Source organism: Hesperophylax consimilis, chromosome 20, assembly GCF_061612785.1.
Source record: "Hesperophylax consimilis isolate HC1 chromosome 20, BYU_Hcon_1.0, whole genome shotgun sequence".
Taxonomy (NCBI): Eukaryota; Metazoa; Arthropoda; class Insecta; order Trichoptera; family Limnephilidae; genus Hesperophylax; species Hesperophylax consimilis.
In genome coordinates, this window is record NC_142855.1 from 4,337,579 (window position 1) to 4,409,667 (window position 72,089).

Below are 72,089 nucleotides of genomic sequence, written 5' to 3' on the forward strand. Positions count from 1 at the left end.
TACGAAAAGGAGTGGGAGTAGGACCCGTTTCCCGCAAAGGACTCGGGCTCAAGGACTCAATCCGGCTGAACCTACACATCGCTACTATCAATTGCTCTAAATGAATTAAAATTAATTTTAAATGGATGATTTTATAGCTAGCCAAATAGAAAATTTCTACAAAATCCATGAATACGAATGTGCAAGCACAGAGACATGTAATGAATTTTTCCCACACAAATTTAACGGTCTATTCATATTACACCAAAATATTTGTAGTATGTTTCAAAATTTTGATAAATTTATTATTAAAATCAATAATCTAATATTACAACCAGACTGTATAATATTAACAGAGACATTTACAAATGATGAGTCACCAGCCTTTCAACTTCTTAACTATACATACATCCCAACTAAAATAAATATCAATAAAAATAGTGGAATCGCAATATTCGTTCACACCAAATTCAGTATTGTCACGACTTTAGAACACCCAATATTACTGACTAACTGTATTCAAATCGAAATTAAACTCGATAAATATATTTACCACATAATTGCCATTTACAGAACACACGAATCAAATATTTCACATTTTATAACTCAACTGAAAAATATATTACTACCGCTTAAAAATAAAACCTGTTTTATCGCGGGTGATTTTAATATTAACATTAACGAAAAATCAGAAAATATTTTCAAAAATGAGTTCCTAAATTGTATGACTGAATTAGATTTTAAATCATGCATAAACAAAAATACTAGAGAAATGCACGGACAAAAATCGTCGTGCTTAGATCATATTTGGATAAACATAAAATTACAAAACCTATATAAAATCAAAACAATGATTTGGCAAACGAATATTACTGACCACCACACTTGCTTATTATTGTATAATGAAATAAAATCACAAATTAAGGCTCCAATTACTATTAAAAAAACCACAAGTATTGCCACTTTAGAGAAAAAATTGAAAGCAGAAACTTGGTGTACGATACTACAATCTAACGATGTCGAACAATGCTCAAATATGTTTGAAAAACAAATTATGGATCATATTGAAACCTCCACAACAGAGGTCTCATTATACACGAATTCAAAATTCAGACGTATAAAACCTTGGATCACTTGTGGCCTAATAAAATCTATCAGAGAAAAAGAAAGGCTATATAAAAATACAATTAAAAATCCACACGATGGAAATGCTAAGATAGTTCTCAAAAAATATAGAAATAAATTAACAGCTTTAATTAAAAAAAGTAAAGACGACTACTTTAAAAAAATAATCTCTACTTCAGAAAACAATCTAAAAGTTATTTGGAAAACGGTAAATTATGCAATTGAAAATAAGAAAAAAAATAATTCTATAAAATATTTAAAACATGAAAATAATATCATAGATGTATCCAAAGACCCAAAACTAACAGCAAACATTTTTAATTCTTACTTCTCTAAAGTAGGAAACAATCTCGCTGATAAAATCACTAAATCTGTACACACACCAAAAACTATAACAACTAATACCCAAAAACAAAATACACTATCCACTTTTAAAAAAACTACCGAAACTGAAATACAACTTGTAATAGAAAGCATGAAAGACGGATCCTCTCCAGGTTTTGACCAAATTTCTGTGAAAATTCTTAAAGAAATGAAAATGTATCTACTGAAACCACTAAACCACCTTATCAATCTCAGTCTGACTAAAGGCATATTCCCAACAAATTATAAAAAATCTATAATATCCCCTATCTTTAAAACCGGCGACCCGCAAAATGTTTCAAATTATCGACCGATATCATTAATATCGAATATAGCAAAAATATTTGAAAAGATTGTGAAAAAAAGGGTTGTTGATTTTCTAGAAAACAATAAAATATTACATTCCAATCAATTCGGATTCTTAAAAACAAAAAGCACACAAGATGCAATAGCAAATGTAACATCATTTATATACTCTGCACTTGATGAAGGAAATAAATGCGCAGGAATATTCATAGACCTAAGAAAAGCATTCGATAGTATCTCACACGTAAAGCTTATCAAAAAACTGAAATTAAATAACATCAATGATAAAGCCGTCCAATGGATAGAAAGTTATTTGAACAATCGTGCACAATTTGTTAAAATAAATGACCAAACTAGCGACCAAGAAACATCAAATTTTGGTATCCCACAGGGCACCGTGCTTGGACCAATATTGTTCATTTTGTATGTAAACGACATATTTATTCAACCATTGCATGGCCAAATTAATTAATATCTCTTACGCTGATGATACAGTCCTTATAATAAAAGAAAAAACTTGGGAAAAAATTAATCTAAAAGCTACAGAAGACATAAATAATCTAAAAATATGGTTTGACAATAACCTCTTGTCGTTAAATAGTGATAAAACATATGTCATTCCTTTCGAAATTAACACTAACATTGTACCTCCAAATCTTCAAATATTCTTACATAATCATTCTCTCGCACAACACGATACTAATCACTGCCAACAAAAATGTTCACTTCTGAAAATAGCGGATAAAATTACATATCTTGGAATAATCATAGATAAAAATCTAAAATCGAAAGATCACATCGACCATACAATAAAAAGAGTTAGGAAGTTAATTCATATATTCTTACGGATACGAAACTTTTTATCAACGAAAAACCTATACTCAATATACTACGCATTAGTACAGTCTATTCTTCAGTATGCCATTATCAGTTGGGGAGCAGCTTACAAAACTAATCTGACCCCCATAGAAATTGTTCAAAAACTAATAATAAAAATTATACTAAAAAAACCTCCAGACTTCCCAACTGACAGCATATTCGAAGAATTCAAAGTTCCAACATTTAAAAACTTATTTATAAAAAATTCAATTATACAAATTATAAAAGAAAAAGATAAATACGCATTTATAACTGAAAATCGTACTAGACTTAAACATGTATGTGTGTGGCCCAAATTAAACACTTCTTTTGCACAACACCATTATACTCACCAAGGAAAATTCTTTTTCAATAACCTACCAATAGAAATCAGAAGCATTAGGAACAAAATTCAATTGTTGAACTCCATCAAAAAGTATTTTAGAGAATGTCACACTAAAAATCTTACTTGTTTTTCTTCTTACTGAATACATATATGTTTACATATTTTAGTTAACGGGTCTGATTGCCATGTGTCTATATTACCTACACATACATATATATTGAAATACATGATTATAGTAAATAGTAATTATAATTATATGAAATGTATTAACTGTATTAACTGCATTGTATTAACTGTACACGTGACTTTATTTGTACATAATATGTGAAATGTTAACTCTTCTTCCATCCACAAGCTAAGGCTTTTAATGGAAGACCAGTAAAATTATAATATAAAAAATGTAAGCGGTTCGCAGAAGTACCAATATAAGAAAAATAAACCCGCTCACAAAAGTCAAACTAATCAACATGTCAATGTAAATGTCAAAAGTCATGTGAAATGTTACCGGTGTAAACAACCAGGACATTATAAAAATCAATGTCCGAGTAATGAAAACACGAATGCGAAAGTTTTTCAACGTCAACAAACTAATGCATTCAGTGCGGTGTTTTTAAGTGGATAATTTAACAAAAATGATTGGTATGTTGACTCAGGTGCAAGCATGCACCTGACAACAAGTAAAGAATGGATTCAGAATGTTGCGGATCACAAAATAGATGAAAAAATTGTTATTGCCAATAATGAAAAACTGAAAGTGTCGTGTTCAGGTGATGTAATTATTGTAACAAAAAACTACAAAAGTGAATTTGAAGTTCTTGTCAAGAATGTACTTTGTGTTCCAGGATTGACAACTAACCTATTGTCAGTGAGCCAGTTAATTAAAAAGGGCAATAAAGTTAATTTCAAAGAAAATTGCTGCTACATTTATAATAAAAATAATGAATTAGTTGCTATAGCAGATTTGACAGATGGTGTATATAAACTGAGAACAGAAAAGAAGAAATGTTTGTTTACATCATCAACTGGTGTTAGCACTAGTGAAGTGTGGCACAGGAGATTGGGTCACTTAAATTGTAAAGACATGGATAAGATGAACAAAGGTGCAGTGACTGGTGTGTCATATAATGATAAAGCAGTTTTTGGCAAAAGTACATGCATTGTATGTTGTGAAGGTAAACAATCACGCCTTCCATTTACTCATACAGGAACAAGGAACACCAGCATATTAGACACTATTCATGCAGACGTATGTGGACCTATGGAAGAGAACTCTATTGGAGGATCGAGGTACTTCCTAATTTTTATTGATGACTATAGCCGCATGGCCTTTGTTTACTTTCTGAAAGCAAAGAGTGAGTCGTTCAAATTCTTTAAAGAATTTAAGGCTTTAGTTGAAAATCAGCATAGTAAAAAGATTAAAACGTTCCGGACAGATAATGGCTTAGAGTTTTGTAGCAATGAGTTTGAAAAATACCTAAAGGAGGCCGGTATTTTACATAAAAAAAACCAATACGTACACTCCTGAACAAAATGGGATGAGTGAACGCATTAACCGTACCATTGTAGAAAGAGCTCGTTGTTTGTTATTCGATGCAGGACTTCCTAAGAAGTTTTGGGCAGAAGCAACACATACTGCTGTCTATCTTAGAAACAGATCCATCGCATCAGGCTTGAATGACAAAACACCGTATGAACTTTGGACAAACAAAAAACCAGATTTAAGTCATGTCCGTATATTTGGCAGTGATGTGATGGTTCACACACCAAAAGAAAAAAGACTTAAGTGGGATACTAAGGCTAAAAAAAAATTGTTGGTAGGTTATGCCGACAATATTAAAGGATACCGAATTTACGATCCCATTAAAAGATGTATTCTTACAAGTAGAGATGTCATTATCATGGAAGATGAAAAGAACCCAGAGGTCAATATATCAATTACCGAGAGTGGAGAAAAATCATGTCCAGTGGGGGACACTAGTTGCAAAGACACATCAAGTTCAGAAGATACAACCTTAGAAGAGGATATACTAGTCGAAGATACATCAGACGATACTTACACTCCTAGTGATTATGAAGATGCTTCTGATTCACCTGAGCAGCGTATTAGATCCAGCAGAATCATTAGGAAGCCAGAACGGTATGGGATGCTAAATACGTGTATTCCTGAGGGTGTGTTTGATGATGCTAGTGGAATATCTTTGGAAGAAGCATTACAGGGAAATGAAAAAGAACAGTGGTTAAGTGCAGTGAAAGAAGAACTTAATTCTTTTAAAGAAAATAATGCATGGGAGCTGGTGGATGTGCCAAAGGATGGTAAAACTGTAGTAAAGTGCAAGTGGGTGTTACGAAAAAAGATTGACAATAGTAATAATGTTCGATACCGTGCACGTTTAGTAGCCAAGGGCTACATGCAGAAGCAAAATGTGGATTATTCAGACACTTTCTCGCCTGTTGTTAGACATTCAACTTTGAGATTGTTGTTCGCATTATCTGTCAAACTTGGATTAGATGTTACACATCTAGATGTTACTACAGCGTTCTTGAACGGGGACCTTGAGGAAACAATTTACATGCAATTACCAGAATGTTTATTAGATTCTCAAAATAATAATAATAAAGTACTTAAATTGAATCGAGCTATTTACGGTCTTAAGCAATCCTCAAGGGCCTGGTACAAGAAGGTCGATGAATGTCTTGTTGGTATAGGCTATAAACGCTCCATGTTAGAACCATGTTTATACACTAAAATTAAGGATTATAAAAAGACAATAGTTACTTTGTATGTAGATGATTTTTTTGTGTTTTCAGATGATAATGTTGAATGTAAATATTTGAAAAATGTATTGGCTTCAAAATTTAAAATAAAAGATTTAGGTCAAGTAAAAAATTGTTTAGGGATGAGTGTTAATATTGATAAAGTTAATGGTACAGTTACCTTAAGCCAGGAGAATTATGTTAATCAGTTGTTAAATAGATTTAACATGGCAGATTGTAAAGTAGCAGATACACCTTTAGAGGCTAAATTGAATATTAACAAAGAAACTAAAAATTGTGAAAGTCAAATACCTTATCAGCAGCTTATTGGCGGACTTATGTATTTGGCGGTGTTAACAAGACCTGATATAGCTTTTGCAGTAAGTTTTCTGAGTCAATTTAATAATTGCTATAACCAGGAAACTTGGTTATACGCTAAACGAATTTTAAGATATCTTAAGAAAACTAAACATTTTGGATTGAAATATACTAGATATGGTAATTCAAAATTAGAAGGATTAGTTGATGCAGATTGGGGAAACAATATCATAGATCGGAGGTCTTATACAGGTTTATGTTATAGTTTAGCTGGATGTGTTATTTCTTGGGAAGCTAAAAAGCAAAAAACCGTCGCTCTTTCGAGCACTGAAGCCGAATATATGGGTGTGGCTGAAGCTTGTAGGGAAGCTATTTATTTAAGTAATTTGTCAAAAGAAATAACCAATGAGTCATACACCATATCTTTGTTTAATGATAATCAGGGTGCGATTAAGTGACTGTTCTTTAAACGACCTAAAACAATTATTGAAGAGTCACTTACCCAAATGCTGATATGATGTAAAATTATACTGTTTGTAAAATTGTACTGTAACTGGAACAAATGTTCTGTTGTACAATTAAAAAAAAAAAAAAAAAAAAAAAAAAAAAAAAAAAAAAAAAAAAAAGTTGTCTTCAAATAATAGCTTTAACAAAAGAACTAAGCATATTGATGTACGATACCATTTTTGTAAAGAATGTGTTAATGATAAAATTGTAGCATTGAAATATTTGGAAACAGCTGAAATGCCAGCAGACATATTTACAAAGGGTTTAGCTAATACTAAGCATTATTATTTTATGCAGTTATTGGGTATACAGGATGTAAAGAATTAACAATGTTCATATTCCTTTTGTAATACATATGTGTATTGTGTACCTACATTATTTTGATAAGTGGGGGTGTTAATTTCTTATATCAAAATGATCTGTTGTCTATGATTATCTTGTCTATGGTTTTAAAAGTTATTCAAATAAAAGTTCCAGTTCGTTCTGTCTCCTCAAAACTCGTGTTTAATTTACACAAACTAAACTAACTTTACGTGGTCGAGAAACGAAAGACTAACAACGGATGGCGAACGAAAACTTGTATTCGGTAGCGGGGATCGGACCCGGGACGAAGGCCAGGACATCCTTCTCTTAGTGGAAGCGGGAGGACGCAACTCCTTCAATGGACGCCTGCAGGGTCATCAGGCCTGCAGCACGTGGTAGTCAACCAGACTCTTCTTACGGAGCCAGGACAGCAATCCGTTCTCTTAGGGGAAGCGGGAGGACGCAACTCCTTCAATGGACGCCTGCAGGGGCATCAGGCCTGCAGCACGTGGTAGTCAACCGGACTCTTCTACGGAGCCAGGACAGCAATCCGTTCTCTCGCGACACGGGGATACTCCGCCAAGAACTACTAGCCACAGCTAGGACCAAACCATTGGCGGTTTCAAGTACGAAACACGAGTACTACGACATGACCATCGGCCAACTTTCAATAAAAGCGGGATTCCAAAATCACCACTGAAAATAATAACTAACACGAACTGTACGTGAAAGGATAAACACCCCGCGCCTTTTTTTAAAGAAAATAATAACTTCTATTCACATGATTAACTCAGATTGAAACTCCCTAAAAGGCGAGTGACTGGATCCACCGACCCACCGGCCAAGAAGGCCGGGGAGGAAGTGACCATAAACAAAACTGTACTTCCTTCCTTCAAAATATTGCCAAAGTTCGAGAAAAAACACCATAGACAAAATAACCCCAATGCAAGAACTAAACTTGTCACAAAATATTTATATATATAGTAGTACTGACATGAATGTAAAAGTTAACTATTTTGCTGATTATTTTAAAAGCGTCTATGACGAAGATATCCCAGACAATTATATACCACCTTCGTCGCTTAACGAGAGCATACATATCCCTGCCATACACATCAACTTAAACGACGTTATAAGTAAAATCAAATCCTTAGACAAAAACAAAAAGGCTGGACCTGATAATGTACATCCCAATATCCTGATAAATTGCATTACTTCACTGGCTGAGCCGATTTTTCTATTGTTTAATCAATCCCTTGACACAGGGTGCTTCCCTGATATTTGGAAACGTTGTTATCTAACTCCTATATTTAAAAAGGGTAATAAAAGTGATGTTACTAACTATAGACCAATATGTAAGCTATCTGTAATTCCTAAACTTTTTGAAAAACTATTACTTGATAAAATTTCACCATGTATTAACCATCTCATTGTTCCGAATCAACACGGATTTTTGTCAGGTAGATCAACTCTGACAAATCTCTCGTTATATGAAAACTATATATCAAACGCATTAGCTAACAGAACTCAAGTCGATTCCATATATACGGACTTTATCAAGGCCTTTGACAAAGTATGCCATAAAATTCTCCTGATCAAACTACGTAAGCTCGGTATTGACGGAAAACTTTTAGAATGGTTTGCTAGCTATCTAACTAATAGAGTTTTACTTGTTAAAATCAATTTGTTCATTTCCAATCAATTTATAGCTACCAGTGGTGTACCACAGGGGTCTCATTTAGGCCCAATATTATTTTTACTGTTCATAAATGATATTGTAAATATATTTGATGAAGATATTAATACGTTACTTTTCGCAGATGATTTAAAAATATTTAAAATAATCAAAAGCGCTCAAGATTGTATCTGTCTACAAAATAATTTGAACAGGTTAATTAATTGGTGTTCTCTTAACAAACTTCATCTGAACATAAATAAGTGTTATTCAATTAAATTTTACAGAATAAATCAACCAATTATTCATTCATATAAACTCAAAAACTCAATCCTTACCTCTGTCGAAGAAATTAATGACCTGGGGATACCTTTCGACTCTAAATTAAACTTTATATCGCATATAAATAATATTAATAATAAAGGAATGAAAATGCTAGGCTTCATTTTTCGAAATTCCAGAGGTTTCAAGAATATTTCAACATTAAAAATTTTGTATACATCCCTGGTTCGTAGTCAAGTCGAATATAACTCCTCGATCTGGTCCCCCCACTACAAATTACATTCAGATTCAATCGAAAAAATTCAACATAAATTCCTAAGACACATTTATTTTAAACTCGGTATTCCCATTGAAAATATAAATTATAATTACTTGATGAAAAATCTAAATTTATTAAAACTCTCAGATCGAAGAATTATATCCGACTTAATATTTATGTTCAAAATTGTAAATGGTAGTATAGACAGTCCAGATTTAATTAACCTCATTGAATTTCATATACCCACGAGAGCTACTCGATCTAAAATTTTGTTTAAATGCAACAATATCAGGACTGAGTATTCCAAACACTCGCTTGTACCTAGGTTGCATGAAGTTAGTAATAGATACGCAGATGTGGCAGATCTATTTAACCCTAGAAAGATAACCTACGCCTCAGAGGCGCCCGCGACGGTAAGAAAACGCTGTCTCTTTCTAATGAGCTCGCGCATCTAGCTGTCCTTTTTCATTAGCTCAGTCGTCGGTGCACAGCGTCGCGGGACGGTCGTTTTTACGCCGTAAGTACCATATTTTTCAAGTTATGACCAGGTAATGCGCTCCAAAGGCGCATGGTTATCTTTTGCGTGACTTTTAGTAAAAGTATAAATTTGTTTATACTTACATTACATGTTTATTATAGGTATTTTATTGTTTGTTTTAGCATGGTTTTTTTAACCTTCATAATGACGAGCCGAAGAATTATATCTGATGATCAAATATTGAGATTTTTAACTGAAGAAGAAGAGAACGAGCATGATGGAATCAGGAGAGTGGCAGTGAAACAGAAGATCATGTGAGTGAAGATGAAATGCAGAGTGACTATGAAGATGAGTTCATCGATGATGAGGTGCCAGAAGAATTGAATGATACACAAAATGAAGACATTATAACTCCACCAGTATCTTCAGAGCCTGGAAGTTTGGAAACATCACGTCGTGACCGCCGTATAATTGTTCCTGATCACCGTGTGCTAAGGGGTAAAAACCAACATTGCTGGTCAACAATAAAAGGACAAAGTCGTGGTAGGATATCTGCCATAAATATAATTCGCACAAACAGAGGTCCAACGCGTATGTGTCGCAATGTGTATGACCCAGTATTATGTTTTAATTTGTTTGTTACCGACAAAATAGTGGGTGAGATCGTCCGTTGGACGAATATTGAGATCTCTGTAAAACGTCGAGAAAACATGACCAAAGCCACTTTCAAAGATACGTCTATGACAGAAGTCCGAGCTTTGTTTGGGATACTGACCTTGAGTGCGGCGATGAAAGACAATCACTTGTCTACCGATGAGCTGTTCAATAGTAGTTTTTCAGGAACACGTTACGTGGCAGTGATGAGTAGAGATCGTTTCGATTTCTTGATTAGATGTCTGAGATTTGATGACAAATCTATACGGCCCTCCTTACGTCATGAAGATCCACTTGTTCCCATTAGAAAACTGTGGGAATTATTTATAACTCAGTGTAAACTGAATTATACACCGGGTGAGCACGTCACAATTGATGAGCAATTATTGGGGTTTCGAGGACGGTGCCCATTCCGCATGTACATCCCCAATAAACCCAGCAAATACGGGATAAAAATCCCTATGATGTGTGATAGCGGAACAAAGTACATGCTAAATGCAATGCCGTATATTGGAAGAGCCACAAACACTAATGGTTTGCCACAAGGTGAATATTATGTAAAGGAGTTGTCTCGGCCCTTGCATGGCACAAACCGGAATATTACGTGTGACAATTGGTTCACTTCGGTTCCTCTCGCGAAATCCCTTCTTCACGAGCCGTACAAACTAACCCTCGTTGGAACCATACGATCCAATAAACGGGAGATCCCCGAAGACTTGAAAAATACACGGTCTCGATCCGTAGGCACGTCAATGTTCTGCTATGATGGATGTTTGACCCTAGTCTCGTACAAGCCGAAGCCCTCTAAGATGGTTTACCTGATATCATCGTGTGATGAAGAAGGTGTCATCAACGCCACAACCGATATTATAATGTATTATAATCAGACTAAAGGCGGGGTGGACACGTTCGATCAAATGTGTTCCTCAATGTCATGTTCAAGAAAAACCAATAGGTGGCCAATGGCTATGCTTTATGGCATACTGAACATGGCATTCGTCAATTCTTATGTCATATACTGTCACAACGTTCTAGCGAAACATGAAAAGCCTCTAAATAGAAGGGAATATATGAAAAAGTTAAGCACTCAGTTATCTGAACCGTGGATGACGGAAAGACTCGAAGCTCCTACTTTGCTCAAGCGTGTGCGAGAAAATATCACCAATATTCTTCCGAATCCAGATGTGCAGAGCTCTAGTGATAATGAAGAAGAACCTCCAGCCAAGAAAAGACGGTATTGCAGCTTTTGCTGCAAAAAAAAAAGAATGTCAATGATGACTTGCGCCAAATGCAAAAAAACAGTTTGCGGCGAACACAAAAAAGATGTTTGCTTTGAATGCCTCTAAACCAAATTTTTAGCAAAATAATTATAGTTTTGACTGATTATTTTATAGTTTATAAGTTAATTAAAATAATTTAATTAGTTTTATATAAAAAAATATAAATTTGTGATAATATTTTCCTGTAAACGGAATACGGTTAATTTTATTGCTTTTTTCTAGAGGTTTTTTTAATTTAAGTTTAATGTTTAAAATAAATAAATAATTTCAGTAAAAAAGTTTTTTATTATTAGTTCACTAACCACACATTAAAATAATTCCGCTAAAGAAATACATTACCTAGGTATTTAATTAAAAAAAATGATAAATATATTATGCGCCTCTGCAGCGTATGGTTATCTTTTATGTACTACAAAATATGGTTATCTTTCTAGGGTTAACTGCACGCAAGGTAGGTACAAGAGGGCTATGCTATCAAATCTTTTCAATCAATATTAATTTAATCTAATTCTACCTTATTTGCACTATAGAAACTTATGTACTTGTATCTCTTGTTTACTTACTTACTTACTCTCTAATGTCATTTTACAATCAAATGCCACATATATTTGTAATTCTTTTTTTAAAATATTTTTACGATTTTAACTGTGACATGTTATCATTGTTTATGGTATATTTATACCGTTGATATTAAATAAATAACGCAACTACAGGACCGGATGGTGTTGACTCTAAAACTATCATAACACTAACAACACTGTCAACAACTACTAAAACCACTCACATACCTAATTAATCTTAGTTTAAAAGAAGGAATCTTTCCTAGCTTACTAAAAAAAGGTCTTATTATTCCAATTTACAAATCAGGACCAAAAAATAATGTAAACAACTACAGACCCATAACGCTACTAAATACCATTTCGAAAATTCTTGAAAAAACTATTAAAATACAGCTTCAACACTATCTAGAATCAAATCACATACTCTCGATCAACCAACATGGTTTCAGGAAAAACATGAGCACAGAACATGCAATAACTACTGTAACGGACTTCATTACAACAAATCTAGACACAAAAAAAAGTTATATCTATTTACTTAGATCTTTGTAAAACCTTCGACACAATTTCACACGAAAAACTATTAAAAAGCTAAAAAACATGGGTGTACGGGACCAAGTTAGTGAAGCCCGCACAAATACTGCAAATTCAATAGGGCACCGGCACCCATTGACACCTTGATCTGAGAGTTTTTGCAGGGGCAGTAGGAAAACATTAAATTAAACAAGTATTACTTTCCCGAGTGCTCTCGGATGAGAAGTGACTGTTTGTACCAGTTACTTCTCTATTTATTGGACAAAATTAGACATTAAATTTTACACATGTTCAATGAGAGTAATTAGCGATCACCCTTATCTCTTCACTGTGTTGAACAAAACAAAAACATTAGTTTTTAAATGTATGGTGGCGCCGAAAATCCATTAATATTAACTATAGCAGTCGCACATTAAGGATGTGGAATAATATTATAGTATCATATTTATTTTGACGCAGATATCTAAATGGTTTTATCAAAAATATTAAGGACATCGTAAAAACTTGAGATCTTGTTATCTCATAATGACTTTGGCTCTGCACGTCCGATATACTCCCCACGGTGCAGTCTCTGCTGCGCCCAGCTACTCCGTCGGACGTGTTCTGTTTCATCCCAGCGTCTCGTGTTTGCAGTTGATGTCATTGCAAGGGGTTTCGGCTAGGCAGGTGTTGTCGTGCTGGTGATTGGATCGGCTGGTGTTGTTGAAGCAGGTTGTATGACGGCGATTTTAATGGCCGGTCTAACATATATTCCGGAACTTGTCTGGATACGAGCTGTCCTGATTTGTCCGTCGGCGGCGGGCACGGCCTCAAGGACGCGGCCACGCGGCCAGCTGTTCCGTGGCAGCTTGGAGTCCATAATGACCACCAGGTCATCCTTCTTAATGGGTGTGACCGGGTTGTGCCATTTTTGCCGAGCTGCCATGGTGGGAAGGTATTCTAGAAGCCACCGCCTCCAGAATATGTCTGCAAGTTGCTGGCCAATACGCCACTGGCGGCGAAGGCATATTTCCTCTTCCTTTTTGCCAAACATGGACAAGAGGGGACGCTTTCCAGCCGACCCTAGAAGAAAGTGGTTGGGGGTCCAAGGCTCTTCGTCGCGTGGGTCAACTAATATGTGAGTGAGTGGTCTGTTGTTCACTGTGAATTCAGCTTCTGCCAGGGCCGTGAGTAAGGTTTCTTCTCTAGGTGCCCGTTCCTTAAGTGTGGTGCTCAGGGCTCTTTTTACTGACCGTACACGCCTCTCCCAAGCTCCCCCCATGTGGGGCGTCATTGGAGGTATGAAATGCCACTCAATGCCCTGGGTGGCTATGGCATCAAGCATTCTGGCATCGTGGCTCAATGATAACAGAGCGTCTCTCATCTCTGCATCGGCTCCATGAAAATTTGTTCCGTTGTCGGGTTACATGGCTGCGGATTGTCCCCTTCGCGCAGTCATCCGCTGTATGGCCATGATGGCTGAGTCTGCGGTCAGTGAGGCGGCCAGTTCTAAGTGAATGGCGCGGGTCGAGAGACAAGTGAAGATGGCTCCATATCGTTTTTCCCGATGTCTGCCAACCGTGATCTCCACAGGCCCGAAGTAGTCGAGTCCGCAATGTGTAAATGGGCGGATGTGATGCATCAGTCGAGGTGGTGGTAGCGCCCTCATTAGTGGTGGAGAGGGTTTGCTTCTCCTTATGTGACAGGTGGGGCAGGCGTGTGCTATCTTCCTGCTTGTAGTGCGCAGACGTAGTACAAAGAAATCGCCCCGCACCTCTGCGACCGTCTTCTCCGTGCTGGGATGGTCCGCCTTCTGGTGGTAGTGGCGAATCAGGAGCTGAGTGTACGGGTGGTTTCCATCCAGGATGACGGGAGTCCATGCTACACACTTCGTTTTCGCTAGAGCTCGCAGCCGGGTACCCATCCGCAGGGCGCCGTCTTGTCCGAAGAAGGGGTTTAATGGGTTCAGACGACTAACAGTCGGCAGCATTTGGCCTTGCTTGAGGGTGGTTATGTCAGTATTGAAAGCGTCCTCCTGAGACCTTTTTATCCATCTGTCTTCCGCCTCCTTGATCTCCTCCGCTCGCAGTGGGCCCCCTACAGATTTGTTAACTTTCATCCGACATTGTTTCACAAAGCGGAGAACCCACGCTGTTGCACGGGTCAGCCGTTGCCATGAGGAATATCTCTCGATGGATGGTAATGCTTCCCTTGCAGTTGATAGAAGGCCGACGTAGTGAGGCTTGACCTCTAGTGTCTGGTCGTCGGGCCTTTTGACAGGTGCACGCTCTTTTGGCCACGCACTCTCAGGTAAAATGATAAAGACCGGTCCGGTAAACCACCTTCCTTTGGGTGATAGGTCGGGCACATCTGAGTCCCTTGTACCGATGTCAGTGGGATTGAGCTTGGTTGGCACCCATCTCCAGTCGAGTATGTTGGTTAACTCATCTATTTCGCCCAGTCTGTTTGCCACGAAGACAGAGTACGTACGTGGGTCAGTTCGTAACCAGCACAATACGGTTGCAGAGTCTGTCCAGAAGTACGTTTGGGATATACGGGCCTGGCTTTCCTTGTGGATGGTCTGGGCTAGTCTTGCCGCGATGAGTCCGGCTTGTTACTCAAGGCGGGGAATGGAGAGGGGCTTCAGTGGCGCCACTTTGCATTTACTGGCCAGAAATGTCGCCTGTAGGGATCCATTTACTTCTTCGGTGTAATAGGCAACAGCGCAGCAGGCTTGTTCTGACGCATCGCAGAAGAGATGTAGGGTCACGCTGTTCTGCTTGAGATGGAGGCAGCGTCTCGGAACTGAAATGCTGTGTGTATTCAACAGGCTCAGCCATTCGGTCCACCTCTGTGTATGTTCAGGGGTAATGGGGTTGTCCCAGCCTATACTCGAGCGCCACACGGCCTGCAGCAGTATCTTCGACCGGATTGTAAGGCAGGAAATGAAGCCTACTGGGTCGAAGATTTTCATTACTATTGAGAGCAGCTGCCTTTTCGTGGGTCACGTGGCCACTTCTGAGGTGATCGCCTCTTGGAATGAGTACAGGAAGTTATCAGTAGATGGGTCCCAAACTAGTCCGAGCACTCGTTCCGTCCCCGTACCTCCACCGCTGATCCGCACTGTGGAACTGGCCCGCTCTTCTGTGGAAACACCGGCTATGGCAGCTGGACTGTTAGATGCCCAGCTAGTTAGATGGAATCCTCCTTTCGCGAGGAGGGTGCTCACACCGTGTGAGGCAGCCTCCTGACAACTGTCTACCGCATCTAGGTAGTCATCCATGTAGAATTTAGAACGAATGGCTGCTGCGGCAGTCGGGTTCTCATGTTCGTTTTCCCCGGCTACCTTGTTCCGGACGAACTGGGCGCTGCTCGGTGAACAAGTGGCTCCGAACATCATAGATGACATCTGGTAAGTATCAGGTTCGTGTTGGTTCGGTAATCTCCAGAGGTAGAGTTGGGACAGCTGATCTTCCCGCCTTATCTTGATATGCAGAAACATTTCCTTGAAATCTGCGGCAATTTTTCCCTCTCGAAAGCGCAGAATATTCCCTAAGAGGGAAGACAGCAGGTCAGGGCCGGTAAGCAGCTGGTCATTAAGGGAGGTCCCTCAGCATCGACTGGCGGCGTCAAACACTATCCTGATCTTCCCTGGCTTATTGGGGTTTGTCACCGCAAAGTGGGGCAGGTACCATTTTATGGGTGCGGTTGTTGACGCTTCCAGTTTAGACAGCTTCCTGGCGTAGCCTTTGTTGACCAGCTGGCTCATCTTGTCGCTGTAGGCTGCTGCCAGATTCTGATCTGCTGCCAGCTTCTTCTCAAGGGAATGAAGTCGTTTTAGCGCGCACTGCCGGTTGTCAGGCAATGTGGCTTCCGGATTACGCCACAGGAGGCCAGTTTCCCACCTCCCAGTGCGAAGAGGCCGGTCAGTCGTGTTCATTAGTGCGATGGCCCTTTGTTTGCTTGCCTGGGTTCTCACCGCGGCAGTTACGCCAAGAGAGTCGACGGCAAAGTTGCATTTTACCAATTCTCTTAGGCGGATATCTGCGGCTGATTCAATTTGTAGTGCCAGCGTCGTAGATTTATTGTCACTGCCAGGCCCGACACCCTCATGGGCGATCCACCCCAGTGCGGTTCGTGACACTATTCGCGTAGTGTCATGGTCTTCGCGCACTTCCCGTGAAACGATCAAATGAGCATTGTCATGCCCTATCAAATGTTTTGGGGTGACAAGGTTTCCCTGGGCCTGTTGTTCTGGCAGGTTGAGGTTGGAGATCGTGTTGGCGATGATGTAGTAGGTGTCACTGCTATCACATCCTCTTATGGTCAGGTTCACTCGGCGGGAGAGTGTGTCAGAGGTGCACATCCCTTTGGCGCCATGGATCCGTATGCCGCGGACTGGGCCGCTCACCCCGATCCGTGTCGCGATGTCAGCGTCGACAAGTGTCACAGTTGAGCCTTCGTCGAGGAGCGCGAACGCCAAAACTTTGCTTCCTCGGGGGACGCCCAACATAACCTGCACAATTTTTAATTGCACGCTCCGGTCCATCGAGTGGCGTCATAAGTTAACCTCACCGACGGCACCTTCTGGTACAAACTGTGGGTCGTGAAGTAAACAGTGATGTGGTGATCTGCACCCTCCTATGTCGCACCATGCCTTGGTTTTACAGTCCCGCGAGTGGTGTCGATCCAGACACTTATGACACAGGTTCTTCTGTCGCACCATTGTCCACCGGAGGGCGAGACTTTTCTCCGCGAACTCGGTGCACTCGCGAGTTTTGTGGTTGCCACCGCACTGGCCGCAACTTTCACTAGACAGTTTGCGTTTACGCGTACTGTTCATTTTATTTTCCCGAGGCTCACTCCTCTTTCGCGATGTAACAAATTCAGCGGGTCTAGAGTCTGGTTTAACTTCTTCACCGTTTACTACATGCACCTGCTCGGTCCGTCGCGGTCGAGGTCGCACTGGGTCGATCATCCCGCTGTTGGGTATAGCGTTAGCCATACTTTTCAGAAATGCTGCGAGCTGAGTTATTGTAGCTAGACTCGTAAGACCACGTGTCTCATACAGCCAGGTCATCCGTAGCGTAATCGGCATCTTTGTTGTCATGTCAATCAGTAGGGTGGGGTTGGTCAGGTATCCGTCAGTCCTAAGGATCCTAAGTGATGCCACCAAGTTCTGGACGGTTCCGGAGAAGTCTGTCAGGTCCTCGAGGGTTGCGTCTATTGTGAGATACGGCAGCTTTTTCACCTTTTCCAACATCAGCGTGGCTATTGCGCTGGCGCCACCGTATCGCTGCTCCAGGACAGAGAGGATCTCTGGAACTTGAGTGGGATCCATGAGGAGAGGGCCGACTGCATCCCGAGCCTTCCCTTTTAGTGCACGCTGCAGCCGGATGAGGTTTACGGATGAAGTCATTCTGCAAGTGGTTGTGGATTGGGTGTACTGGGCCATGTGGGCCACTCGAGCGGGTCACCCAGGAAGAGGGGAAGATCCTTGGCCGTGGTCTGCCTTGCGATTAAGGCGGCCATCCGTGTATCGTCCTCTATCGTGCGAGGGCTTTCTTGGGCACGGGACGTGCGAAAACCCTCAGCTATTGCTGAGGTGATCTGAGACAGCTGATCAGCGCCTTTTTGCACCCACTCGTGAGTGTGCTGTGCTGTCTCATCGGCTGTAGGCAGTGGCGGAAACAGTGGTGAAAAATCCTGACTCGTAGGGAATTGCTGCGATCTGTTATGCGTAAATTTCACTTCTCCAGGTACTGCTGCTTGGGGCTGTCGCTCGAGGTACTGTGGTAGAGTACAATCGGCTATGGGAATGCTTGCCACGGGTGCCGTGTGTCCCGTAGTTTCCGACAGTATGTGCACTGAGCGTGCATTCGAGGCGGGTCCGGGTGTTATGATAGCGTGGCCAGCATTTGAGGCGGGCCGTGTTCCCGGCAGTGTACGCACCGGGCATTCATTCAAGGCTTGCCCGGGTGCTGTGATAGTGTAACCGGCTTTCGAGGCGGGCCACACTCCAGGCGCTGTTTGCACCGGGCATGCATTCGAGGCTTGCCCGAGTGCTGCGATAGCGTAGCCGGCATTCGAGGCGGGCCACGCTCCAGGCGCTGTTTGCACCGGGCATGCATTCGAGGCTTGCCCGGGTGCTGTGATAGCGTAGCCGGCATTCGAGGTGGGCCACGCTCCAGGCGCTGTTTGCACCGGGCATGCATTCGAGGCTTGCCCGGGTGCTGTGATAGTGTAGCCGGCTTTCGAGGCGGGCCACACTCCAGGCGCTGTTTGCACCGGGCATGCTTTCGAGGCTTGCCCGGGTGCTGTAATAGCGTAGCCGGCATTTGAGGTGGGCCATGCTCCAGGCGCCACGCAATCGGCAGGTTGGTGGCCTGCTTGCAGTGCGGCGGATGTCTTTGTTGCTGCTGCCAGGGCTGCAAGTGGGTTGGCGGTGTGCTTAACGTGCTGCTTCTCTCGAGTGTGCAACTCACGGCGCAACATTTGTATTGCATCCTCAGTTGACTCTGACCGTTGGTTATCATCCTCTCCGTCGGACTCCTGGGGGGCCGGGGAACTGTGGGTCAGGATGGGACCCCAAGCTGTGGTTGATTGTTCAATGGAGTCTGAGGCAAGCATAGCTTGATCAGCTTGCTGGGGTGCATCTTGGCTAATGGGAACATCAGTCGGAGAGTTGGAGGTAGGGTCCGGGGCTCGGCGAGACATACGTTTGTCTCGGTCTGCGGGAACGCTGGTTGCTGATCGCGACGCCCCGGATGACGTAGAGATTTTACGGCCACTGCGAAGCGAAGGCATCTTCACTGAAGCACGATTAAAGGCGTTATGCGTAGAACCGGCACGAAGGACCAATTTGTACGGGACCAAGTTAGTGAAGCCCGCATAAATACTGCAAATTCAATAGGGCACCGGCACACATTGACCCCTTGATCTGAGAGTTTTTGCAGGGGCAGTAGGAAAACATTAAATTAAACAAGTATTACTTTCCCGAGTACTCTCGGATGAGAAGTGACTGTTTGTACCAGTTACTTCTCTATTTATTGGACAAAATTAGACATTAAATTTCACACATGTTCAATGAGAGTAATTAGCGATCACCCTTATCTCTTCACTGTGTTGAACAAAACAAAAACATTAGTTTTTAAATGTATGGTGGCGCCGAAAATCCATTAATATTAACTATAGCAGTCGCACATTAAGGATGTGGAATAATATTATAGTATCATATTTATTTTGACGCAGATATCTAAATGGTTTTATCAAAAATATTAAGGACATCGTAAAAACTTGAGATCTTGTTATCTCATAATGACTTTGGCTCTGCACGTCCGATATAATGGGCATTAATGGAATAGAATTCGATCTAATTAAAAGCTTCATGTCTGACAGAACGCAACAAGTAAAAATTGACAGCAAGACAAGTCATCCACTTTTGATCACGTACGGAGTCCCACAAGGGAGTGTACTCGGCCCTTTATTGTTCCTCATCTAGACGTCATCCTGACGGGCGGCATAGTCCAGTGGTAACGCATTGGACTGCCATTCCGAAGGTCGCGGGTTCGAACCTGGCGTGCGCAAATAAATTTTATTTGATTAATTTGTGTTATTTCACAATTAATTAATTAAAATAATATATAGTATATTTGCGGCACGTTCCAGAGTGGAAGATACTACCAGTATCGCCCTGGTGTAAGACCACCATTCAGAATTGAAACGTTGCTCCAAATGGCTTTAGCCGTGTTTAGTGACTAGATCTGAAGAGCCAGGTACTTCCCCACCTTCCTCTTTCCCTTCCCCACTTAACTTCAGCCTCACAACATCCCCCAATTGGGGATGCCATAGTCTCACTGGCTCCAGACGGGAGCAGTTGGGACTTTTGTGAGGTATTCACTATAAAAATAAATAAAAAAACATAAACGAACTATGTGACATAGAAATTGAAGGTAAAATCGTGACCTTCGCTGACGACACAGTACTTCTCTGTCAAGCAGCCACATGGAAAGATGTATTTATAATTGCCGAAAAAAGTCTATCAGTTGTCAAAAAATGGCTTAACTGCAATACTCTTACCGTTAATACAATAAAAACAAAATACATCACACATAGTATTACACAAAGAGGTCAACCTCCACCTAACATAGACCTGTTTCTACATGACTGTGAACAAACTTCACCCAATTGCCAGTGCGAGCGTATAGAATGGGTAAACCAAACAAAATACCTAGGGGTCATTATTGATTCACACTTACGCTGGACTGACCACATAACTTTCATTACTAATAAACTAAAAAGAGTCATGCACCTAATAAAGTCAATCAAAAACATTTTCCCACATTCAATACTTAGATCTATATATTTCGCACTCTGTCAATCGATTGTTACATATGGCATTCTGGCTTGGGGAAGCGCTACAAACACTGCAATCGACCCAATACAAAAAATTCAAAAGGCAATAATTAAAATCATCTTGCAAGTACCATTCTACACAAATTCAAGCGAAATTTTCAAAACATTAGACGTCATGTCAATAAGACAACTTTATGCCAAATCTGCACTACTAAATTTCCTCCAACAGAAACTAGACATTCCAATGCCACCTCAAACAACAATAAAAACAAGGTCGACAATAAACAATACCCTGAACATACCGATAACATACACCACACATGGACAAAGACACTTCCAGTATTATGCTACAAAACTTTTTAATTGTATGCCCACCACTCTGAAACTACTACTAATGGGAAATACATACACAAACATTCACAAAAAACTGATCACAGCCTGGATCAAAAAACAAGATATCCATTTTATACAAAACATTATAACACCAAACCAAACATAATCATTGATGAATGTGTATGTATGTATGTATGCATGTGTTTACTTATATGTGTGTATATATATATATATATATATAGGTATGTATGTATACATGGGTGTATATATATATATATGTGCGTATAAATATTTTTTTTCCTTTTTTCTTTAAATAACAATGTACACTAACCATTTTAAAAAAATAATAATTTAAAATCTCAACTTACACTTATATAAGAAAATTTAACCAATACATGTACCATTTAATCATAACCAAGTCAACACCTCAGCACAGGTTCTCCTAGTGAGGTGTTCACGAAACATAATATTTCATTACCCACCACAGTGTCACCTACTCAAACCTACCTCACACCCAGCATAAAACACCATATTAAAAAAAAAATGCTTGAGAAAATGGGATGTAAATACCGATACTTTAAGCTGATTTTCACAAGACAGCAGTTTGTTAAATATAAAATTGTTCTCTTGAGGAAACTCTTCGGCATTTTGTACATTCCACAAAAAATATTTTTTGGCTAATGAATGAACGGTTTTGGCAGAGTTTTTAAAAAAATATCAGTATAAGTTTTTTTCTATCCACATCTATGGTGAACCCGTAGTACCTTTAAATCTGTGGTTTAGTTGAGATAAAACTTTCATGCAGTGATCGTTGCTCCGACTTTCGAAGTCATATTTTGTATAAACTACAAATAATTGTGTTAAATTTATACGATTTGAGATTTTTTCAATAACCATTATAATTTTATATCGAAGTTCTTAAAACTTTAACGCTCTACTTCCCTAGTGACGTTTCTTTTACACTTTGGAATTGACGGCCCGCGCTTAGTCTATTATGTCAATAACAGCTTCTTGCTATATTGTTGACCAAGTAACGAATATGCTCCTTAATTGGTGCTCTATATTGTAAAAATATATCGTCTTGACACTGACTTATTCGGTTACATAGCTTTCGCCATGTAATATGATGTTTTGTCATACACCAACTAGGTTAGCAAGACAGACGAGTGTACGCGAGTTGTTGATTTACGGTCGCTATCGCACATTAAAAACAAACGATTACTTCATCATATATCGTTAATCATGCATATCCTGAACAAAAGAATTAACGCGATCATGTTAGTCAATTTCCTTACAACATCTTTTGACTTTCATTTACCCTCAATGTCAATAATAGACGTGAGCAAGTGGTTTTTTTAGTAATAATATTGATAAATATAATTACAGTTAAATTGAAAAATCTGTACTAACCGTTATGTAATACACGTCAGTAAGTAAGCGCTTTAATTTAAAGTATACCGTTGAACAATAATTATTTCTGTAGTTCCCATTTTGTGAATCAACAATGCGATTGTTTTTGTTATATTCTTACTGGGCGGTCGCTTTTCCTACGTTTCATTAGTAAAAGTAGCCGTGTATTGCAGGTGATACAGTAAATGATAAATCTATAATTTCCATAGGAATGTTTTCATGAAAAAAAAAACTTCGCAATGGCGCTTTGACCAGAAATGCCTAAGCTTTTTTCCATCTATGATATATTTGAATGAAATTGGATGAATGACTTAGGTAATGTTTTATTGCAGTTGTGCTTCATAATCATCTGATACCAATTAACACCACTCGACAATATCACAGCAATGCCATGGATCTTCCCAATCCAGGGAGTGTTAACATCAAGACGGATCCAAGATCCCAGGAAGAAGGCGCAGGTGAAATGCCGTATATGGATATAGACATCCACCTTCCGGATGTAAAGAAGGAATGTTTGCAGTATGCCAAGAGTGTTCAGCCAACTAGTAAGTAGCACTGCTTACATCAAAAAGGTTTTTCATATTAACGCAGTCAAAACAGCTGCCTGATTTTTATTTGTAATGTTTTTTTTTTTAAATACCTTTTTTGTTTAACTTTTAACGAAAAAGTATTAACCTATTATTCCGCACGCTCCTGCCCAGACCCATTTGATCACTCAATTAATCATATCACTCTCCTACCTACAAAAATAGTTCCGGTTTATAAGATTACGCATCTTAGGTGTATTTTTGTATTCCAATAAATATGTATTATTGCAATTAAATTGTAGTTCCATTTGTTATACACACCAACGATACACATAAACACTGTAAAGACTTTCTTCATCATTAACTTAGTTCCAAATGCAATAAATACATACAATACACACAAACTATACACCTAACAACTTTGACACTATCATACATAAGAATTCCGAGGTATTTCAGATGGACGCAGTTAGGACAACAGCTTGTTTTCTACTTCCCCTTTTCTTGGATATCGGTTCTTTTGATTTTATCTGTAATATCTCTCTCTTTGGTTTCAATCCTGGGATTGGTTTGCAGTAATTTTATCCAATCTCCTCTTCCATTCTTCCCTGTCTTGTGCGGCTCTTTTGACTTCTGCATATGATGAGCAGCGCACGTCCACCAGCAGCTCCTCCAGGTACTCTCGGCATGGGCGTCCCCTAGAGTTGGTCCCCTCGGTCATACCCTCTATTATGACATGCAAGAGGCCTTCTTGTCGTATAACATGGCCGATCCATCTTGCACGCCTTTCGGACAAGGTCCTGAGCAGGTGCCTTCCTTCTTCGATTCTTTGGAGAACCTCCTCATTTGTAACATGGTCTCTCCAGGAAATTCCTAACAGTCTTCTATAGGACTGTGGCGACGAGAATAATCCAGATTAAATAATTAATAATAAACCGCTCGACCTACTTAGGTACGTACTCGCAGTCGAAATCGTAAACAAAGCAACCTACCTGTTTCAAGTATCTACTCGCGACAATACTCGTGCAATCAGTCTCGGATACTACGAGAACTCGCCAGAAGGTTCGAGCCTACGGCCTAGGCATAATTGCCAAGCCGTCGAAAGTTCGCGAATGATCCAGATCGAGCGAGTGTCTTCGATTTAGTTGCCATCCATCTACCCACTGCTACCGTCGGCCGTCTAGTATAAATAGGCCCGACGCAGCGAGCATATTATCAGTGTTCAGTAACTACTATCGTTCGGCTGCACCTACCTACGATTTACTACGGCTTAGTCTCGCGCGCATTCCTAGTATTTGTACACAACAAACGCCAAATATTGTGATTGTAAAATCAGCTGACAATTTATCAATAAACGCTATACTGAGTGAGAGATCTTTTCATTTATACACCACCATAACTACAGGACCACATCTCAAAAACCTCTAGTCTCCGTTTATCTCTTTCGGATAGGCACCATGTTTCGCAGCCGTACATCAAGATACTCCATACATAGGTCTTGATGAGGAGTATTCTCAGTTTTAGGTCTATATTATTGGATTCTATTATTTTCGACCTTTTATTGAATGCAAGCCTAGCCTGATGTATACGGCTGTCGACCTCGCCCTTAGACCGACCGTCCCATGTTATTTTGCTCCCGAGGTAGACAAACTCCTTGGTGTTCTTTAGTGGGACTCCTGCCATCTCTACTCTCATCTGATGTTGCATTCGGCCTACAGTCAGCAGCTTTGTTTTGTCTTTATTTATCTTCATGTTGTAGTTGTTTTGAAGAATGCTTTGCATGGTTGTTAAGGCCTCTTGCAGTTCTTCTTCGCTTTCAGCAACCAAAGCAATATCGTCAGCAAACCTAATCATATCCACCTTTTGCCCGTGTATCTTTACACCTTTTCTGTGACTCATTCTCTCTCTCAAGTCATCAATAGCACTCTGTATATAAGCATTAAAAAGAACAGGTGACAGAGAGCATCCCTGTCTCACCCCTTGCCTTATACTAGCTTATTTTGTTTCATTGTCACATCTAATTATAGCGGCCTCATTCTTGTATAGCGCCTGATTATTCGTCTATCTCTATATTTTATGTCAATTCTCTTCAGAATCTCGAAAAGTCTTTTCCATTCTACTTTGTCGAAAGCCTTCTCCAGGTCTATGAATGCGATGAATGTGTTTTGGTTTCTTTTTATTCTTTTTTCTAGTAGTATTCGTAGCGACAATATTGCTTCTCTGGTTCCTACACCTCTTCTAAAGCCATACTGGTCTCCGGAAAGGATGTTCTCTACTTTTGGTTCGATTCTTTTTAGAATGATATTAGTCAATATTTTTGAGGCATGGGATATTAGGCTAAGAGTTCTGTGTTGTTCACATTTCGTCGTGCCTCCCTTCTTTGGTAATGTGACAATTAGGCATTTCTCAAAATCCTCTGGTATCTCTCCAGTCTTATTCATGGTTTGTATCATTTTAAACAGGGCATCTGTGGTTCCTTTTCCTGCTGGCTTAATTAGTTCAGCCGGAACGTCATCGATTCCGGGTGCTTTCCCGTTTTTGAGATTTTTCAGTGCGAGGTCAAACTCTTCTCTAGTGATTGGATCTCCCAAATCATCTGCGTCTACCTCATTTTCTCTTTCTATCAATGTTTCGTTGTCACAATTTCCCTTTCCATTGTACAGCATTTCGATATATCTTTTCCACCTTTCTCCTATTTGGTTATTTTCGAAGAGTATTTTACCGTCTTCTCCTTCTATTGCATTACCCTTTCCAACTCTCATCCCAAAGAAGTCTTTCAACGCAGCGTGAGCTCTTTCTTCATTTCCTCTCTTGAGGTCGTCGTTTATCTCATCGCATTTATTCTGGTAGAATGTTTCTTTGGCTATTCTTGACTCTCTATTTATTTTGTTTCTCAGCACTTTGTATTCCTTTTGTGATTCAGCTCTTTTATCATTTTTGCTCAAGCTCTCTTCTATCTTTTATCATATTTAGGATCTCATCGGTTATCCATTCCTTCCTTGCTTGGGGTTTTTCCTTGCCTATAGTTTCCTCTGCCGTAGTTATAATCTTCGTCTTTATCACTTTCCAGATCTCATTCACATTCTCCTCTTCCATTAAGTTGCACTCTTGCGTCTTTTCCCTAAAACTGTCGCTGATCTCTTTTATCTTTAATACTTTTGTATCCCATTTGAAATTATTTCTCTTTTTTATTTTTTTCAGTTTTAGAAGACTTTTGGCCATTACCATATTATGGTCACTATCTATATCTGGGCCGGAATAGCTTCTACAGTCTTTTATTTGGTTTTTAAATCTATGTCTAACCATTATATAGTCTATTTGCAGTCTTTGTCTGTCTCCAGGGGATTTCCAGGGGTATCGCTGTCTTGGGTGGTGTTGGAAACAAGTGTTTGCTATCACTAATTTGTGTTATTCGCAGAATTCTGACAATCTGTTTCCTCTGACGTTTCTTGCACCCAGCCCAAAGGGTCCAATGCAAGTTCCTTCACGTTCTTCTCCTACAACAGCATTCCAGTCTCCTAGGAGAATCAGATTTTCACCTGCTTTTATCTCTGATATAAGTTTATCTAGCGAACTGTATACCTCCTCTACTTCTTCTTCGCTATGACTAGATGTTGGCATATATACTTGGATAATTACAGTGTCTATAGGCTTTGTTTCTATTTTGACTAGAATAATTCTTCCGCTATATTGCACGTATCCCTTAACCCGTCGTCTCCACTCCTTGCACAGCACAACGCCTACTCCTCCTTGGTTTATCCTTTATGCATCCTGTGTGGATGATTCTGTATTCGCCACTCCAGAAGTCTCCACAATTGGGCCATCTCATCTCTGCTATACCTAGGGCATTCAAATTTACATTTTGCATCTCAGCTTTCAGTTTATCCAGTTTGCTGTTTTGCAGTAATGTGCGGACATTCCACGTTGCCCATCTCGCTATTTGGTTCTTTGTATTTGGTTTTGGTTTCGCTATTGACTTTGTGTTTCTAGCATCTCGAGCAGTCCCCACCCGGAGATCCGAACGGGGGACTATTTTACCTTCGGAGAATTTTACTTGAGATTGGGTATTCATGTTTTGCTGGTTCTTGGGATGCCACTTGGACCTTTAATGTGGTAGTTTCCCGTTTATTTCCACATCCTATGCCGTTGACCTCGAAGGTTCTTCCGCCTTTGGAGATTATTTACTTCTCCAGGACAAGAGAGTGCCCTAGACAACAGACGCCTGGTAGGGCGAAAGTTGGTGTTCAGCTTATTCCGGCCAACGCTCGGTCCCTGTCTATATTTGCCGATACGAGGTCGTTGCTCACTCCCCACCACGAGAAGGAAATAGATCAGCATTTTCCTTTCATCAAACCTGAGACCAGAAGGCATTTCTCAGAGTTCTCCGGTACTTTCGGGGAGCATGTAATGGCATCTGTAATGTATTGCTGTCAATTCAAAGATTTTAACTCTAAGATCATGCATAGTATGATTGACGGAATTTCTTTGTTGTGGATCTTATTTAGGGCTCTAAGGGTACTTGGTTATCTATAATTAGATGGTTCCATTTAACAGATTATAATTCCTCAACCTGTTGTTTCACTATATTTTATTACTTACATAAATCACCACGTTTTAAGAAACTAGACCTTTTGTCTGAAATTTTCAAGAAAATAATGCTTTCTCTAAAAACTTCCCTAAAGTGGATGTCTCGTGTCATTCAAGTATGTATTCTAAATTGGCAATTCTTCTGGTTTCTCAATAATATTAAATCATATCTCAATTCATAATGACACAATTAATTTTACGCTGAACACTAAATATCAGTTCGGAGTTTATTTATCGTGTTCAATGACCGGTCGGTGGCTGAGTTCTGATCGCGCGATTAAAAGCCGTTCAATTTCTTCAACTATAAATATGTTCAAATACATCTTTACAGTTTTCTAATATCAAAACAAAGTGAACATTTTAATGTATTTAAATTATTGTCGCCCAAAATACTTCCTACCAAGCGACGCGGTCGCTTATACCGAATATTTCAAGTCTGACCAGATTGAAATCCAGGCTGACACATTCTCCATTCTTCAAAAATAAAAAATAAACTTATTTTTTAAGTAATAAAATGGAATCCCAGGAACTTAACAGTCTAGCGATAAACGCGGCTTATACTAACTCAACTAGTTTATTGTGTTCTATGGTTTATTTTTAAATATTTTTTTATTTTTGATGTACTGTTGTTTTAAATTTCTTTTTTGATCTTTATGTAAAAGCCTAGTCGGGAATTAATTAATAAATTAAAAACGGTTTTGGTTGAATTAACTTCATTGAATATCAAATATCTACGAGAGCTAATCAATCCAATACCATGATTAAATGTAATCATACCACGACTGAGCATTTCGAACATTCGCTTTTACAAAGATTCCTTGAAATTAGTAATAGATACGCAGATGTGGCGGATCTATTTAACTATACGGAACGTTGGTACAGAATGCTCTTTTATCATTAATTTCTAATCAATATTAATTAAAACTATATCGACTTACACCTGTTCATTATATGTTGTATGTACTTATATCTCCTATTTTAATATACTTCTAGAGCTTGTATTAATTTTATACTTTCTCACTTCATTTAACGATCAAATGCCACCGTTATTATTAATTTATTTTAGTGTTTATTGTTCTTGTATATTATGGCATACAATTATTGTTTATGGTATATTAATACCGTGGATATTGAATAAATTAATATCAATGTATTGCTGTAAATTCTGTACATATTTTGTCATTCCAGGTAGCGTTAATGTGGAGACTATTCCCATCAAGGCGGGACCAGGAACCCTGGGAGAAATTAAAGGGGATATTCCTTCCGTGGAAATAGATATAGAACTGCCGGATATTAAAAAGGAATGCTTAGAGCGCTCTGTAATTATAACCCAGACTGAAGGTAAAATCTTTTTTTTTTTTTTCTGAATCCGGTTTAATTATTTTCTGTTTTCATTATGCATACCTATCTTTTTCAGGTTTATTATCGGACCTGGAGACTCGTCGTGGAGAAAAATCTCATTCATGTTCGTACTGCAACAGCTCATTTTTTCTACAGGCACATTTAAAAATTCACGTACTTACCCATACTGAAGAAAAACGTTTTCTATGTTCCGACTGCAATTATTCAAGTTCTGAAAAGGGTAATTTACAACGTCACATGCTCACCCATACTGGAGAAAAACCTTATTCGTGTTCGTACTGCAAGAAATCTTTTGCAATTAAGGGAAATTTAAAAAGTCACATACTTACCCATACTGGAGAAAAACCTTATTCATGTTCCTATTGCAAAAAATCATTTGCTCTTAAAGGAAATTTAAAAAGTCACATGCTTATCCATGCTGGTCAAAAACCTCATCTATGTTCCTACTGCAACTATTCGTGTTTTCTGAAAGGAACTTTAAAACGTCACATACTTATCCACACTGGAGAAAAAGCTTTCTCATGTACCTACTGCAACAAATCATTTGCTATTAAGGGAAATTTAAAAAATCACATGGTTACCCATGCTGGAGAAAAACCGTATTCATGTCCCTACTGTAAAAAATCATTTACCGTTAAGAGATATTTAAAAAGTCACATTCTTGCCCATACTGGAGAAAAACATTATTCATGTTCCTACTGCAACAAGTTGTTTGCTATTAAAAGAAATTTAAAAAGTCACATACTTACCCATTCTGGAGAAAAACCTTTTTCGTGTTCTTATTGTAACTATTCAAGTTCTCAAAAGGGACATTTGAAAAGGCACACGCTCACCCATACTGGAGAAAAACCTTTTTCATGTTCCTACTGCAAGAAATCATTTGCTATTAAAGGAAATTTAAAAAGTCACATGCTTACCCATACCCACGAAAAACCTTATTCATGTTCCTACTGCAAATATTCGTGTTTTTTGAAAAGAACTTTACAACGTCACCTGCTTGTCCATATCGGAGAAAAAGATTACGCATGTACCTACTGCAATAAAACTTTTGCTATTAAGGGAAATTTAACAAACCATACGCTCACCCATACTGAAGGAAAACCTTATCCATGTTCCTACTGTAAAAAATCATTTACTGCTAAACGATATTTAAAAAGTCACATGCTTACCCATACTGGAGAAAAACCTTTTTCATGTTCTTATTGCAACTATGCCAGTTCTCAAAGGGAACATTTGAAACGGCACACGCTTATTCATACTGTTAATATTTTGTAAAGAAATTTTAACAATCGCATTCTTACTCACCGTATAAAAGAACCATTCATGTAATGAGATTGAAGTCAAACCTTTTACAGCCGTTTTATAACTGTCCCCTTCTGCCAGTCTCGTTTGTTAAACGCCGGTCCCTCGCTTCTCAGTACATTCGGGCTGCGATGGTTTATGAGATAAACAGATCGCTTACACAAGAACTAATTCGAATCATGAGTAATCATTCAAGTCATATCGGTTCTTCAACCCGCGACGTAGCATTCGTTTTCTTTCTTTACGTCACTTGAAAATCAATTAATAAACTGACCACCGCGTAGCTTAATTGATTGCATGTCTTTTCATATAGTATATACATATGGTATTTGAATGTATCGTGCTGTTGTGAACAAATATGTTTTAACCTGTAAATTTTTATTCGATTCTTAGTGTACATGGATGGGTTTATTTATGTTGTTGTTTTGGAAGACTTATTTACAATCTTATCAATTAATTTTTAAGACATATGAATCGTAATGTTATACTTAATATGAAATGTAATTCAACCAATTTTGAACTTTATTTCTCTCCAACCGGACTTGTTTCAAACAAGCACACCAATATACCATCATTGTGAGAGCACAATAGTTCTCGCTCCTGGCCACACTGACCCCCAGATTCCTGCCCACCCCTCAGACCTTTTTCCTTCCTTTCCTTTGTTTCCTAAAACGACCCCAACATAACTTACGTAGATAGCTGTACGATTTAAATTCCCGCTTAACCCCATTTCCCTGTTTTGATTTATTCCCAGAAACAAATATTTAAATGTTTTACAATAGCCTTCTAAAGAAATTAATTTTCCACATTAAACAATAAAAAATAACAGAAAAGTGATTTGGGTGTGAGATCTAGAAGCACATGAAACGACCACATTCAAAGTAAATAATGCCGCAACAAATTCAACGATTACAATAAATAACATGAAATCAATAATCACTGAAGGGAAAGTAAAAAGTAATATCAAAAAGAAAAATAAACAATGAGTTGGATCAATTATTTGACATTTTTGCCAACTTGTGACTGAATATAACCAAATGAATGTTAAGCTAAAAATATTTCGACCAATAAACACTAAAGACCTATACCAGTACAGGATATCACACATCATGGCTTTCAAATTCCACAAATTCACTGGAACGAAAAAACATTATGTATCTTTGGAGAAGACATTTGGAGAGAAACTTTATAGATGTGGATTGTCTCAGCTACATATGGAATACAGTAGGTAATACATTTCCTATGTTCAATGGGACATTTTCAATATCCGACCGGACATTTCCTAAGTCCGACAGGACATTTACAGTTTTCGAAAGTACATTTCATATGTCCGACAGGACATTTACAGTTTTCGACTGGATATTTCCTATGTAAAGGTGTTATTGTAATTTGTTTATTTAATAAATATTTTAATGATGATGCAGTATATTTTCTTTCGACTATCACACTAGGCTAATGCCCGTGTTGTGGTAGTCAAACATAAAATATTTAATTCATAAATAGTAATAATAAACAGATAAAAAGTAATATGAAAATCGAAAATAAAATCATACAAGTATAAAACTTAATGCAAATAAAAAAATTAAAAGTAAGTTGAGAAATAAAGAAAAATAATATTTTGAAGCAGATAGAACTGAAAGCTGAAATAAAAAATGTTGGTATACTTCTACAAGAGTGTACAGAAGCTTTCATAGCAACTTTGGAGAATTTTACGGTTTTCAATGTGGTTAATATTATAACCGAGATGTTGTTTTTCTAACTTTTTGTTCAGTTCTTGCGGGTAAAAATACGTGGTTCACTGATGTTCAAATTGTAAAACTGGCTGGTTTCTTGCCCGATAATTTACACCCAATTTGGTTTTTGTTGCGTTGGTGCAGGCGGTGCTTGTAGAGATGTAATTGGTGGAAGCTGAGGAGTTTAAGTTGCAGGTGGCTTTGGAGTTGATGAATAAATTGTACCCATCGATCATGATTGTGGAGAATATTGGTAGGTGTTTTGTGGCTCGGTCTATGTTTGAAGATACAATGTTGAACAACATTGAAATATTGTTGGTCCTCGATTGTTGAGATGATGAATGAGAACGTGCTCTTTTTTAAGATATTTAGGATTTTAATTTTTGAATAATGCATTTGATCTTCATTTAATTTACATAATATTTTAATTATTATCAGCGCAGAGAGTTTTTCTTCGTCGATGTCCTTTACTTTCTTGTGGTTTAATATGTCAAGTAATTGTTTTTCAAATTCTGTTGAGTTGATGTCTCGAAAACAATTTATCTTTCGTAGTGGTAGTTCTTATTGGTGGGTCGTGTATTTTGTACTGGAGTAGGCAATGTGACATATGCTTCACTGTTCTGAGTAGGAACAGGAGAAAATACGTTACTGGTTGTTTCGCGTTTCGCGTGGAAGGAATTAGAAAAAGCATTGATTTTTTTTAAACATCAACTCCACGCAAGAGGCCCAGGAGATCTAGAATGATGGTGATTCTAGAAAAATGGTGCAACTGGGTTACAAAAACTGGATAGTTTCTTGGAAATGAGTTTTGGAATGTTATATTCTTCTAAATATCGTAAACTTCCAACCGGCGGGAAAAACCTATAGTCATTTTAACGCGCTTGACTCTTACGCACCACAAATCACGCATATTTGTTTTATTATGTTAAAGTAGGTATTTTTAAAGTTGTGTTATATTATTTTTAGGTTTATTATATAGTTGTGAATGAGGAATACTTGGAGCAGGTGGACGAGTTTGTGTATTAAGGAAGTATGTTTTAGAGAGATGGGAAGGCTGACAGAGATATTGAAACAAGGGTAAATGCAGGTTACTCCATTAATGGAGGACTGAACGCAGTTGGCGCTAACAAAAGATTGTCCAAAGAAGCGAACCTAGCAGTCCACAATGTAGTGCTGGTACCCTGATGTACGGAAGTTAGGCATGGAACTGGCAAAGAAAGGTCGAAAGTAGACTTACACCCATATGCATAATCGGTTTCTCGAGATTTCCTCCACTCGACTGTGACTCGACTCAACCTCAAGGATAAAGTTGGTATGCAGAATTGAAAAAACTATCCTCGACTTGAGCAAATTCCTCAGTCGAGTCGAGTAATGAAATGTCAAACTCAAGGTACATCGCGATCTACCTTGAGGCCTCCTCAAAGGTTGTTAACAGCGCGCAGCCACATTATTTCTGAGGTTAATTAGCATAATGAATAATTTCCATGATTTTATTGACTACATTTATGAAGATTTGTACCAATATCGTCCTACAAAGCGGTATTTACGGGATGCAGAAAATCCGCTGGAATATTTTGATGATGTGGAATTCCGAAGAAGATTTCGATTTAGAAAAGATACAATAATAAATGCCCTCTTGCCACTTTTGAATTTAACACCGAGTGCCAAAAACCGAGGTCTTCCAATACCACCTCTGTTGCAGCTTCTCATAGCAGTGAGATTTTATGCCACAGGGAACTTTCAGGTGAGTACACAATACACATGGCTAGGTACAACTTTATTTATTTACCTAGGTATTGTGATGCAAGCAAATATATGTATACCTACCTTCTAATAATCTATTTTTAACACAAACAATTTATATGATTTTGTTTGTTTGGTTTGCAGATTGTATGTGGAGATCTCCACAAACTGAGTCAAGCTGTGGTATCTCGAATAGTTACTAAAATATCTAAAGCATTTGCATTGAAAATCGGACACTACATTAAATTTCCCAATGTAGACGAGAAGTCAGATGTTAAAAGAAAATTTTATCAACAGGCTGGATTTCCTGGCGTTGTTGGTACTATAGATTGTACACATGTACCAATCAAGAACCCAAGGAGGGAAAATGGAGAAGTTTATCGGAACAGAAAAGGATTTTTTTCTTTAAATGTTCAGATTGTGTGCGGCCCACATATGGAAATATATGACATAGTGACAAGATGGCCAGGTTCTGTACATGATTCGCGTATATTTACCAACAGTCGATGCAGGATGCGATTTGAAGAGGGTGACCTAAGAAATAGTGGTATACTGTTAGGTGACAATGGATATGCCCAAACATCTTACATGTTTACCCCGATTCTCAATCCTCAAACACCACCACAACAGCGTTATAATAGATCACATATCAGCACAAGAAACATCATAGAGAGGGTTAATGGTGTTTTGAAAAGGCGATTTGCATTCCTAAGCAGGAAACTGCAAAACAAAATCACAACTGTTCCAAATATTATTGTTTCTTGTGCTATTTTGCATAATATTAGTATACAAACGAATGAAGAATTGCCAGAGCCACTAAGAGAACCAGAGATTGCCTTACCTGTGGTACAGGAAAATGAACGTGGGAGCATTATTAGAAATAACTTTATTATAAGACATTTTACTTAATTATTTTTAATAAAATTTCAAAATTTAAACACAATGGTTTGTGTTTTATTTTTTTTATTTTTTCTGTAGAACACAACAACAACAAAATAAATAAAATTTTAAAAATCATTTTTTTAATTTTTGTAACCTAAGTTCCGCCTCCTCCCGTTGGACCTGGTTTAAACGGAGAAGCTCTTCCGCACATTCTCTCTCCAGGCGAGCCTTATTGTACCTTTCTTGTGCCGCCTTTACTAACCACTCTTGTTCAGCAACCTTCAATTTATGTAGTTCTTCATCCATTCGCTGATGTTTATCATATTGCGCTTTTCTAAGATTGAACTCTTCCGTAATAACACGGGCACGTGTATTTGTTGCACCTGAAATGAGTAAATACACAATTGCAGATTGATCACGTATCAATGAGTTTCCCTTAATTACTAATGTACATTAATAAATAAATAATACTTTTTTATTTTGGAAATTGTACACAGAGCGCCATCAGTTCTACTGTAACAACTACATGCTTGTGTTGTAGATTCTGGATGGTTAATATACCTTCTACATAAATACTTTTTCTTTGATATAAACACATTATAAATATAAACATCCATAAGTCAGGTAAAAATGTCAGTATTCATCATACAAACATATGCCCCTAGCAGGATCATGCCCTCAAATATGACTGTAACTTTTTGTTACACACTGTATAGTATAAAATAAAATCCAAAACCTCACCTTGTCTTTGAGTTGCCTGAGCAGCATGGTCAGGTAATTGTGACTCTGGTCGACGAGGAGGAGATTCCACAGATCGTCCTGTCAAAAGATATATCTCATGTTTATCCAAAAGTTTAAAAATATATGTATAGGGTACTAATGACAAATATAAGGATAAATAAACTAACCAAGTTCGACGCTTTCTTGCTCAAGACTTTGACCTGCAGCTTGAACATGATGGAAATCTTGCATTTCATCCACCACTTCAATACCTGAAATATTTTAATGATATTGTATTGAAGCTAAAATTTGTTTATCTCAAGGGAACTAATAACTCTACAGGGAGAAAAGTAACACAAATTACATTGACTTTCATCTAGCACAGAGTCACTGTCACGGACAAACTGCATCTCCACATCAGTCTGGTCTTGAAGGGCATCGTCAATGTCCTGGGAACTCGGTGTAGGTATCTATGCCCCGCCTCCAGTTTTCATTCGTTCCCTTTTTTCTAGGGCTAGGACTTACTTCCTCCTTGTCTTCAAATTGTCCCAGCATTTTTTAAGTTGGACTTCTGTTCTCTAAAATAAACAACATTATTTAGGTTAGGCTATAAGATTATAGGTAGTAGTTAAATATATAAATAAAATTGTAAAGTATTCTACTTACTTTTCTGTTATTTTCAATAGAATTGTATTCTTCGGTAAGCCGGACCCATGCTATTTTGTTTACATTCGGATTTCCTGCCCCTATTGTTCCCGTGGTGTTCAATTTATACTTTATAATTAATTCCCTCAAGCACGCCTTTTCCATTTCACTAAAAACTTGCCTCCCGGCCATAACAATTGTCTCACTAAACGAACGAAATCAAATTAACCAAATTATCTTCGCACTCGACAGTTGAGTTCGTTGAGTTGAATAACAGAATTGACAGATAGCACCACAGAAACAGAACACAATCTCAGAGGAAGACAGCCCATAGATAAAAAAAGTGAACCATAAACATATTCTCTACAGTTTGCCAACATAATAATAAGAAATTTAATGACATCATTCCTTCACTCAACCTCAACTCGACTTACTGGAGGTTCCTCTCTGGAGGGTGAAGCCGTAACTGGATTTCAAGGGAGTTTTTAAGATTTCCTTGAGGTGACCTCGACTAAGGTCGAGTGGAGGAGGTCTCGAGGAACCGACTATGCATATGGGTGTTATTTCTTTTTTTTTTCCTTTTCTGAATCAAGACTTTGTAATGTTGTGATTTACAATGTACTGTAAACCAACGGTGAATCTTTATTTAAAATTAATAAATTTATCCTATTACAACGTTTTGCGTACTTAATCATTTATTTATTCAAATATTAACGGCACAAAATGCAAATACCATATTTTACTAAAGTAAAAAATATAAATGCAAGTTGAATAACGATACACACACTTTTAAAATAATAATAAAATATTTATCTATAGTATAATAATAATTTGTTTTTTTTTTATTTTTTTTTTTTTATTTTTTTTTTTTTATTTAACAATTTTTTATATAAGATAATGTGTCCTTACTGGGGTACCCCGTTCTAAGGTCACATTGTACATGGTTATATGTTTGAAATAGTATAAGTACATATGTTAAAATACTACATAGAAAATTAAAAAACAATATTTAGAGAAAAAATAAAACATAATACGAGCTTTAGTCTTTGTTGGGTTGCAAAATTATATCTATATTCTTCCTTCCCTTATCCATAATCCATTTCTTAATGTTTCTTTTGAAGTCAGTTATTTTTTTAATGTTTTTTATTTCAAAGGGGAGGACATTAAATAATTTTATAGAATAATACTGCATATTTCTTTGTCCAAAAGTTGTTTTAGTTGTAGGTTGGTGTAACATGTGTTGTAATGTGGATCTTGTGAGTCTGTCTGAGTTTGTCTGTGTAAAGTTGTCCTGGTTTTTGAATGCGTAAATTAGTATATCTTTTGCGTATAATTGTTTTGGTGTCATTACATTCAGGGTTTTAAAAACATAGTCGGTAGGAGTTCTGATGGGGATCCTAAGTATAATTTTGAGAATTGCCTTTTGTGTTATGAGGACTGGTTTTATAGTGGAATCGCATGAGCTTCCCCATCCGATAAGACCATATTGTAGTTGAGATTGGGCTAATGCGTAGTAGATTTGAATTAATTGTTCTTTATCTAAAATGTTTCTTATTGTTTTGAAGAAATAGGTTAGTTTTTTTAATTTGTTGCTCACATTTTCTATTTGGGAGTTCCAATTTAAGTTTTGATCAATAATTATCCCAAGGTATTTTATTGTTTGAATTTCAATCAATTTTGGGCAGTTGCAAGGAATTCCATGGTTCGCGGTTAAACAATTTTTATGAATTTTTATGTTTAGATTTGAATTGACTTTATCTGTCTGTTTGTTGTAAATTTTGAATTTAATATATTTAGTTTTTGTATCATTTAATGTAAGTGGACAATAAAAATCTCTTATTCTAAAAACTGTTGGTTTTTATAAAACGTTACTCATAGATTATAATTAATTATAACAATTATTTAAATATAAACGGCACAAAATGCACCTTTACCATATTTAACTTAAGTATAAAATATAATTGTAAGTTGAATAACGATACACAAATTTGTAAAAGTATTATAAAAAACTTATCTGTAATATAATAATAATTCGATATTACAATAAAAACTGTTTATTTTAATAAAACGTTACTTATAGATTATAATTAATTATAACATCAACCAATTTAAAAGAAAAGTAAAAAAAAAAAATTACATGATATATGAATTTTATTTTAGAACGTGTGAAACCACGGTATATAATATGTGAATTATTTTAGGTTGAATAAATAAATAAGTATTACTGAGAAACCTTTGTTTATTTACAAAAAAATTTAATGAAAAGTTTGAGACATGTTTTTTTTAACCTTTCCCTTAAAGTGCTGTAAAAATCCTCGCGTTCCGGTGCTGTGTAGTCAATACACATCTCAAAATAAGCGATTTAATATTGGAAAAATATGAATATTCATAGCTAACTGCTTATGTTTATTATATTTTATACAAAAGAGATAATAATTGTCATTTAATTGTTGAAAATATGAAAAAACCATCGGTAGATGCTTAACAAACGTGCGACGAGTCCATATCTAACAACGGCCCGTGACCGACTGACGGCCGGCTGGCACAAAAGGTGCTGGACAAACACACACAGTTATGCGGTCGTAGGTATCGATGGTCTAAATCAAAATACAACTGCGGACGTGTGGATTTCTCATGTTCCCGCATAGCAAACTAAAGCGCGACATCAATAGCGAGTCATTTCCTCGCACACTCTTCGCGTAGCAGTGTCACGCGGTTAATAATATTGATGTATTTTTTCCCGATTTTTAACAAAATTCTATGATTTTTAATTGAATTTGAAAACAATGCAAAATATAATTTGTAAATTCAGTACATCAATGGATGACGGAGGAATACCTTAAACCTGAACCCAGAATTTATTATATTTATAGAGTGATTAAGGTTATTAGAAGCAATGTTTAATAAATACATACCACAGATGAGGAAAGGTTAATAATTTCCAAGGCAGTTTTATACCCTAGAAACAGGGTTTTAGGTTTTTAAGTATGGCAACACTGTTTCGGCGTCTCATGTGCTTTTCTAACATGTTCCTAACCTTACATTTGCTTGCAATGCAGTGATTGTTGCTTCTTTCGATGTAATATTTTGTATTAATTACAGATAATTGTGGTAAATTGATTAGATTTGAGATTACTTCAATAATCATCTTGGTTTTACATCAAAGTTCTTAAAATTGCAAGCGCTTCTACTTTCCTAGTGACTTTTCTTTAACACTTTGTAGTTGACAGCTGCGCTTTGCCTTGTACGTAAGTAGTTTCTTGCTCTATTATTGACCAAGTAACAGCTATGCTACTTAATTGGTGCTTTTTATTGTAATATTGTTACCTATCGGTTTTATCAGCATTCGCGAAATAACACATTCAGTTACCCAACACCAACCAGATTAACATGTGACAGACGAGATTATATGAGTTTATTCATCGTTGATTTATAGCCGCTGTGACACATTTAAACCAAATAAACACAAAACAAGTGATTAGTTCATCTCGTTTCTCAGTCTTGTTAATTACTTACAGTTGACTTGCATTTACCCTCAGGGTCAAACAACATAAACATAACCAAGTAATTTTTTTCTTAAACTTTGTTCTTGCCTCGGAAATCGAAAATGTTGTTAGCTAGTAATAATAATTACACAGAAGAATTTCCTTATAAATAAACCGCTTTTTGAATAAATACAAAATAAAACGTTTGTATTATTTAAAAAATATATATAAATAATAACAAATGGATTTCTTGTATAGCGCCGTTTTTGTGCGAAATCACCTCAAGGGCGCTGCCCAAGTAGGGTGTTTTATTTTTCTACCTACAATATATCAAATGTAATCAGTTATTACATCTGCCCTGATGATGCTGCAATGCTTTCCGAAACATAGGCTAAAAAACGAGGTAGCGCAACTCGACGCATTACTCCGAAACATAAATCTATATAATTTTTTTAAAGTTTATATGAAAATGGTCATTTGTTTTTTTGTATTTTGAAATAACCATTACAATTCAATTTATAATAATTATTACACATTTTTGTGTTGAGTAATTTTATTTTTTGAATTTCTCGAACCTTAAACACTACACCGTAATTCAGTTTTTATTATTAAAATGCCTTAGCAATAATTCCTTTTCCCTGATGTACTTTGAAGACTATCTATATTATACAACCGCTGAAAAGTAACTTTCCTAAAAACTTGCTTGAAGTGTTTTATCAAAACAAACCATATTTATTATACTTAATAATATGATGAGACAACTGGATTGACCCACTCAAAACTACACCAACCTCAAATTTAAATTTCTCTTCTTACTGTTACGCAATCAAATTCAACTAATTATTTTATATTTAACCGTTACAATTGTATCTTATTATCAGCTGAGACCAGTAACTATCACATATAAGAGAACTCTATCACAGCAGTGCCATGGATTTTCCCAATTCAGAGAGTGTTTCCATCAAGACGGAACAAGGATCCCAGGAAGAAGGCGCAGGTGAAATGCCGTATTTGGATATAGAAATACACCTTCCGGATGTAAAGAAGGAATGTTTGCAGTATGCGGAGAGTGTTCAGCCAACTAGTAAGTTGCATTGCGTATATTATCACAAAGGTGTTTCAGATGGGCGCAGTCACGACAGTTGCTTGTTTCTACTTAACAAACTTGTTGTCCATCGGTTCTAGAAATGTTACCTTCGAAATATTGCTTTACGGGAAACTGTCGAACTAAGACCCAAAGTCGAATTCCAATTCCTCAAGCATCTCACCACATTTAAGCATTTAAATTTAACATCTCACGTTATCTACTACAAATATCATGTCGGTTCATAAGATAACGCGTGTAAGTTGTATTTATTATTATGAAATTAGTCTCTATTGTTTATATCTCTATTATGATTTGATTTATATCCACAACCTCTCTCCATGGATATAAATTTACAGTTTTGTAAATTTTTCGTTTTATATATTTTTTTGTATTGTATAAATTTTTTAATTCATATTCCTCCCTCACAACTTATTCCATATTATGCTGCCTCAGTAGAGGGTAAGTCACAAGGAGGAAATCCATGATTGGTTTTATTTTACTTTATAATACTTATGTACAAACTGAATTTATCTAAACTGTCGATTTCCAGAAAATGAATAAATGATGCTTGCGGAATTCATATGGGATTGACTTTAAGATAATTTGACATTCTATCTGAAATTTCTCAAGAATATAATGATTCGATAAAAACAACCCAAAAGTGTTATTTCATGTCATTTTTAGAAATTAAAGTCAGACTTTCTGATCCCCCGTTTTCGTGTTTTCTCAACGGCATATTAAACTTAACGTTAACGTTTAACCTGACTACAAAACCGTTGCTTGTGAAAAGTGTCTTATTTAAGGTTTGATTTTTGTGGTCAAATATGTTTAATTTTCATATTGTGGTACTCTCTCGGAAAGTGAATTAACGTAAACAAATCTATTCCTTTTTTGTACTTATCAAATGTAATGTACCATTTAAATTTTTACATGATGCAACATTAATTACAAATCACCACTAAATAGCACCGACAACAACCAAACTTTTACTGTTTTACTCTCAACATTGTAATTGTGCTTATGTGTATAATTATTTGTTATTGCAGGTAGCATTAATGTGGAGACTGTCCCCATTAAGACAGAATCAGGACTCCGAGAAGAAGGTCGAGGAGGAATCCCTTATACGGAAATAGACATAGACCTGCTGGATGTTAAAAAGGAATGCTTTGACCACTCTGAAAGTTTTACCCAGACTGGAGGTAATACCGATTTTTATTTGTATGAATTTGGTTTTATTGTTTTCGGTTATCATTTCGCATTCCTTTTTCTTTCAGATTCAATAACGGACACGAAGGGGAGTGGAGAAAAACTTTATTCGTGCTTCCATTGTAACTACTCTTGTTCACGCAAGTTAGCGTTAGCAACGCACGTACGCACACATGGAGTAAAACCTTTTTTATGTTCTGACTGCAACTATTCGTGTTCTCAAAAAGGAAGTTTAAAAAGTCACATGAGTACTCATACTGGAGACAAACGTTTTTCGTGTTTGGAATGCAAGTTTTCATGTTCTGAAAAGGGATCCTTAAAACGTCATATGTTTACCCATACTGGAAGAAAACCTTTTTCATGTTCCGTCTGCAACTATTCAAGTTCTAAAAGAGGAAATTTTCAAAGTCACATGCTCACCCATAATGGAGTAAAACCTTATTCTTGTTCTAGATGTAACTATTCTTGTTCCCGAAAGGATTATTTAAAATCTCACATGCTAACCCACACTAGAGAAAAACCTTTTTCATGTTCTGACTGTAACTATTCGTGTTCTCAAAAAGGACAATTAAAAAGTCACATGCTTAATCACACTGGAGAAAAACCTTATTCTTGTTCTAGCTGTAACTATTCATGTTCTGTAATGGGGAATTTAAATCGTCACATGCGTACTCATACTGGAGAAAAAACTTATTCATGTTTCGACTGCAACTATTCATTTTCTGAAAAGAGAAATTTTCAACGTCACATGCTCACCCATACTGGCGGAAAAAGTTATATGTGTTCCATCTGCAACTATTCATGTTCTGTAATGGGGAATTTAAATCGTCACATGCGTACTCATACTGGAGAAAAACCTTTTTCATGTTTGGAATGCAATTTTTTATGTTCTGAAAAGGGATCCTTAAAACGTCATATGTTTACCCATACTGGAGAAAAACCTTTTTCATGTTCCGACTGCAACTATTCGTGTTCTCAAAAAGGACATTTAAAAACTCACATGCTTACTCATACCAGATTATAAAAGTTGTTTATATTCTGACTGTAGTTCAGTAAAGTAAAAAATAAAATTACGTAGTAATTGTACCCTTCTGCCAGTATTGTTTGTTCAACCCGGCCCCGCGCTTATCAGGTCATTCCGGCCTGAGATGGCGTTTGAGGTAAACAGTTCGCCAACACAAGTATGTCGATCCTTTAACCCGCGACGCAACATTTACTTTCATTCTTTGTCATCTGGAAAGCCATTGTATAAATTATCCACCGCGTATTTAATGGATTGGTTTTCCTTATCATGCAGTTGTGTAAATTGTGTTGGTTACTGTGACATTTTGTTAAATTCTCCGTAATTTTAAAATCGTTCTTAGATTAAAAAGTTGAATTATTTGTAGGAAAAACAAATATTCTTCTATCGAAAAAAAATTGTTAAACATTGGAATTTTTGAAAAATGTTACTCATCTTTTTTTTCGTCTTATCAGAAGATTGTAGAATCAACTCCTGTAAGCACGCTTTTCCCCCGGAAACCTTATATATATATATATTTATTGGATATGACAGTTAAGAAATTTGGAACATAGTAAATGAAATCTCAGAAAAAGAAAAAAAATTCTCTCGCAATATTCATTCACCGAATATTATCGGGAAAATATCTTAGTCTATGACCACCCAAAAACCTAAGCAGATCATGCCAACCATTACTTAAGTAATATCGGAACGAACATATCCAACAAAATCCTAAAAGCTACTAATAAAACTCAAAATCTCCTAACCACACGGGTTAAATAACAGAACTCTCCTAACCCCACACCCATATCCTCACGTAGGTCGCGTACGTCTCTAATGTATGTTAAAATTAATAAGTGACAGATGGTCGGTACATTCGATGTTATTGTTTAAAATTTTATGTATAAATGTTAAATCAGATTCTCACTACTCATCTTTGGTGCAAATATTGAATGTACATGGAAATTATTGTTGGAGATAAGATATTTTATACATTTTTTTTCTATTATCGTTGTTCAGTTTGGATTGTGGATTCCAAATTGGCGAAGCGTACACCAGTGTACTTACGACTAATGCGAAATTTTATATTACAATTGTACTCGGATTTTTATAAATTTTACCTATACGTCGTCAATGTGCTTACTAAATTTAATTTTGCTATCAATATAAACGCCGAGGTCTTTACATTCCCTTTTAAAGTTGAATGGTTCTATGTTAAGTTTCTAAATATATTTGATTACTGTCCTTTTCTGTATCCTGTATTTGTAATTGAACATCTATTTTTCCCAATGCATTAGTGGTTACGTACTTTATTCTATATTCATGTTTTGGCTCTGTGCATATGTGTATATCCCTGTCCATTTCACTTTTTGTTTGTTCTACTTAACCTCCCTTTTGGGTAAAGATTTGTATGTGGTACTTATAATTATGTTATTTTTATACTGTTTCGTGAATCAACTTATAATTTTATATCAAAATACCAATGTAAAATTGTACCTCTTAACTCCCACATATGTATTGTAAGTTATTATCGTCCTACAATGAGTTTTGTAACTCATCGGGATTGCTCTAGGAAGAAACAAAAAATAAATACGTTAATTATTTTTATATCTGAAATGGTTGTTCTTAAAAAATACTATTTTCAATTTGATAATAATATTATTATAAACAAAAAGATGGCAAAGCAGTTGGTTTTAGTACTAGCCCTTAAGTGTGTAGATATTTTTTAATTATTTAGAAGATAAGATTGTTTTAATAGTCGTGCAAAAAGTTTTGTAAATAAACTGGTACTATTCGATGACTTTAAATTTTCCTTAACTTCATTTAAAACTCCACAAAAAATCATTACTTACCCAAAAAATTGGAAAAACGTATTTCTTTTTTTCCGAGTTAATAAATAAAAGGCGATGACATCCTCGACAACGAGAAACTTCCGGACCGACAACCTGGAGTCCCCCCAAAATTCCACGTCAGATTTACCAACCCCCAAAAAAGGCGACAGATTCTACTGAACAAATTAACTTAACACAATCATAACACAAGGAAACGGATTCCAGAAGATTTTTACTAGTGAAATCCTTGGTCCCTACTTTAAAGATCTTTTGTGGAGGTCTAAAACAAAGGCAAAAGAAATGGTCTTTAAATATGTCTGGTACAAAGACTGTGAAATAATGATTAGGAAAAATGAAGGTGACAGGCAAATTCACTACATTAAACATTCGATTGATCTTAAAAAAATGATGAGTCCCTTTGATTGAGAGCCCCACTATTACTGGTCATTCACTGGGTCGATTCCTTCACTATTGGTGAGTCATATATTATATGCCTGTTTTTCGCACTGCAACAATAAATAATTATTGAAAGTGTAGGAGGTGATTATTGTCAATAATCACCTCCTACACTTTCAATAAAAGGTTGATATCCTCAGTGATGGCCACGGATTAGTGGAGCTCTAATCCAAGCAAATTAAACTTTTTTATGTGCAGTAATAATTATAAAATGGCTATTAATCACGTATATGAAGTACAAGGTGGGATTAGTCACCGAACCTCGGAAGTGTGCAGTTGTGTTTACATCCAGTGCTCTGTGTTTGACGGCTTGCTGATTCCATTTTTAATATTGTAGACGACTACGATTCTGATGATACCCAGACTTCTGTAACCATTCCTTCCCGAAACCGACGACCTCAGCTTTGCCTTAATGTACCTTCTAAAATTAAATCTCTTTCACAATCAAACGAAGCCCCAATCTCTCATGGAAGTTATAATATACTGGATACCATTCCTCTAGAAGCAAAAGACATTGAGCTTATGTATTCTATTTCATCTTCAGCTCCATTTATTGTCAATGTGCAAAGGACTGAACAGGGGAAAATAATTCATCCCCTGGATTTTGGTAAATTTATTTTTCGCTCAAAACTCGATAACCTCGGTATTATAAATGGATCAATAAAACCGGAAGGTCGATACAAACCATCCATAGAATTTAAATCCGCCATATTAGCTAATGATTTTGTTAATAAAATAGGTTCTCTTTCAAAAAATAAATTTAAATCTTTCATACCTACTTTCAATTTAATCAGAATGGGCAGAGTAAGAGGTATCCCAACCAATCTATCAGAAACAGAAATAGTAGACGCTCTTAATGACTCTCAATTAACTCCAAAAGTTTTAAAAGCACGTCGTTTGAATTTCAAGGATACTCCCACCGGCACCAATATATGGAAACCTTCCCAATCCGTTGTTATTACTTTCGAAGGTCAAACATTACCATCCCGTGTATTTATTTATTATAACGCTCTTCCCGTTGAAGTATACAGATTCCCGACTATCCAATGTTTCAACTGTTGCCGTTTTGGCCATTCAAAACCTATTTTTCGTTCCCCTCCTCGTTGCTTCCATTGCGGAGAGGATCATCCCTTTGAACAGTGTCAAAATACAACGAATAACCCTATTTGTATTAATTGTAAGGGCAACCTGAATCCTGAATCTCCCCAGTCATCCTTATGGTCCAATTAAAAAAAATTCTGTTCGTCATATACATACTCCGCAGCGTTCCAAATATTCCAGAAAGAATAATTATAGGTTTTGCTAATAAGATAGCTCCTCCGTCAGTTGCCAGATGTGAGGAAATGCCTTACTTTATTTCTTATCCATCTCACTCTAGCTGGCTGGACTTTCCTTTCTCGGTAAGTGAATTAAATCGAGTAATCAATTCCCTTCCAGACTCTTCTCCTGGCCCTGATGGAATCTTATATAGTTTCATTAAAGCATTCTCAGACATGTCGGTTGAATATTTTTTATCCCTAATTAATTACATGTTCGAAACAGGATTTATTCCGGGAGTCTGGAAAGTTAAAAAAATCCTTCCGATTTTAAAACCAGGCAAAAATCCATCTGAAATCTCATCCTATCGTCCTATTGCTCTTTCGTCATGTTTAATGAAAGTAGCAGAACACTTGATAAAGAACAGATTGGAATGGTTTGTTGAAAATCACAGAATTATCTCTCCTTATCAATATGGCTTCCGGAAAAAGAAATCAACCATAGATAATTTAAGTGTGTTAACAACAGACATCCGTATATCTCAATCCCTTAATTCTTGCACTCTGGCCACATTTCTTGATATTTCGTCAGCTTACGACGATGCATTAATTAACATTTTGAAAGAAAAATTGGTTAAAATAAAAATTCCCTTAAAACTAGTTCAATTTATTATTAATTTACCAACAGACAGATCCATTATTATCCACTTTTCCTCAAAAACGATAAATCGCAAACTATGGAAGGGGTTACCTCAGGGTTCCTCAGTCCATTATTATTTAATATATACATATATATATATAAGTGATTTAGACAGTGTAATTCCTTCATCTATCAAGCGACTTTATTTTGCTGATGATTTCCTCATATATTTATCACACAAAAATCTATCGCGCGCTGCGAAGGAATTTAATTTGGCTTTACATAATATTAAAGTTTGGTTGTTGACAAATGGGATGAATTTAGCTACGTCTAAAACCAAAGTAGTGGCTTTTACGCGCAAAAGAAAAATACCCCCCTTTTCTGTCTGTTTTGACAATGTCCCTCTTCAAATCGTTAAGCTAATTAAATTTCTTGGACTATTTTTGGATCATAAACATTCCTGGCTCCCGCATATTCAGAACATTTCGGCTAAGTGTGAAAAGGGGCTCAATATTATGCGAGCTATTTCCAGAGTGTGGTGGGGATCTCATCCTACTACACTTAAATTAATGTATGGTGCTCTAGTGCGAAGCCATTTGGATTATGTAACTTTTCTTTTCGATCCTCTTCCTAAATATTGGGACAAAAAACTTGAACGAATTCAGTCCAAAGCGCTCAGAATAATTATTGGAGCCACGAAATCTTCTCCAATTAGTTCTCTCCGGGTAGAATGTTTTCATCCCCCCTTAATTTTGAGGAAACAATTCCTGGCTGATAAATATATTTTTGAATCTTTTTCTATATCGCGTCACCCTTTAGAACAAAGCCTTGATTATTTGTTCAATAACTTAAACAACGAAAAAAGATCGACAGACAAAAATCGAATTCCTCTCCTTCTAAAAAGTTTTCTTTCATTCAAATCTCTGTCTTCTTCCCTCCAAAATCTACAAAAAGATCCTATCCTTCCTATTTTCACCATCCCATTTGATTCTATCAATTATATCCCCAACGTTATAACTTCAGACTTCCGAACTGATATTTTAACCTCATCTGATCAAAATGTTGAGGAAAATTTGAAAAACATTACATCTTCTAAGTTTCCAGAATTCTCACTCATTTACACAGATGGTTATAAGTCTGATAACAAATATTGTGGAGCTGCGGTTCACATTCCCGAATTCGATTTAGATTTGTCTTATAAATTGCCTAAAGAAATTTCTATATTTACTGCAGAATGCTTCGCAATTGAACAAGCTTTGAGTCAAATCCAGCTTTTCAATATTCGACGAGCCTTACTGTGCACTGACTCACTAAGCGCAGTGTTGAAAATTTCCTCAAATATCCATAAACCAGAAGACTATATTATTTATAATATCAGAAACACCCTTAAATCTTTAAATGAATTAAATTTCCAGACAATATTGGTTTGGGTCCCTGGCTGTTTAGAAATTGAGGGTAACGAAAAACCGATTCTCTAGCTAAACTTGGAACAATTTCTGGCTCTAATCCTTTAGATTTTAGAATTCCTATCTTTGACGTCATCCCAATTCTTAAATCCAACATGATTCGCTCCTGGGAAGAAAATTGGACTAATACGAAAACCCGAACTGGTGATTTTTATGCTGGAATACAAAATCGTATTCCAAGTAAACCTTGGTTCCACGGCAAGAAAAAATCCAAAAGATTTATATATCCTGTATCTCGAGAATGAGAATTGGTCATTGCTCCATTGCATCCCATTTGTTTAAAATCCGGGTCCTAGATAGTCCACTCTGCCAGTGCAGCATGGAAAATGAGACTCTTGATCATGTTTTCTTTAATTGTAAAAATCCTTCATCTTTCAAAGGCATTTATCGTTTACTTATAAAAATCACCCACCAATCTCCCCTTAGAATTCCTTATTTACTTTTTCTCAACAATTCTCGCTTTTTCTCAGTTCTATACAAGTTCATAGACTTGAATGACTTCAATATTTGAGATTTCCTATTCCCGTATAGATTTTCCATAAAATTATAACCATCTCCCTTAACTTTAACGGCACATAGCACTCTTTTTAGGGTGAATTGCCTAATACAACAAAAAAAAGGACAAGGTGAACAAATCAACCCTTTACTACATCAGATTCGGCAGATATTATGGCAGAGGTAAAAACATATTTTGTTATTTTGCGAAGTTCAGGCACAAATATTGAAATGTTTTACGGTGACCACCTAAAGAACTTAAACTTTTCTGTATAAATATACATAAATATATATAACTAAATAGTTTATAACTGATTTTATTTATTTATGTACCAACAATGTGACTAAAAATAAAGTACATATTTGTGGGTCATTTAAAAAGCTAAAACGATTCTCCAGAAAAATAGGCAATTCACGAACACAACAGTCGTATATCAAATGAGTTTTATATCGTTTATTAATTAAACAAAATTAACTTTTGTAATATGAAATATTATGCATTAATTAAAAATCACAATACATCAATAAAAAAATTTGCAAACATAAGAGTAAAAAACATATTTTTTATGAAAAGTATTTTTTGGTTTTTGTTGTTGTTACAGCTGTTTCGGCTTTCAAGGCCATTTTCAAACTGTTGTTGTTAACAATAACAAAAACCAAAAAATACTTGCAGAACTCAATAATTATATTATTAAATTTGATTTTAATTAAATTTAAAAATTAAATTAAATTAAATGGAGTTCTACGAATTAAACACAAGAACAATAAATAAATGTAGTAAAAAACATGCTCTTAAAAAGTTAATACACCATTAAAATACATAAAGTACACTTAATTTTTTTTTTATTGAGTTAGCTAATTCATGTTACAAGGTATATTGTTACCCATGTATAGTTAGTGATATGTCACATTCTCAGTCATCCATTCTATACATTTAACAGTTTGAATTATTCTCTATTTCTGTAAATATATTAGAAAATAATTACCTTAAAACATTTGTAGACTCAATATTATGAGCATTATATTCAAAATAATAATAAAAATAAACGTATTTTGGCATTCAGTTATTAAAAAGTTAATAAAAATATCAAAAATGTGTACAAGTTTCGATTGTGTTGGGATTTTTTTTTTATATTTACTCCACACAGGAGGCCCTGAAGAAAATAATTTCCCTCAGGGCCTATGTCATCTTTGGAGATAGTGTGTGGAGGGTCTTTTTGTGGAGAAGAAGGAGTGAACATGGGTCTTGAAGAGTCCGATGTTGTAGGAGGGAGGAAACACAGAGGCCGGCAGTTCGTTCCACAGCCGAGCTGTTGAACTTAAGAACGAATCGTAGAAGCGACCCGTTCTCATGTGTCAACTGTGTACAAATGTTGGGCGCGCGTTTGGCGTGTATCCCGACTACGCACCGGTGCCGAAGGGATCAATGACGCTAGTTCCTCAGAGCATCTTCCATTGTAATACCGATAGAACAAGGACAGCATACCTACCTGACGCCTGTGCTCTAAAGATTGCAGTCCGTTTGTTAAGATTGGGGAATCTATCAAACGGACCGCCCGTTTCTGCACAGAGTCAAGGGTTTTTTTCAGGTATTTTGGGGCTCCAGACCAGAGATGGCTGCCAAATTCGACAGTAGGGCGCACTTGCGATTTGTACAGGGTGAGCAGTTGTGTACTATTAAAGTATCTGCGGGCCCTGAACAGTACGCCCAGCTTCTGAGAGGCCAACTTTACTCTGGCTTCGATGGAGCCCCCGTACTTGAGCTGGTCACTTAAAGTTACACCAAGCATATCAATGGAAGGCCTGTTCGGAAGATTGCTTCCGTTGAAGGAGACTAGATTATCATTTGGATCCCTTTTAGACGTAATCAGACAGGATTGGGTCTTTGAAACATTAAATTCGACGAGATTATTTTTACCCCAGGAGGAAATACTCTCGAGATAACCGTCCATTCTCTGCTTCAAAGCCCTCCGAGCCGTTGGAGTTTGTGTGCCCTTTGGGGGCTTGTCAAACAAAAAGCTATCATGAACTGTACTGTCATCCGCGTAACAATGAATCGGTGCACATGTCAAAAGGTCATTGATGTGCAACAAAAACAAAGTCGGAGACAGAACCGATCCCTGTGGGACGCCAGCATTTATGGAGTGCGAGGAAGAAGTGAAACCGTCAGCAGCCGCCTGAATCGACCTATCCCTTAAAAAGTTAGCAATCCACGTACACAGGATTCGGGAAGTCCGTAAGAATGCAATTTGTTGACAAGTCCTCGGTGCCAGACCCGGTCAAAGACCTTGGATATGTCTAGTGCGACCGTTTTGGTCTCACCGTGACGTTCCAGGCACCGCCCCCAAACATGCGTCACATACGCGAGAAGATCACCGCACCAGCGGTTCCGCCGGAATCCGTATTGACGTTCGTTGATAATTTTGTTCTTCTCGACGACAAACTGCTCACATAGTTTGTCGTTGATCACACGTTCCATCACTTTGGACAGAACTGATGTGATCGCTATGGGGCGGTAGTTGGCCGGGTTGGAGCGGTCACCTTTCTTGGGAATAGGGTGAATTACCGCTTTTTTCCAACCAGAGGGCACAGAGCCACATTTCAGGGACATTTTGAAGAGCTTTGTCAAAACTGGAACTATTTCCGCAGCACACCTCTGCAATACCAGGGCAGGTATTCCATCAGGTCCACTAGCTTTGTTAACATCGAGCCCCCGTATGACGTGGAGTACATCCCGATGCCGGATCCTCAGCTTTTTCATATAGAAGCCGCAGTGAGGAACCGACGGCGGAACAGCACCCCCGTCATCGAGGGTCGAGTTTTCCGCAAACATTTTCCCTAATAGGTTAGCCTTTTCGGTGGCGGTGTTTGCTAGTGAGCCGTCAGGTCTGGTAAGAGGTGGCAAACTGGGTTTGCAAAAATTTCGACCTATTGAGCCCGCAAGCGACCAGAATGCTCTGCTGCCATGCGGGCAGGCAGCCAGCTTTTTGCTGATCTGCAGGTCGTGTTCGAATTTTGACCTATTGATGATTCTCTTGCATTCCTTTGCCGATTTGTTGTATGCTGATCTGCTTTCGGGCGTTCGAGATGTGTTGTAGGCTCGGTAAGCCGCGTTTTTTCGTCGAACTGCTTCGGAGCATTGTCGACTGAACCACGGCTTTGAGCCCACACCAGTTTCTTTAGTAGTCGATTGTATGAAGCCATCCATCGCCGATTTGATGACTTCACCAATCTCCTGGGCACATCTTGAAGGGTCCGAAGTCCGAAAACAAACAGCTGACCACGGAAAAGCGTTGAAATGGGCCCGCATACCGAACCAATCTGCTGACCTATAGTGCCACACTTTTCTCCTCAGCCTCTCATTGGTTGGTCTGAGGCTAACGGGGATTGATGTCGTCACTTGGCAGTGGTCAGATGATCCCAGAGGCGCTGTGACGTCAATCTTATAACCGTGTGGCACAGTAGTTAAGAATAGGTCTAACAGATTGGAGCGGTGAGTTTGGACATCAGGAACCCTTGTAGGCTCCTGAACCAATTGCTCTAATCCGTAGCAAATGGCAAAGGATTCCGCCTGTCGGCCAGCCGAGTCCGTTGGGCCTGAGAACTTCAACCATGGTTCGTAATGAACGTTGAAGTCCCCCAGAACAACAAACTCGACCGAAGGGTAGCGGGGCAAGAGATCATCAATAGTATCGCTCAAATGTTTGAAGAGCTCGGAAGTGTCTGATTCGCTATGGTTTGGTGAGCGGTATAGACATGCGTAGAATCTTGCCGTACTAGGAAGATTGACGCGCACCCACATTACGTCGAATCTGGAGTTTTCTAGACTCAATAGTCGTACACAGTTGACGTCAGCTCGACTATAGAGGCAGACTCCTCCTTTCAGTCGGAATTTGCTTGCGAGGGTAAAGCCCGGGCAGTCCAGATAGGAGGAGTCTGGCGGCTCGGCTATCTGAGTTTCGGATAGGAAAAGAAGGTTGGGACGTTGGGACAAAAGATGGTGATGGACGGAATTTAAGTTTGTGTGCAGGCCGCGAATGTTGGCAAAATTTACCAACAGTTTTGGCCCGCACCGGGGACGCCTGCTACTCGCCGCTGTAACGATGTTGAAATTGTTATGTTGTATGTTCATGAATTTAAAGTTTTTTTTTTTTTTGTAAGGGTAGGAGGTGAAAGGAAAGGTCTGGAAAGGAGAGGTATGAGGGGTGGGTAGGAATCTGGGGTTCAGGCTGTCCAGGAGTGATGAGCGTTTGGTTCCAGCCCACCCACTGCGGTGCTAGGCGATAGGCTGGGAGAGTCCGGCTGGAGAGGGCATCCAATGCGCCCCAAACGCTGCTGCTGGGTCCCCTCCGGTCACGAACCGGCACAAGATTGGAGCGGTGAGTTTGGACATCAGGAACCCTTGTAGGCTCCTGAACCAATTGCTCTAATCCGTAGCAAATGGCAAAGGATTCCGCCTGTCGGCCAGCCGAGTCCGTTGGGCCTGAGAACTTCAACCATGGTTCGTAATGAACGTTGAAGTCCCCCAGAACAACAAACTCGACCGAAGGGTAGCGGGGCAAGAGATCATCAATAGTATCGCTCAAATGTTTGAAGAGCTCGGAAGTGTCTGATTCGCTATGGTTTGGTGAGCGGTATAGACATGCGTAGAATCTTGCCGTACTAGGAAGATTGACGCGCACCCACATTACGTCGAATCTGGAGTTTTCTAGACTCAATAGTCGTACACAGTTGACGTCAGCTCGACTATAGAGGCAGACTCCTCCTTTCAGTCGGAATTTGCTTGCGAGGGTAAAGCCCGGGCAGTCCAGATAGGAGGAGTCTGGCGGCTCGGCTATCTGAGTTTCGGATAGGAAAAGAAGGTTGGGACGTTGGGACAAAAGATGGTGATGGACGGAATTTAAGTTTGTGTGCAGGCCGCGAATGTTGGCAAAATTTACCAACAGTTTTGGCCCGCACCGGGGACGCCTGCTACTCGCCGCTGTAACGATGTTGAAATTGTTATGTTGTATGTTCATGAATTTAAAGTTTTTTTTTTTTTTGTAAGGGTAGGAGGTGAAAGGAAAGGTCTGGAAAGGAGAGGTATGAGGGGTGGGTAGGAATCTGGGGTTCAGGCTGTCCAGGAGTGATGAGCGTTTGGTTCCAGCCCACCCACTGCGGTGCTAGGCGATAGGCTGGGAGAGTCCGGCTGGAGAGGGCATCCAATGCGCCCCAAACGCTGCTGCTGGGTCCCCTCCGGTCACGAACCGGCACAACAGCAGTGGCGGGGTTTTTTCACTCCCTGTTGGGGCAGCCCACCCTTAGTCGTGAGCCTGAGGGTCGGGCCCCTGTACTGTCGAGCGGCCCGGACAGCGGTTACCGGTTGTAAAGGGTCTCCCTCAACCAGCATCTCCCAACCGGCCCGCCACGCAGAAGGTGGGCCGACGCACCCGCCACCAAGACCTGGGCAAACCTTAACCCATGAACCCGGGCACCCCTGCTAAGTCACCAAACGTAGCGAACCACTTGGGGTGACTACTTGGGGTTAAATTAAATTATTCTCTAATTTGTTTTATAATACTCCACTTTCTTAAAAATGCATCTCGTGACTCTGTTTTGAGTTCAGATTCCGGAGTTGATCAAAATATGGGCATTTAGAAGCAGCACCTGCTCTTGACTGCTGGCAGTATGGATGATGGCTCCCTTGTTTTTTATATGTTTTACTCCCGCTATTCTAACACCTAACTCTGACGGCTTAACAACATCCTTGATGATTTTCTTTGTGCCATCACTGTCTTCGACCACCGGCTGTTTCGGAATAAGGTTTTTCTCCGGTATGGGTTAGCGTGTGAGTTTTTAAATGTCCTTTTCGTGAAAATTAAAGGTAACAATAGGAAATTGAAAAAGGTTCTGAGGTATGGGTAAGCATGTGACGTTTTAAAATTCCCATTTGAGAACATGAAAAGCTGCAGTAGGAACATGAAAAACGTTTTTCTCCAGTATGGGTGAGAATGTGACGTTTTAAAGTTCCCGTATGAGAACAAGAAAAGTTGCAGGACGAACACGAATAAGGTTTTTCTCCAGTATGTGTACGCGTGTGAATTCTTAAATATCCCGATCGAGAACGTTTTATAATACTCCACTTTCTTAAAAATGCATCTCGTGACTCTGTTTTGAGTTCAGATTCCGGAGTTGATCAAAATATGGGCATTTAGAAGCAGCACCTGCTCTTGACTGCTGGCAGTATGGATGATGGCTCCCTTGTTTTTTATATGTTTTACTCCCGCTATTCTAACACCTAACTCTGACGGCTTAACAACATCCTTGATGATTTTCTTTGTGCCATCACTGTCTTCGACCACCGGCTGTTTCGGAATAAGGTTTTTCTCCGGTATGGGTTAGCGTGTGAGTTTTTAAATGTCCTTTTCGTGAAAATTAAAGGTAACAATAGGAAATTGAAAAAGGTTCTGAGGTATGGGTAAGCATGTGACGTTTTAAAATTCCCATTTGAGAACATGAAAAGCTGCAGTAGGAACATGAAAAACGTTTTTCTCCAGTATGGGTGAGAATGTGACGTTTTAAAGTTCCCGTATGAGAACAAGAAAAGTTGCAGGACGAACACGAATAAGGTTTTTCTCCAGTATGTGTACGCGTGTGAATTCTTAAATATCCCGATCGAGAACATGAATAGCTGCAGTAGGAACATGAAAAGGGTTTATCTCCAGTGTGGGTAAGCGTGTGCCGTTTTAAAGACCCTTTTTGAGAACATTCATAGCTGCAGTAGGAACATGAGAAAGGTTTGTTTCCACGGTGCGTATGGTTATCGTCTGAAAAATATTGGAATAAAGCTCAATAATTACGTATCTTAAATGAAAACGGAAATAAATTTAACGAGTTCAGACAAAAAATAAACGATTTTACCTGTGGTCTGGGTAATACTTTCATAGTGCTCTAAGCATTCCTTTTTAACATCAGGAAGATCTATGTCTATTTCCGTATAAGTAATTCCCCCTCCACATACTCCCGGGGGATCTGGTTCTGCCTTGATGCGAACAGTCTCCATAATGCTACCTGAAAAAAATTTTTACATAAATTAAATTAAATGTCTTTGGTGCTTTTTTCATGATTATTTGAATTTATTATTGGATCAAAAAGGATATTTTTATGAAAACTAGAGTTTTGTTATGACCTTAGATCTAGCAAAACATTTGTAACAAGGTTTTCGATATTCTCTTAAATAAATTATTTTAAAAGTAATTCTTGGTATAATCGCGTCCTCGAGTCCGGACAACATCAATCATGGCTCCCATGAAATTATAGAAATGTCGAACTTTTTAAATCTGCATCAGAAAAACCATGTGTACAACATCAATTCTCGTCTTCTCGATCTTGTCTTTACAAATTCTTCTAGTGTTAATGTGTATGCCTCTGATGAAATGATTCTTCCATTCGATAAATACCACCCCCCTCTAATAATCAATTACCTCAATACTTATGTTAAGGTAATTGACCCCACGATTGTCAAGCGTAATTTTGAAAAAGCAGATTACCAAAAGATTATAGAATTTTTATCTACTTATAATTGGGCTTATGATCTCACTTGTAAAAGTTCAAGTTTAAATGAGGCCTTAGAATACTTTTACAATGTAATTTATCAAGCGATCGTTAGATTTGTACCCCTACAAAAATATTACACTTCTAAATTTCCTAAATGGTTCGATTCTGAACTAATTAATTTAACGTACGATAAAAAAATTGCCCACAAACGTTATAAAATAAATAGAACGCTAGATAATTATATCGCATTCTCCATTCTGCGTAAAGATTGTACTAGGAAATCGAAAGTATGTTTCAAGAAATACACCAACAATGTTAAAAATTCTATTTTAACAAACATTAATAAATTTTGGAATTACGCTAACTCCTTTCGGAAAAATAACTCTAACTTTCCCGGTACAATGTTTTACGGGAAAAAAGTGGGTCATGACAAAAACGATATTGTAAATTTATTTGCAGATTTCTTCAAGAGTGTATATGTTGAAAACAATGACAACATATTATCTGATAAACCCCAATTTACCGAAAGCTCACTCAACTTGCATAGCATCCATGTGGTAGTAAATGATGTTGTTGGAGAGGTCGGGCTCTCGGGACAGCCTGACGTGTTGTTCGTCGGTCTCGCTATCCTTCCCTAATTTATAGGGATATTTAATATATTCCGCCGTTAAAAGTACACGTAAATGTGCCTTATTGTCTGTCAGTTACGTTAGTGCAGTTATAATAATTTTACGGTGACAGGTGTGGAAGAATGACGAGTTTTAAGCAAGTTTAAGTTTTTTTTTTAAGTTTTAAGTTTAATTAGCAAGAATTTTTTTTTTAATCCCAAGGGATAGTGTAGTGTTAGTGAGCCCGAGTCCGGAATTTTTACCAGATTTGGACATCTCATCGGCGGTCGCAGCAACCTACCCGTGTCTCTCGTAACCCCGTACCGATACGTCAACCCCCGCTGCCGCAAAAAAATGCAGTGTCAGTGAGCCCGAGTTTGGCATTTGATAATTTCTACCAGATGTGGAGACCTCATCGGCCGTCACATACCGATATTTCAACCCCCGCTGCCGCCACCATGCTCGCCGTTACCTTTACCGGCTCCGTTATAGACGTCTGTCGGCTATACGACCTGTCCGTGGTTCGGTCACTGATTCGCTCACGACCATCGGGCCTACAAGATGACCCATACAAGACAATCATCTGGCAATTTCTACACCCCCGCTGCACCGCCCCCGTGCCCCTACGCCCTAGGAAGGACGAAATCGAAATGAAGCCGCGTCTTTTGTCTTCTGCCAATATGAACTATTACAAACAATTATGCAGTAATTAGTGTATTGTTATAGTGATTATAATACTTTTTGTTTTAGAATTAAGTTTTTTCATTTGGACATCTGGAATAGTTTTGATGGCGTTAGGATTAAGTTAAATATTATACTAATTTGTATGTTAGTGATTTATACCTAAGTATCAGTATGTTAGACTAGATAAGCAGTTCGTAGAAGGGAATGGCCGACACAGGTGTCGATGAGGCTCGCTATCCATCACATCGCCAACCCTTCGGTGGCGCAAAGAGGAGGAAGGAACTCGAACAATGTCGAATTGCTACGTGGAATATTAGAGGAGGTATGGAAAGAAAGATGAATGAATTGTGTGACACGATGGTTAGCAAATATTTGGACATACTTTGTGTAACAGAGAGTATGAAAAAAGGGAGCGGTACAATGCAGCATAATGATAGGCTCGTCATTTGGTCTGGGAGACCAGATACAGAGAGGGCGTGTCAGGATGTTGCAGCGCTACTGTCTCCCAGAATGATTGAATGTATGTTGTAGTATGAATGTGTAAGTCCGAGAATAATGTGGATTAGGTTCAAAATCGGTTCGACAAGGGTGTTTCTTGTTGTTTGTTATGCCCCTGTCAATTCTGAGAGTGACGAAGAGAAAGATGATTTTTGGACTGGTGTGAATGATGTGATGAGACTGAAAAATATTAATGAAAGGATTATAATGGCAGGCGATTTGAATGGGTGGGTAGGAATTAGACGTGACGGATTTGAATCGGCCTTAGGTATGTTTGGGGATAAAAGAACGAATGACAACGGGAACAGAATACTTGAAGTATGTTTAGAGTGGAACCTTTTTGTGTCCAATACTTTTTTCGATCATAAAGGTATCCACCAATATACGTGGGAAAGAGGAAATGAGAGGTCAATTATCGATTTTGTAGTAATTGACTCTAGGTTGAGAGCCGTTACCGAGGACACGAGAGTTTTCAGAGGGGCAGAGGTTGAAACTGACCACTTTATGGTGGTGTCGAGAGTAAACCTCTTTCGCGGTTGACGCTCTAAAGTGAAAACGGTACTAACTCCAACAAGAATCAAAATAGAAAAACTACAAAACGATAATGAGAGAAGTAAGTATGTGAATTGTGCAGAGATGAGATTGAATGAGAAAAAATGGATGGTCTAAGCATAGACGAAACATGGAACCACATATAAGTGAGTCTTTGTGAATCTGCTAGAGAGGTGTGTGGAATAAGTTCGCAAGGTAGAAAGAAAGGTGATGCATGGTGGGATGATGATATTAAAGCACTGGTCTCAGAGAAGAAGAAAGCATGGTTATGTCTGATTGCGGGTGGCAGTGCTTCCAGCGAAGAGAAGGATCGAGCGAAAGAAGTATATAAGGAATGTAAGAAAAAAGTAAGAGTTGGAGTGAAAGAACGAAAGAAACGCCTGGAAGAGAAAGAAGGAATGAAAATGACAAACCATTTCCAAGAAAACATTAAGTTGTTTTGGAAGGAAGTCAAAAGGTCCCGGTGTGGCCCTGAAACCGGAAGCATGAAAGTAATAAAATCGAAAGATGGAAAAATGTTGACGAATGAGGAAAAAATAAAAGAGAGATGGATGAAGTATTTCGAGTAAGTCTTTGAAAGCGAAGTGAGTGACAGTGATTCTAGCGGCGAATCAGATATGAATTATGATGGACTGAATGATACCGAAATTAGCATGAATGAGATAGAAAGATCAATTAAGTGTATGAAGAATGGTAAGGCTGTCGGTTTCGACAATATTGCTGCTGAATATTTTAAAGGAGGTAGCCGTATAATTCTCACATGGTTGTGCAATCTTTTTAACCAATGTTTAAAGGAAGGTTACACGCCTTTAGATTGGAGAAGGGCAGTGATCATGCCATTATACAAAGGTAAAGGGTCACGTATGGAATGTGGGAATCATAGGGCTATTAGCCTGCTAAGTTCAGTTGGCAAGCTGTATGGTAGAATTTTGATTGAAAGGGTAAGAAAGGAAACAAAGGCTAAAATATGGGATGTGCAAGGTGCTTTAATGAGTGGAAGGGGGTGCATGGACCAGATCTTCTCATTGCGTATGCTCACCGAGAATTTTCTGGCAAAAAACCAGAAACTTTTCTGTGCCTTTGTAGATCTACAAAAAGCATACGACCGAGTCGACAGGAAAAAGCTATGGAAGGTGTTATCCAAGTTTGGAGTGAATGCGAATCTGACTCAGGCAATTGCGTCTCTATATGAGGAAAGAGTTGCATGTGTTAGGGTGAACGGTGGTTTTACGGGGTGGTTTGATATCACAAAAGGTGTTAAACAAGGCTGCGTAATGTCACCGTGGTTATTCAATCTATACATGGATAATTGTATGCAAGAATTGAAAGATGTGGGATTGGGCGCGAATTTGAGTAATCTGAAAGTATGTTGCCTGTTGTATGCTGACGATGCGGTGCTGATTGCTAATAGTATGGATGATCTGCAGTCTCTCGTATCTAGGATGAACGAAGTATGCGTGAAGAATGAGTTAATGATGAATGTAAGTAAGTCTAAAGTAATGGTGTTTGAAAGAGAAAGTATGAAAACAGTGTGCAATATAGCTGTAAATGAGGAATACTTGGAGCAGGTGGATGAATTTGTGTATTTAGGAAGCATGTTTACGAGAGATGGGAAGGCTGACAGAGATATTGAAAGAAGAGTAAATGCAGGTAACTCCATTAACGGAGGACTGAACGCAGTTGGCGCTAACAAAAAATTGTCCAGAGAAGCGAAGTTAGCAGTCCACAATGGAGTGCTGGTACCTACCCTGATGTATGGAAGTGAGGCATGGAACTGGCAAAGAAAGGATGAAAGTAGATTGAATGCTGTTGAAATGAGATCCCTGAGGCGTATGTGTGGTAAAACCATATATGATCGTGTGAGGAATGTGGATATCCGCAAAGAGTGCAAGGCTGATGTAAGCGTAATGAGTAAGATCAAGAAAGGGACGCTTAGATGGTTTGGGCATGTAGAGCGAATGAGCAAAGAAAGGAGTGTAAGGAGAATATACGATGCAAATGTGAATGGTATCAGAAGTCGGGGACGCCCGAGGAAGACATGGCACGACCAAGTGAATCAGATACTTGAGTCGGGCCATGTCAAGAGTCAGAACAATAGAAGAGTATGTATGAGACGATGTATGAATGTGAATGAGGCAAGGAGTGTGTGCCAAGACCGAGTTGTTTGGCGGTCCGTCCTCTCTGCCTACCCCTGCGGGGAAACGGCGTGATGGTTAGTTAGTTAGTTAGTTTTAGACTTTTATCAAACAGCTGGATACCAAGTCGAATTCGGGGCCAGATATGATTCCCTCAATATTACTTAAAAACTGTATTCATGTTCTAGCTCTTCCTATTACTATAATTTTCAATTTATCTTTATCTACAGGATGTTTTCCTGAAATTTGGAAAAGTAGCTTTATAACACCTATTTTTAAAAAAGGAGATAAATGTCAAATTGAAAATTATAGACCCATATGTATAATGTCATCACTACCTAAACTTTTAGAAAAGATTATATTAAGTAAAATCATGCATCAAATTAAACCAATTATATCAACATTTCAACATGGTTTTATGCCAGACAGATCTACGTTATCTAACTTATTGCTTTACGAAAAAATTATTTCTAATGCACTGTCCAAGGGTCCTCAAGTTGATACAATTTATACTGTCTTTAGCAAAGCCTTTGATACTGTTTCCCATCGCATTGTAATGGAAAAATTAGAACACTTGGGAATAAGCGGCAACTTTCTCGAATGGCTTAGAAGTTACTTATCATACAGAAAATTATCTGTAAAAATTACATCCACAACTTCTTACACTTTTTTTGCCTCAAGTGGGGTCCCCCAAGGTTCCCACCTGGGACCAATTCTTTTCCTACTATTTATTAATGATATTTCACTAATTTTCGATAATATTCACTTTCTTCTATTCGCCGACGATCTAAAGATGTTTAAATCGATCGGGAATTCTTCTGATTGTTTAACTCTACAAATGAACTTAAATAAACTTTATGAATGGTGCATCGTAAACAAATTACATCTTAATATCAACAAATGCCAAACGATCAGTTTCCATAGATCTAAAACCCCTTTATTATTCGACTACTCAATTAACAATGCCAATCTTAAAAGAGTTATTGAATTCAATGACCTTGGAGTTATCTTTGACTCCAAATTACGCTTCTTGAATCACATTAATAGCATTACCAGTAAGGGATTACAAATGCTTGGATTTATTCTCAGAATCGCTAAAGACTTTAATAACATAATAATAATAATAATAATAATAAATTCTTTATTCCAGGATGTGGGGAGGTTAGTGCAATCCCACACATCCCATAGAGGATATAAGTACAAATAATATTTACATATAGTAAAATAAATAAAAAGAGATTAATAAATTAAAAAATTAAATACAAAATGAAATTAAGTTAAAGCAGAGAAGCACGGGAATCCATCGGATCTGAGATTGTGGGAGCAAGTAACTTTCTTCAATGGTCTTCAATGCTCGATCCTGAAGTCAGACGGGATTCTATGATAATAATGTTTCTGGAATGGTTTATCCTTTCCCTCAGTCCTGCAATCCTGGTTCTTAACAGAGCTGTAAATCCTGGAACTCGCCCTTCTGCAAACATTGAGGAGGCACTGCAGTGCCTGGGGAGTCCGAACATCAATCGGTAAGCGTTGTTATATTGCACCCGAAGCCTTTCCATTGTTCTTTTCTTGAAATTAGCCCAGAGCTCGCATGTGTACAGGGTGGTGCAAAAGGCTAAGAAGAGCGTCCGTTTCACTCGTGGACTACAGAGTGAAAACTAATAAAAATAAAAACTATAAAATTACTATCCACGTCTCTGGTTAGAAGTCAGGTTAAATACTATGCAACCATTTGGTGTGCTCATTTCAACTCTCATTGTTTACAAATTGAAAAAATTCAAAATAAATTTTTACGTTTTATTAATTTCAAAATTGGTATTCCTATTATTGAAATCAATTATGTCAATTTACGTAGTAAACTTAACTTATCGAAATTATCTGAAAGGCGAAAAATATTTGATTTTATTATATAAAATTGTTCATTCAAGGTTAGACTGCCCTGACACTATAAACTTGCTATCTTTACATATACCTCCAAAATATACTAGACGGAATATTTTATTCTACAACAATAACTTCGCTACGAATTCTGTGTTAGAAAGAAAACATTGGTTGGGCAATGAACTAAGTGATGTCGCTGACATATTTAATTTAAACTTCAACATATTTTAAGCCAAATTAGTCCACCACTTTTTAAATGTAAATAATGTATGAGAAATCATTATATTTTATTTCGATTTTCTATTGTTTGTTTAATACTGTTGTGATTTTAAATTTGTAATTTTTTATTTATTTATTTATATTTTAAATGTATATTTAGAGAATAAAAACATCCAATAGCAAAGATACATTATACAATCATGATTGCCTAATTCATCATCATCATCACTTTTGGCTCTACAACTCCTGGTGGGTCTTGGCCTCCTCAAGAGTCTTCCTCCACTCATCTCGGTCCCGCGCCAGCTCTCTCCAGTTTCGAAGCTCCAAGGCAGACAAATCTTTGAGGACGTTGTCGCTCCATCTTAACCTTGGCCTTCCCAGGCTCCTTCTCCCTATCGGTCTTGAGCTCAGCAGGGACTTTGGTTCTTGATGCTCGGTCATTCTCTCCACATGACCTAGCAACCGAAGTCTTCCCAGTTTTATGAATTTTGTGACGTTTAGCTCCTTAAACAGAGTAAAGAGCTCATTGTTATAACGTCTGCGCCAAAATCCATTTTCTAGAACCGGTCCAAAGATGCGCCTCAAAATTTTCCTTTCAAAATCCAGAGTTCACAAAATGGAACTAGATTCTCTCTACGATACTATCGTGAAAACACTGAGAAACTCCGCCATAAAAGCATTCAAAAATAAAGGACCCAAAAAAAAGTATGACATCGTTCCAGGGTGGAATGATCAAGTATCAACTCTGTATCGCCATTCAAGGCATGCATTCCTTTGCTGGGTCCAAGCCGGAAAGCCTACGGAAGGTCGTATTGCAGACGAAAGAAAAAACTAGTAAGAAATCTTTTAAAATCGCTCTCCGAAAATGTCAGCACTCGGAAAATCAAGCAAGAATGGATAGCATAGCTACGGCTATGCACAACAAAGACTTCAAAAAGTTTTGGCAAAAAACTTCAACTGTGCTGAAAGCCAAGAGCAAAGCTCCACTAAGTGTCAACAACATCACGGGGGATGAAATCTTTGGTAACGAATTTAGAGACTTTTTTTTCTTTAAGCGCGGATCAAGGAGATAGCTTGAAACCATATATGATGACATGTTTGCCTGCGGAAAATGATGACCTGATCATGAACATTACTCCTGAAATGATCGAATGCGCGATTAAGCAAACCGCCCTCGGTAAAAGTCCAGGATACGACGGTATTGGTATCGAGCACATAAGGTACGCAGGAAAATATCTCCATACTATTCTAGCCGCCCTGTACTCAAGCCTCTTACGACACACACATATGCCTATGGACATGAGTCGAGCTGATATCATACCAATCTTAAAATCCAACCAACTGGATGCATCGATACTAGGAAACTACCGACCTATTTCCCTAGCGACAATGATCTCAAGACTATTTGAAAAAATTCTATTCACGCTAGTAAAAGACAAGCTATTTACCCTAGATAACCAATTCGGCTTCAAAAGCGCCTCATCAACCGATATGGCCATCTATGGAGTTAAACAAATAATAGAATACTACAAAAAAAGAAAAACCACCGTTTATGGATGCTTTCTCGACCTAAGCAAGGCCTTTGACCGTGTTTCTCATAAATTATTATGGGAAAAACTCAAACTCAACTCAACGAGATGTGCCAGCAGCAGTGGTTAATATGTTGGCTATTTGGTACGGACAGCAGAAAAATTACGTTCAATGGGCAGGAGCTTCTTCAAGACCCTTATTCCTAAAAAGCGGAGTCAGGCAAGGGGGTAATATGTCTCCTATTCTATTTAATGTGTACATTAATGACCTCTTACAAGAACTGAATGATACACGAATTGGTTGTCATATCTGCGTTCAAGGCAGTAACAACATTAATTACGCGGATGACATGGTGCTGTTGGCGCCTTCGATTAAAGCGATGAGACGACTTGTTCAAATATGCGAAGAGTATGCAATCTCACATAACCTGCTGTACAATGCAAAAAAGTCAGTAATCGTGGTTTTTAAATACAACAAGGAGCAGATAAATATTCCTCCAATCTAGTTAGACGGAAAAGAACTACTTGTAGCCTCGCAGGTTAAATATCTGGGACATATCCTAACTGAAGATATGAAGGATATAGAAGACATGGAACGACAAAGAAGAGCAATCAATATACGGGCCGGAATGCTCTCAAGGCGGTTCTACCACTGTAGCGATGATGTCAGAAAATTACTTTTCAAGGCATTCTGCACTGCACTGTACACATCTGAGCTGTGGACACAATACCCAGCAGCGCAATGGGACAAGCTGAGGGTGTGCTACAATAATGCATACAGGCAGCTCATGCAACTGCCGAGGTTCTGCAGTGCCTCCACAATGTTTACTGAAGGGAGGGTGCACTCATTCGCCGCCTTACTTCGCCACCGACTAGCCAGCTTCTGGGGTAGGACTCGGAAGTCAACCAACATCATCGTTGTGGCTGCATCCGAGTGGCTCAGTTCCCCACTCAATGAGCGATGGATGCAGATGATGCGGCGACCTCCCTGATGGACGGTTTAATTAAATTTAATCTCATTGTATTACCTATTTTAATTTTATATTTAGGTACCTGCCTAATATTATTTTTTTATTTCTCTTTGTTTTATCATATTTCCATTTTTATAATTTGTTTTTTTTTTACCTTAATTTTATTGTTTCCTTGTTTTATTTCATGTAATATGGCAGACTGGGATTGCACTATCCTCCCAGTCCTGCTGGATTAAAACTTAAATAAATAAAAAAATAATAAAAAAAACATCCAGTGCTCGCTCATTCTTCTTAGTTAGAACCCACGTTTCGGCTGCGTACGTAAGCACTGGTCTAATTAGTGTTTTGTACACTAATACCTTGGTGGTTCTGGAAAGCAGTCTGGATTTTATATGTTTTTGTAGGCGGAAATAGCAGCGGTTTGCATTCACGATGCGCTTCTGGATCTCCTCTGTAGTGTTGTTATTGTTTGTTATCAGGGAGCCCAGGTATGTGAATCTTGGTACCGTTTCAAAATTTTGGCTTCCACATACGAAAGATGGGGTTTGTTGGGTACATCCTACGGCCATGTATTTGTCTCTTCTGCTGGTTTACTACAAGACCCATATTTTTGGCAGAACTTTCAAGATTTATGAAGGCGTCTTGTAAATCATCGGGATTTTTCGCAATTATGTCGATATCATCAGCGTAAGCCAATAGTTGCACAGAGTTGTCAAATATCGTTCCTCTTTTCTCAATGCCTGAGTCACGAATAACTTTTTCTAAGGCTATGTTAAATAAGAGGCAGGCCAATCCATCTCCTTGTCTCACCCCGAAGAGCGCTTCAAATGGTTCGCACAGATCACTGCCAACCCTGACTCTACACGTTACTGGGGACATTGTCAGTTTCACCAGATTGATCAGCTTACGAAGTATTCCAAACTCACTCATTGCATTATACAATGCGTTCCTATTAATACTGTCATACGCGGCCTTGAAGTCTACAAAGAGGTGATGAGTATTGATGTATTCTAATTAATCCTAATTAGCAATTTAAATTTAGCAATGCTCAGGTGGCAAATGTCGATGTCAGAGGCTAGTGAGTTTAGAAGGCCTATCATTCTTCCGAGAGGCATTGCTAATGGTAAGTTAGTCCTACATCTCGGAAGAATGAATGGTTTGTGTCTACGCGCTCTTGCGAAGTTATCAGGGACGTAAAATAAAATTTTATTCAAAATTTCTGGATTGTTGATGTGACCGTTCAACAAGTTATAGGCCATCATCAGCAACGCAGCTTTCCGCCTGTTGACAAGACTATCGATACCTAGCATTCCGGAAAGGAAGGCTGATGGGTATAAATAGGGATAGTTCAACAAGTTATAGGCCATCATCAGCAACGCAGCTTTCCGCCTGTTGACAAGACTATCGATACCTAGCATTCCGGAAAGGAAGGCTGATGGGTATAAATAGGGATAGTACCCGAAGTCTCTAAGATAAAGATAACGTAGAAACTTCTCTTGTACTTTCTCTACCATAGAAGTGTACATTGCATCCCCATATTATTGAGCCACTTTCCAAAATACTACGTACTAGGCTAAAATATAGCAAGCGAACCACGGCAGAGCTGCAAAAATGCCTGGAGTTACATAGCACAAATCCAAGCATTCTCAAAGCCTTGCTGCATATCGTTTCAATATGAACGTGAAATGTTAAGTGTGGGTCAAAGGTTATTCCCAAATCTTTCGGTTAAGAAATATGTTTAAGAGAACATTGGGACATCCTAAAGTTGAAGTAAATTACAGTGTTTGCTCTAGTATAGCACATTATGGCGCATTTCTTAAAATTAAAACCTAATTTGTTAATTTCACTCCATACCACGATAGCATTTATGTCTCTCTGGAGCTGTGCGCAGTTTTCTAAGGTCCAGATTCTTAAAAATAGCTTCAAGTCATCTGCAAATAACAAAAATTTCGCAAACTTTATAGCATGATGAATGTCATTAATAAAAAGGGAAAAAAGTAAAGGACCAAGATTAGACCCTTGAGGAACACTAGAGTTTGTGGGAAAGTACGTCGAGTTAGAAATACCATACGTTACGTATTGTTTATGTACTTAAAAGCCCAATAGGGCGTCAATAAATAAATAATGATTAAAATCGGCAATACTTGCGTTTTCGCGTGTATTTGCAAATAAACTAATTCACATAGGTCCCAATTCTTTCAGTCTCATTTATGAATTTCATAGCCCCACTGAATAAAATAAGGACTAAACAACTAGTAGTAAACAAGCATCTGTCCTAACTGGGTCCAACTTTGTGATTTACGCAATGCAACATACTAGTTGGCTGAACACTCTCGGCATACTGCGAAAATTCCTTCTTTACATCCAGAAGTTGGATGTCTATATCCATATACGGCATTTTACCTGCGCCTTCTTCCTGGAAACCTGGTTCCGCCTTGATGGAAACAATCTCTAGGTTGGTAAGATCCACGACACTGCTGTAATAGCGTCCTGTTATGTAATGATAACTGGTCTCGGCTGAAAATAATGTATAACTGCAACAAAAACAAATGAATTAGTCCAATGTAGTTGGTTAAAAGGGGCGTCGAAAAAAACAAATCTTACATACTAGTCAAACCGTGAAAAACTGGTCTGGCATTCTAAATTAATAATTTATTTTGCTACTTATTTTATAAAACCAAATGGCCTAGCGGGCCGCAGTTTCCCAGCCTCTGCTGTAAACGATCGAATCTATAATATCTTTGATCGCGTCAATGACGTACCCTGACATAACTATTGATATTGATCGTCTCTGGGCCGCTTGGAACCTGTTTGGTGTTGGTTTACTCAATATGTTATTTTGAAAATTGTGTTAAACAATCAAGTGTTAACAAATCAAGCGACAGAATCGCACATTTTGACATATTAAGGAGCTTAAGTGTCACATAGTCAATAATGCAAAAAATGCCGGTCAACGAGAAAGTATTGAAGAAACGACACGAGAAAAGCAGAAGAAAAGTAAAATGTGATGATTATTAAAATATTCTCAAATGGTATAAATTGTTAACTAATTGATACTTCTTTCATTACGAACACATACCAAACATCAAAACCTTTATTTATCATTTATTTAAATCACTTTTAAGATTACCTTATAAAGCTATTTTCATTAAGTTCATCAAACTGACCCACAGTCAATCAACAGCACAACATCAGCCCTTGGATGACACGTCTAGCCTGTCCCGAGAGCTCCCTCAACGCACGTCAGATAATATTTGACCAATTTCCAACTACCAAATAAATTTTTAAGCTGTCAGATGCAGTTAGCAGTAACGCATGTTAAATTTGACATTTACATAAATGAGCATTGCATTCTTTCAACTAATAAAATGAACTTGAAAAGCCTACTTTTATCAATATATACTCAAATGATTCTTCGAGTGATGAGAAATGTTGAAAATATTAATTCATAAGGCCTTGAGGTAATTTTGCACAAAAACGGCGGTATACAAATCATTCAAATATTAATAAAAGATGATATCAATCTAAAACAGTGTGCTAAGAATAAATAATAGGGATTTTAAACGTTCCAATCGGAAAAAAAGTTGTTTTTTCAGCCGTTAGTTCGTTATAATATCATGAATAGTGCGCTGACTCCAACGAAACAAACACTATTCACAATAAATAGTATTCTCTCTTTTAGCACCTTGCTGATTAAAGTAGGACAAAGATCAAATAGTAAGTGAAACCTACGTAAAATTAATCTGAGGTTGTTAAGATTTGATCACAGGGGTTTGGTTTTGACACGAAAAAACAAATTCTTTTAAAAGTCTAATAAAATCGTACACAAACTGCGGAACTTACAACTTACAACTTACAACGTGATTATTTTTTTAAATTTTCCAAAGAACTTGCGTTATGTCAAAATTCTGTCAGTGTTACCAGATGCATGGTTTTACCATGTTTTTTTGACAATTATAATTCGTCCGGTTTTTTACCGTTCAACCAAAATATAATCATTTGAGTGGGATCTATTTTATAAAAAAATAATCATTTTAGTATGTGTCGTCTGGGTGGGACTAACTACCACATTTATGCAAAACCAACTTATTAAATGTAAGATAAGTTTTAGATGATATATTTTATTAGAATGATATTTGTAAGAAAATTAAGGTTTTAAGAATCATTGACATACATTGACAATTTTTCTACTGATCTACAATTTAAGAACTTGTTCCTCATCTTTCTGTATCATGCAATTTATTTTTTTATTTATTTATTGTAAACGCCATAAAATGGCTTTTACAATAGAATAATACGTCGTATTATAAGTATACAGGGGAATATTAAAAATAAATTACAGAACAAGTAATGTGTACACAAAAATAGTATTACAAGTGAAACAGTTGTTAATAGAAGTGCACTGAGACAATACATAATAAAACGAAATATCTACAAGTGTAATAATAGTTGAATGAATACTAGGTTTGTATAAGACCTGACACGAACCGAGGTATGAGGTGTTTATGATAATATACTGTAATTAATACATAATAAATTCTATTAACGTATAGAATGTCATAATAACAGAGAATATTTTTTTTGAACAGAATATTGATACGTATAAAACAAGTGACTTGTCAACATGTATAATCTAGCAAAATATTATTATAGAGTAATTAGTAGTGAGTTCAAAATGAATTTTACTTGGAATAGCTGGGCAGGTATCGCAATTTCGCATTTAAATTTCAGGTGTGTCAGGGATTAAATGATACTTTTGGATAAGAAATAATATTTCAAAAAAAAAATACATATGATAGCTAACACTATAAGATATCCGGAGTGGATTGTTTAAATGTAGTAAAATGTGATATAGGACCCACGCAGAAGAATTTTATCATACCGAACATTGATTATTGTGTTTGAGGTATGTTATTATGGCCTTCTTATGACTATATTCCGTGCAGTTGAATACATCTACTACTTCTAAGAAAATATTTCCAACTGCATGCAATCTAGGTATAAGGGAGTATTTAAATATTCTAAATGACTCAGTCCTGATATTTTTGTTGCAATTAAAAAATTTGGATCGACTAGTTCTTGTATGGTATATGGAAGGTAATTAGATCAAGTAGGAAACAAATCTTCTATCTGAGAGTTTTAATAAGTTTAGTTCTTTCATCAAGGGATTGTAGTTTATTGTTTCAAATTGGTAGTCCGAGTTTATAGTTCATGAATCTTAAGAATTTATGCTGAAATTTTTCAATGGAGTCAGAGTGGATTTTGAAGTAAGGGGACCAGATAAAGGATTATATTCGACATGGCTACGAAATAAAGAAGAATATAATATTTTCAACGGTGAAATATTTCCAAAGTCTTTTCCATTTTGAAGAATGAAACCAAGCGTGTTTAATCCTTTGTTGTAATGGAAAGATGGCTCAACAAAAGTAAGGTTGGAATTGGGAAAAAATATGCCAGTTTGCAATTCCTATATACGGAAGCTTTCATAGAAATTTTGGAGAATTTTATGGTTTGCAATGTGGTTAATATTATAACCGACAAGTTGTTTTTCTAACTATTTGTTGAGTTCAAATTGTAACACTGGCTGGTTTTATCCCCGATAATTTACACCCAATTTGGTTTTTGTTGCGTTGGTGCAGGCGGTGCTTGTAAAGATGTAATTGGTGGAAGCTGAGGAGTTTAAGTTGCAGGTGACATTGGAGTCTGTTGATGAATAAATTGTACCCATCGATGACGATTGTGGAGAATATTGGTAGGTGTTTTGTGGCTCGGTATATGTTCGAAGATACAATGTTGAACAACATTGAAATATTCTTGGTCCCTGATTGTTGAGATGATGAATGAGAACGTGCTCTTTTTGACGATATTTAGGATTTCAATATTTGAATAATGCATATCATCTTCATTTAATTTACGTATTATTTTAATTATTATCAGCGCAAAGAGTTTTTTTTCGTAGACGTCCTTTACTTTCTTGTCGTTAAATATGTCAAGTAATTGTTTTTCATATTCTGCTGAGTTGATGTCTCAAAAACAATATATCTTTCCTAGTGGTAGTTGTTATTGGTGGGTTGTGAATTCAGTACTGGAGTAGGCAATGTGACAAAAGCTTCACTGTTCTGAGTTCCTGAACAGGAGAAAATACATTACTAGTTGTTTCGCGTTTCGCTTGGAAGGAATTAGAAAAAGCATTGAACTTTTTTAAACATTAACTCCACGCAGGAGGCCCAGGAGATCAAGAATGATCGATCGATAAAGACTTATTTCAATATGATATTAATTAAATCATAATTAACCGTCCAAACTAAAATATTTTTAATAAATTATTTAGAAACGCAATAAATTATGAACGAACAAGATGACAGATCCAATCGACTTAGATAATGCACCTCTA

At 37.7% G+C, this 72,089-nt stretch overlaps 5 protein-coding genes across 5 annotated transcripts; 1 reads left to right on the forward strand and 4 right to left on the reverse strand.

Moving 5' to 3' along the window:
- Nucleotides 1-13,239: 13,239 nt before the first annotated feature.
- On the reverse strand, nucleotides 13,240-13,905 carry LOC149413940 (uncharacterized). The gene has a single exon (XM_089643931.1). The coding sequence runs from the start codon at nucleotides 13,903-13,905 to the stop codon at nucleotides 13,240-13,242; it is 666 nt and encodes a 221-aa protein (XP_089500057.1).
- A 78-nt stretch (nucleotides 13,906-13,983) lies between these two features.
- On the reverse strand, nucleotides 13,984-15,534 carry LOC149413941 (uncharacterized). Its single transcript, XM_089643932.1, has 2 exons — nucleotides 15,179-15,534; nucleotides 13,984-15,022 (listed from the first exon to the last, which is right to left on the reverse strand). The coding sequence occupies exons 1-2, from the start codon at nucleotides 15,532-15,534 to the stop codon at nucleotides 13,984-13,986; spliced, it is 1,395 nt and encodes a 464-aa protein (XP_089500058.1).
- Nucleotides 15,535-15,564: 30 nt separating this feature from the next.
- LOC149413942 (uncharacterized) lies at nucleotides 15,565-16,062 on the reverse strand. Its single transcript, XM_089643933.1, has one exon. It carries the CDS (start codon nucleotides 16,060-16,062, stop codon nucleotides 15,565-15,567), a length of 498 nt encoding a protein of 165 aa, XP_089500059.1.
- Nucleotides 16,063-16,170: 108 nt separating this feature from the next.
- Nucleotides 16,171-17,109, reverse strand: LOC149413943 (uncharacterized). The gene has a single exon (XM_089643934.1). The coding sequence runs from the start codon at nucleotides 17,107-17,109 to the stop codon at nucleotides 16,171-16,173; it is 939 nt and encodes a 312-aa protein (XP_089500060.1).
- Nucleotides 17,110-23,049: 5,940 nt separating this feature from the next.
- LOC149413944 (uncharacterized) lies at nucleotides 23,050-30,409 on the forward strand. The gene is made up of 4 exons (XM_089643935.1): nucleotides 23,050-23,170; nucleotides 28,961-29,091; nucleotides 29,354-29,551; nucleotides 29,942-30,409. The coding sequence occupies exons 1-4, from the start codon at nucleotides 23,050-23,052 to the stop codon at nucleotides 30,407-30,409; spliced, it is 918 nt and encodes a 305-aa protein (XP_089500061.1).
- Nucleotides 30,410-72,089: the final 41,680 nt, after the last annotated feature.

Excerpts from the sequence above, each read along its gene's own strand:
- LOC149413940 (XM_089643931.1), bottom strand. The coding sequence starts at position 13,905 with ATGCTTGATGCCATAGCCACCCAGGGCATTGAGTGGCATTTCATACCT.
- LOC149413941 (XM_089643932.1), bottom strand. The coding sequence starts at position 15,534 with ATGAAAATCTTCGACCCAGTAGGCTTCATTTCCTGCCTTACAATCCGG. Across the intron at positions 15,023-15,178 it reads CTCTCCATTCCCCGCCTTGA|ACTGGGCGAAATAGATGAGT; the intron begins GTAACAAGCCGG and ends CGTGGCAAACAG.
- LOC149413942 (XM_089643933.1), bottom strand. The coding sequence starts at position 16,062 with ATGTTTCTGCATATCAAGATAAGGCGGGAAGATCAGCTGTCCCAACTC.
- LOC149413943 (XM_089643934.1), bottom strand. The coding sequence starts at position 17,109 with ATGGACCGGAGCGTGCAATTAAAAATTGTGCAGGTTATGTTGGGCGTC.
- LOC149413944 (XM_089643935.1), top strand. The coding sequence starts at position 23,050 with ATGGATCTTCCCAATCCAGGGAGTGTTAACATCAAGACGGATCCAAGA. Across the intron at positions 23,171-28,960 it reads TCCGGATGTAAAGAAGGAAT|GTAGCGTTAATGTGGAGACT; the intron begins GTTTGCAGTATG and ends TTGTCATTCCAG. Across the intron at positions 29,092-29,353 it reads AGGAATGCTTAGAGCGCTCT|GGTAATTTACAACGTCACAT; the intron begins GTAATTATAACC and ends AGTTCTGAAAAG.